Raw genomic sequence first — 72,089 nt, 5'->3', positions numbered from 1 at the left:
GTACCGGGATCAGTGAGTGAGTTGTTCCAGGATCAGTGAGTGAACTGTACCAGGATCAGTGAGTGAGTTGTACCAGGACAGTGAGTGAGCTGTACCGGGATCAGTGAGTGAGCTGTACCGGGATCAGTGAGTGAGCTGTACCGGGATCAGTGAGTGAGCTGTACCAGGATCAGTGAGTGAGTTGTACCGGGATCAGTGAGTGAGCTGTACCGGGTTCAGTGAGTGAGCTGTACCGGGATCAGTGAGTGAGCTGTACCGGGATCAGTGAGTGAGCTGTACGAGGATCAGTGAGTGAGCTGTACCGGGATCAGTGAGTGAGCTGTATCGGGATCAGTGAGTGAGCTATACCGGGATCAGTGAGTGAGCTGTACCAGGATCAGTGAGTGAGCTGTACCAGGATCAGTGAGTGAGCTGTAACAGGATCAGTGAGTGATCTGTACCAGGATCATTGAGTGAGCTGTACCGGGATCAGTGAGTGTGCTGTACCAGGATCAATGAGTGAGCTGTACCGGGATCAGTGATTGAGCTGTACCAGGATCAGTGAGTGAGCTGTACCAGGATCAGTGAGTGAGCTGTACCTGGATCAGTGAGTGTGCTGTACCAGGATCTGTGAGTGTGCTGTACCAGGATCAGTGAGTGTGCTGTACCAGGATCAGTGAGTGAGCTGTACCAGGATCAGTGAGTGAGCTGTACCTGGATCAGTGAGTGTGCTGTACCAGGATCAGTGAGTGTGCTGTACCAGGATCAGTGAGTGAGCTGTACCAGGATCAGTGAGTGAGCTGTACTGGGATCAGTGAGTGAGCTGTACCAGGATCAGTGAGTGTGCTGTATCGGGATCAGTGAGTGAGCTGTACCGGGATCAGTGATTGAGCTGTACCAGGATCAGTGAGTGAGCTGTACTGGGATCAGTGAGTGAGCTGTACCAGGATCAGTGAGTGAGCTGTACCGGGATCAGTGAGTGAGCTGTATCGGGATCAGTGATTGAGCTGTACCGGGATCAGTGAGTGAGCTGTACCGGGATCAGTGAGTGAGCTGTACCAGGATCAGTGAGCGAGCTGTACCGGGATCAGTGAGTGAGCTGTACCGGGATCAGTGAGTGAGCTGTACCGGGATCAGTGAGTGAGCTGTACCGGGATCAGTTAGTGAGCTGTACCGGGATCAGTGAGTGAGCTGTACCGGGATCAGTGAGTGAGCTGTACCGGGATCAGTGATTGAGCTGTACCAGGATCAGTGAGCGAGCTGTACCGGGATCAGTGAGTGAGCTGTACCGGGATCAGTGAGTGAGCTGTACCGGGATCAGTGAGTGAGCTGTACCGGGATCAGTTAGTGAGCTGTACCGGGATCAGTGAGTGAGCTGTACCGGGATCAGTGAGTGAGCTGTACCAGGATCAGTGAGTGTGCTGTACCGGGATCAGAGAGTGAGCTGTACCGGGATCAGTGAGTGAGCTGTACCGGGATCAGTGAGTGAGCTGTACCGGGATCAGTGAGTGAGCTGTACCGGGATCAGTGAGTGAGCTGTACCGGGTTCAGTGAGTGAGCTGTACCGGGATCAGTGAGTGAGCTGTACCGGGATCAGTGAGTGAGCTGTACCGGGATCAGTGAGTGAGCTGTACCGGGATCAGTGAGTGAGCTGTACCGGGATCAGTGAGTGAGCTGTACCGGGATCAGTGAGTGAGCTGTACCGGGATCAGTGAGTGAGCTGTACCGGGATCAGTGAGTGAGCTGTATCGGGATCAGTGAGTGAGCTGTACCGGGATCAGTGAGTGAGCTGTACCGGGATCAGTGAGTGAGCTGTCCCGGGATCAGTGAGCGAGCTGTATCAGGATCAGTGAGTGAGCTGTACCAGGATCAGTGAGTGAGTTGTACCAGGATCAGTGAGTGAGCTGTACCAGGATCAGAGGGTGTGCTGTACCGGGATCAGTGAGTGAGTTGTACCAGGATCAGTGAGTGAGTTGTACCGGGATCAGTGAGTGAGTTGTACCGGGATCAGTGAGTGAGCTGTACCAGGATCAGTGAGTGAGCTGTACCAGGATCAGTGAGTGAGCTGTACCAGGATCAGTGAATGAGCTGTACCGGGATCAGTGAGTGTGCTTTACCGGGATCAGTGAGTGAGCTGTACCGGGATCAGTGAGTGAGCTGTACCAGGATCACTGAGTGAGCTGTACCAGGATCAGTGAGTGAGCTGTACCGGGATCAGTGAGTGAGCTGTACCGGGATCAGTGAGTGAGCTGTACCGGGATCAGTGAGTGAGCTGTACCGGGATCAGTGAGTGAGCTGTACCGGGATCAGTGAGTGAGTTGTACCAGGATCAGTGAGTGAGCTGTATCAGTATCAGTGAGTGAGCTGTACCAGGATCAGTGAGTGAGCTGTACCAGGATCAGTGAGTGAGTTGTACCGGGATCAGTGAGTGAGTTGTACCGGGATCAGTGAGTGAGCTGTACACAGGATCAGTGAGTGAGCTGTACCAGGATCAGTGAGTGAGCTGTACCAGGATCAGTGAGGGAGCTGTACCGGGATCAGTGAGTGTGCTTTACCGGGATCAGTGAGTGAGCTGTACCGGGATCAGTGAGTGAGCTGTACCAGGATCAGTGATTGAGCTGTACCAGGATCAGTGAGTGAGCTGTACCGGGATCAGTGAGTGAGCTGTACCGGGATCAGTGAGTGAGCTGTACCGGGATCAGTGAGTGAGCTGTACCGGGATCAGTGAGTGAGCTGTATCGGGATCAGTGAGTGTGCTGTACCGGGATCAGTGAGTGAGCTGTACCGGAATCAGTGAGTGAGCTGTACCGGGATCATTGAGTGAGCTGTCCCAGGATCAGTGAGTGAGCTGTACCGGGATCAGTGAGTGAGCTGTATCAGGTTCAGTGAGTGAGTTGTACCAGGATCAGTGAGTGAGCTGTACCGGGATCAGTGAGTGAGTTGTACCAGGATCAGTGAGTGAGCTGTACCGGGATCAGTGAGTGTGCTGTACCAGGATCAGTGAGTGAGCTGTACCGGGATCAGTGAGTGTGCTGTACCGCGATCAGTGAGTGAGTTGTACCAGGATCAGTGAGTGAGCTTTACCGGGATCAGTGAGTGTGCTGTACCGCGATCAGTGAGTGAGTTGTACCAGGATCAGTGAGTGAGCTGTACCGGGATCAGTGAGTGTGCTGTACCGGGATCAGTGAGTGAGTTGTACCAGGATCAGTGAGTGAGCTGTACCGGGATCAGTGAGTGAGCTGTATCGGGATCAGTGAGTGAGTTGTACCAGGATCAGTGAGTGAGCTGTACCAGGATCAGTGAGTGTGCTGTACCGGGATCAGTGAGTGAGTTGTACCAGGATCAGTGAGTGTGCTGTACCGGGATCAGTGAGTGAGTTGTACCGGGATCAGTGAGTGAGCTGTACCAGGATCAGTGAGTGAGCTGTACCAGGATCAGTGCGTGAGCTGTACCAGGATCAGTGAGTGAGCTGTACCAGGATCAGTGAGTGTGCTGTACCAGGATCAGTAAGTGAGCTGTGCCGGGATCAGTGAGTGAGCTGTACCGGGATCAGTGAGTGTGCTGTACCGGGATCAGTGAGTGAGCTGCACCGGGATCAGTGAGTGAGCTGTACCAGGATCAGTGAGTGAGCTGTACCAGGATCAGTGAGTGTGCTGTACCAGGATCAGTAAGTGAGCTGTGCCGGGATCAGTGAGTGAGCTGTACCGGGATCAGTGAGTGAGCTGTTCCAGGATCAGTGAGTGAGCTGTAGCAGGATTAGTGAAGGAGCTGTACCGGGGTCAGTGAGAGAGCTGTACCAGGATCAGTGAGTGAGCTGTACCGGGATCAGTGAGAGAGCTGTCACATGATCAGTGAGTGAGTTCTACCGGGATCAGTGAGTGAGCTGTACCGGGATCAGTGAGTGTGCTGTCCCGTGATCAGTGAGTGAGCTGTACCGGGATCAGTGAGTGAGCTGTACCGGGATCAGTGAGTGAGCTGTACCAGGATCAGTGAGTGAGCTGTACCGGGATCAGTGAGTGAGCTGTACCAGGATCAGTGAGTGTGCTGTACCAAGATCAGTGAGTGAGCTGTACCGGGATCAGTGAGTGAGCTGTACCAGGATCAGTGAGTGAGCTGTACCGGGATCAGTGAGTGATCTGTACCAGGATCAGTGAGTGAGCTGTATCGGGATCAGTGAGTGAGCTGTACCAGGATCAGTGAGTGAGCTGTACCGGGATCAGTGAGTGAGCTGTATCGGGATCAGTGAGTGAGCTGTACCAGGATTAGTGAGTGAGCTGTACCAGGATCAGTGAGTGAGCTGTACCGGGATCAGTGAGTTAGTTGTACCAGGATCAGTGAGTGAGCTGTACCAGGATCAGTGAGTGAGCTGTACCAGGATCAGTGAGTGAGCTGTACCGGGATCAGTGAGTGTGCTGTACCGGGATCAGTGAGTGAGCTGTACCAGGATCAGTGAGTGAGCTGTACCGGGATCAGTGAGTGAGCTGTACTGGGATCAGTGAGTGAGCTGTACAAGGATCAGTGAGTGAGCTGTACCGGGATCAGTGAGTGTGCTGTACCAGGATCAGTGAGTGAGCTTTACCAGGATCAGTGAGTGAGCTGTACCGGGATCAGTGAGTGAGCTGTACCGGGATCAGTGAGTGAGCTGTACCGGGATCAGTGAGTGTGCTGTACCGGGATCAGTGAGTGAGCTGTACCGGGACTAATGAGTGTGCTGTACCGGGATCAGTGAGTGTGCTGTACCGGGATCAGTGAGTGAGCTGTACCAGGATCAGTGAGTGTGCTGTACCGGGATCAGTGAGTGAGTTGTACCAGGATCAGTCAGTGTGCTGTACCGGGATCAGTGAGTGAGCTGTACCGGGATCAGTGAGTGAGCTGTACCGGGATCAGTGAGTGAGCTGTACCGGGATCAGTGAGTGTGCTGTACCGGTATCAGTGAGTGAGCTGTACGAGGATCAGTGAGTGAGCTGTACCGGGATCAGTGAGTGAGCTGTACCAGGATCAGTGAGTGAGCTTTACCAGGATCAGTGAGTGAGCTGTACCGGGATCAGTGAGTGAGCTGTACCGGGATCAGTGAGTGAGCTGTACCGGGATCAGTGAGTGAGCTGTACCAGGACTAATGAGTGAGCTGTACCGTGATCAGTGAGTGAGCTGTACTGGGATCAGTGAGTGAGCTGTACTGGGATCAGTGAGTGAGCTGTACCAGGATCAGTGAGTGAGCTGTACCAGGATCAGTGAGTGAGCTGTAACAGGATCAGTGAGTGATCTGTACCAGGATCATTGAGTGAGCTGTACCGGGATCAGTGAGTGTGCAGTACCAGGATCAATGAGTGAGCTGTACCGGGATCAGTGATTGAGCTGTACCAGGATCAGTGAGTGAGCTGTACCGGGATCAGTGAGTGTGCTGTACCAGGATCAGTGAGTGTGCTGTACCAGGATCAGTGAGTGAGCTGTACCAGGATCAGTGAGTGAGCTGTACCGGGATCAGTGAGTGAGCTGTACCGGGATCAGTGAGTGAGCTGTACCAGGATCAGTGAGCGAGCTGTACCGGGATCAGTGAGTGAGCTGTACCGGGATCAGTGAGTGAGCTGTACCGGGATCAGTGAGTGAGCTGTTCCGGGATCAGTTAGTGAGCTGTACCGGGATCAGTGAGTGAGATGTACCGGGATCAGTGAGTGAGCTGTACCAGGATCAGTAAGTGTGCTGTACCGGGATCAGAGAGTGAGCTGTACCGGGATCAGTGAGTGAGCTGTACCGGGATCAGTGAGTGAGCTGTACCGGGATCAGTGAGTGAGCTGTACCGGGATCAGTGAGTGAGCTGTAACAGGTTCAGTGAGTGAGCTGTACCGGGATCAGTGAGTGAGCTGTACCGGGATCAGTGAGTGAGCTGTACCGGGATCAGTGAGTGAGCTGTACCGGGATCAGTGAGTGAGCTGTACCGGGATCAGTGAGTGAGCTGTACCGGGATCAGTGAGTGAGCTGTACCGGGATCAGTGAGTGAGCTGTACCGGGATCAGTGAGTGAGCTGTATCGGGATCAGTGAGTGAGCTGTACCGGGATCAGTGAGTGAGCTGTACCGGGATCAGTGAGGGAGCTGTCCCGGGATCAGTGAGCGAGCTGTATCAGGATCAGTGAGTGAGCTGTACCAGGATCAGTGAGTGAGTTGTACCAGGATCAGTGAGTGAGCTGTACCAGGATCAGAGGGTGTGCTGTACCGGGATCAGTGAGTGAGTTGTACCAGGATCAGTGAGTGAGTTGTACCGGGATCAGTGAGTGAGTTGTACCGGGATCAGTGAGTGAGCTGTACCAGGATCAGTGAGTGAGCTGTACCAGGATCAGTGAGTGAGCTGTACCAGGATCAGTGAGTGAGTTGTACCGGGATCAGTGAGTGAGTTGTACCGGGATCAGTGAGTGAGCTGTACTCAGGATCAGTGAGTGAGCTGTACCAGGATCAGTGAGTGAGCTGTACCAGGATCAGTGAGGGAGCTGTACCGGGATCAGTGAGTGTGCTTTACCGGGATCAGTGAGTGAGCTGTACCGGGATCAGTGAGTGAGCTGTACCAGGATCAGTGATTGAGCTGTACCAGGATCAGTGAGTGAGCTGTACCGGGATCAGTGAGTGAGCTGTACCGGGATCAGTGAGTGAGCTGTACCGGGATCAGTGAGTGAGCTGTACCGGGATCAGTGAGTGAGCTGTATCGGGATCAGTGAGTGTGCTGTACCGGGATCAGTGAGTGAGCTGTACCGGAATCAGTGAGTGAGCTGTACCGGGATCATTGATTGAGCTGTCCCAGGATCAGTGAGTGAGCTGTACCGGGATCAGTGAGTGAGCTGTACCAGGATCAGTGAGTGTGCTGTACCGGGATCAGTGAGTGATTTTTACCAGGATCAGTGAGTGAGCTGTACCGGGATCAGTGAGTGAGCTGTATCAGGTTCAGTGAGTGAGTTGTACCAGGATCAGTGAGTGAGCTGTACCGGGATCAGTGAGTGAGTTGTACCAGGATCAGTGAGTGAGCTGTACCGGGATCAGTGAGTGTGCTGTACCAGGATCAGTGAGTGAGCTGTACCGGGATCAGTGAGTGTGCTGTACCGCGATCAGTGAGTGAGTTGTACCAGGATCAGTGAGTGAGCTGTACCTGGATCAGTGAGTGTGCTGTACCGCGATCAGTGAGTGAGTTGTACCAGGATCAGTGAGTGAGCTGTACCGGGATCAGTGAGTGTGCTGTACCGGGATCAGTGAGTGAGTTGTACCAGGATCAGTGAGTGAGCTGTACCGGGATCAGTGATTGAGCTGTATCGGGATCAGTGAGTGAGTTGTACCAGGATCAGTGAGTGAGCTGTACCAGGATCAGTGAGTGTGCTGTACCGGGATCAGTGAGTGAGTTGTACCAGGATCAGTGAGTGTGCTGTACCGGGATCAGTGAGTGAGTTGTACCGGGATCAGTGAGTGAGCTGTACCAGGATCAGTGAGTGAGCTGTACCAGGATCAGTGCGTGAGCTGTACCAGGATCAGTGAGTGCGCTGTACCGGGATCAGTGAGTGTGCTGTACCAGGATCAGTGAGTGAGCTGTACCAGGATCAGTGAGTGAGCTGTACCAGGATCAGTAAGTGAGCTGTGGCAGGATCAGTGAGTGAGCTGTCCCAGGATCAGTGAGTGAGCTGTACCAGGATCAGTGAGTGAGCTGTACCGGGATCAGTGAGTGAGCTGTACCAGGATCAGTGAGTGAACTGTACCAGGATCAGTGAGTGAGCTGTACCAGGATCAGTGAGTGTGCTGTACCAGGATCAGTAAGTGAGCTGTGCCGGGATCAGTGAGTGAGCTGTACCGGGATCAGTGAGTGTGCTGTACCGGGATCAGTGAGTGAGCTGCACCGGGATCAGTGAGTGAGCTGTACCAGGATCAGTGAGTGAGCTGTACCAGGATCAGTGAGTGTGCTGTACCAGGATCAGTAAGTGAGCTGTGCCGGGATCAGTGAGTGAGCTGTACCGGGATCAGTGAGTGAGCTGTTCCAGGATCAGTGAGTGAGCTGTAGCAGGATTAGTGAAGGAGCTGTCCCGTGATCAGTGAGTGAGCTGTACCAGGATCAGTGAGTGAGCTGTACCGGGATCAGTGAGAGAGCTGTCACATGATCAGTGAGTGAGTTCTACCGGGATCAGTGAGTGAGCTGTACCGGGATCAGTGAGTGAGCTGTCCCGTGATCAGTGAGTGAGCTGTACCGGGATCAGTGAGTGAGCTGTACCGGGATCAGTGAGTGAGCTGTACCAGGATCAGTGAGTGAGCTGTACCGGGATCAGTGAGTGAGCTGTACCAGGATCAGTGAGTGTGCTGTACCAGGATCAGTGAGTGAGCTGTACCGGGATCAGTGAGTGAGCTGTACCAGGATCAGTGAGTGAGCTGTACCGGGATCAGTGAGTGATCTGTACCAGGATCAGTGAGTGAGCTGTATCGGGATCAGTGAGTGAGCTGTACCAGGATCAGTGAGTGAGCTGTACCGGGATCAGTGAGTGAGCTGTATCGGGATCAGTGAGTGAGCTGTACCAGGATTAGTGAGTGAGCTGTACCAGGATCAGTGAGTGAGCTGTACCGGGATCAGTGAGTTAGTTGTACCAGGATCAGTGAGTGAGCTGTACCAGGATCAGTGAGTGAGCTGTACCAGGATCAGTGAGTGAGCTGTACCGGGATCAGTGAGTGTGCTGTACCGGGATCAGTGAGTGAGCTGTACCAGGATCAGTGAGTGAGCTGTACCGGGATCAGTGAGTGAGCTGTACTGGGATCAGTGAGTGAGCTGTACAAGGATCAGTGAGTGAGCTGTACCGGGATCAGTGAGTGTGCTGTACCAGGATCAGTGAGTGAGCTTTACCAGGATCAGTGAGTGAGCTGTACCGGGATCAGTGAGTGATGTGTACCGGGATCAGTGAGTGAGCTGTACCGGGATCAGTGAGTGTGCTGTACCGGGATCAGTGAGTGAGCTGTACCGGGACTAATGAGTGAGCTGTACCGGGATCAGTGAGTGAGCTGCACCGGGATCAGTGAGTGAGCTGTACTGGGATCAGTGAGTGAGCTGTACTGGGATCAGTGAGTGTGTTGTACGAGGATCAGTGAGTGAGCTGTACCAGGATCAGTGAGTGTGCTGTACCGGGATCAGTGAGTGAGCTGTACCAGGATCAGTAAGTGTGCTGTACCGGGATCAGTGAGTGAGTTGTACCAGGATCAGTGAGTGTGCTGTACCGGGATCAGTGAGTGAGCTGTACCGGGATCAGTGAGTGAGCTGTACCGGGATCAGTGAGTGAGCTGTACCGGGATCAGTGAGTGTGCTGTACCGGTATCAGTGAGTGAGCTGTACCAGGATCAGTGAGTGAGCTGTACCGGGATCAGTGAGTGAGCTGTACCAGGATCAGTGAGTGAGCTTTACCAGGATCAGTGAGTGAGCTGTACCGGGATCAGTGAGTGAGCTGTACCGGGATCAGTGAGTGAGCTGTACCGGGATCAGTGAGTGAGCTGTACCAGGACTAATGAGTGAGCTGTACCGGGATCAGTGAGTGAGCTGTACTGGGATCAGTGAGTGAGCTGTACTGGGATCAGTGAGTGTGCTGTACGGGGATCAGTAAATGAGCTGTACCGGGATCAGTGAGTGAGCTGTACCAGGATCAGTGAGTGAGCTGTACTTGGATCAGTGAGTGAGCTGTACCGGGATCAGTGAGTGAGCTGTACCAGGATCAGTGAGTGAGCTGTACCGGGATCAGTGAGTGAGCTGTACTTGGATCAGTGAGTGAGCTGTACCGGGATCAGTGAGTGAGCTGTACCAGGATCAGTGAGTGAGCTGTACCGGGATCAGTGAGTGAGCTGTACCAGGATCAGTGAGTGAGCTGTACCAGGATCAGTGAGTGAGCTGTACTGGGATCAGTGAGTGAGCTGTACCAGGATCAGTGAGTGTGCTGTACCAGGATCAGTGAGTGAGCTGTACCAGGATCAGTGAGTGAGCTGTACTGGATTCAGTGAGTGAACTGTACTGGTATCAGTGAGTGAGCTGTACCGGGATCAGTCTGTGAGCTGTACCAGGATCAATGAGTGAGCTGTACTGGGATCAGTGAGTGAGCTGTACTGGTATCAGTGAGTGAGCTGTACCGGGATCAGTCTGTGAGCTGTACCAGGATCAATGAGTGAGCTGTACTGGGATCAGTGAGTGAGCTGTACCGGGATCAGTCTGTGAGCTGTACCAGGATCAATGAGTGAGCTGTACTGGGATCAGTGAGTGAGCTGTACTGGTATCAGTGAGTGAGCTGTACCGGGATCAGTCTGTGAGCTGTACCAGGATCAATGAGTGAGCTGTACTGGGATCAGTGAGTGAGCTGTACCAGGATCAGTGAGTCTGCTGTACCAGGATCAGTGAGTGAGCTGTACCAGGATCAGTGAGTGAGCTGTACTGGGATCAGTGAGTGAACTGTACCAGGATCAGTGAGTGAGCTGTACCGGGATCAGTGAGTGAGCTGTACCGGGATCAGTGAGTGAGCTGTACCAGGATCAGTGAGTGAGCTGTACCAGGATCAGTGAGTGAACTGTACCAGGATCAGTGAGTGAACTGTACCAGGATCAGTGAGTGAGCTGTACCGGGATCAGTGAGTGAGCTGTACTGGGATCAGTGAGTGAGCTGTACCGGGATCAGTGAGTGAGCTGTACCAGGATCAGTGAGTGAGCTGTACCAGGATCAGTGAGTGAACTGTACCAGGATCAGTGAGTGAGCTGTACCGGGATCAGTGAGTGAGCTGTACTGGGATCAGTGAGTGAACTGTACCGGGATCAGTGAGTGAGCTGTACCAGGATCAGTGAGTGAGCTGTACCGGGATCAGTGTGCGAGCTGTACTGGGATCAGTGAGAGAGCTGTATCAGGATCAGTGAGTGAGCTGTACCGGGATCAGTGAGTGAGCTGTACCAGGATCAGTGAGTGAGCTGTACCGGGATCAGTGAGCGAGCTGTACCGGGATCAGTGAGGGAGCTGTACCAGGATCAGTGAGTGAGTTGTACTGGGGTCAGTGAGTGAGCTGTACCAGGATCAGTGAGTGAGCTGTACCGGGAGACGGGAGAGTGCTGTACCGGGAGCAGGATTGCAGCATGACATTACCTTCTGATCGGGCCGAGAAGCCTTCGGGACTATCCAACGCTGGACGAATGTATCACTGTGCAAAGTGTTTTTTTGTTCGATGTACAATCTGCTTTATTGCACAATAGGTAAAACATACAGAACACTGAGAGCGATAGAGTCCAGTGTAAGCAGTTCAACATCAGTTTGGAAACTGTCACTAAAATAAAGAACTAACAAAAACTTTTGATTACAAGTTGAAGTACAAACATTGATTCTGTTTCTGTATCTATCCCAGTGAGGATGCAGAGATTAATCTCCTGCACAGTCTTCTTCCAACTTGATTTTTTTCTGGTGTATGACCTGATTTTCAAAAAAGTCTTTCTTCAAAGATCAGCAGAGATCCGAGAAAGTTTTCAACACTGAGAAACTGTATTCCCCCTGACTGAGGGGAAATGGTGAACTAATGGTCTAATGTGTAAAATAATGGCACAAGGCTCCCATTGCCAATATACCCCTGGATACCGAGCTCAGCCCCTGACTGTCTGAGGCATCAATCCGCTCTTGGGTAACGTGCTGCCCTGGGGGAACACATGTCTGCAAGGACTCTACTATGATATTAACTTACTGTTAAGATTCAAACAGCTTGAGATATGTTTCATAAAAGATAAATTACATAAAGCCGACAGTGAAATTAACAGAATATGACATAACAATATATGATATGAAAAAATATGAAACCTTCTCATCGAATTAACTTGAGCATCATTGTGAAAGGATATGTGACTACATTCCTCAAATCCTCTCTGAATTTCTTCTGTGTCACTGCGTAAATAAAAGTGTTCGTGCAGCAACTCAGGAGCTGGAGCATGAAGCTGATTTCCGATACAAACATGGGCAGAGAAACAGAGTATCCCAAGTCATCCAATCGTCTCAATATAGAACAGACCATGAACACCACCCATAACAGTATGAAATTCCCCGATATAACAAACAGTACAATCATCGATTTCCTACAGTCTCCATCTCTGGGTCACTGGGGCTCTCGCCACTGCTCCGACCCCAGAGTCTACTGCGGGCTCTGCTGGACACTAAAATGTGTCTGACTGTTAAAGCATTGAACAGTCGAATCAAAATAAATAGAATAAAAGGTGTTAAAATGTAATGCATTAATTCAATGATAGTCCAGACCAGCGAACGAGATACACCAATTGTCACACTGCAAAACCATGGACTGTTGGACAGCCAATATTCACTTGTATACAGAAAATACCAAAAAATGTTCCTCAGACAGCTCAGCACTGTCACTGTTCCTAGAACGACAGTCGCTGTTTGCTCCGTGCAATATTTCGATTTCAGCTTCTGGCAACAAATGGCCACAAACCGATCGAAGGTGAAAGTGACCGTGAACCAGACAGAACAATCTGTGTCTACATAAAGCAGGATAGCGTGGATATTACACATTCTAACGTGCAACAGAAAAAGAAATTGATCCCGATAAACAATAGGAATCTGCCTCAGTATCAGATCGATGATCACGACCAGTAGATCCACCGCTGCCATGGCCACCAGGTAGTGAGTGACACATTTGGAGAGACCACACTTTCCCCGAGACAGGATCACAATCGTCACCACATTAACTGTGAGCAAGAGGAAAATAGGAACATTATTCACAAACAGCGGATACATACAGTAGTTTGCTGTGTTTTCAAAGACATGACAGAGTCGGATCTATAACAGGGATAATATCGTTCTTCACAATAACATGAGATGCACCAAGAATTTTGCTGCTTGGCATTTCATCAAGTGATGGAACCATTTCATATTATCGGTGATGGAGATACGTGGAGATTTGTAATCAGAGGAATCGGTAAATTATCGCATAATACGAGACACAATGGGACCAAATGAAACACGGTTCAAACCAGAACCTGATTTTAGAACAAACCCTAAAATAATGAATGGAGAAGTGTGAGCTTCACCGATACGTGAGCCAGCGGGCGAATGAAATGGGAGGGTATTTGCAGGATTGAATTGCAGAGTGTACGAGTTAGTTGTTGGAGTGATACAGCTGAACTTACTGTTCTGAGGTTGGGATGGAATAGAAGAGGCCTGGCAGTAAGAGGAATGGGACAATCGATGGTGCCCTTAAGATGGGATTTTAAGCTGACAACACCCACTCTCTGTGCTCATAGATCGACAATGGTCATTGGTTCAAGGCATTGAACGCACCTGTAGAATGTCACAACCCAAACCTGGCTATCAAATGTTTGTAATCTACGCAATAGTAACATAGGAGTTACTGGATGAATAAAAATACTACAGTTCATCAAATTTACCTTGTAGCTTCCGGGTTGTCGCACGATGTAATGATGATTGCGTCGTTGTCTAATCAGAGCAATCAATCGCTGCCAACAGTGTACAATCGAGCCAGGCATGAGTGGAAGAGAAGCCCCCTGGTGGCGAGCATTGGGAAGTACAGATCCAACGTCACGTGTTCCCTCTCAGCAGCTACTTTTACCACATGACATGTCTCCAATTGCAACTGCAGCAACAAGGTATTTATATGTCGTCTTTAACACAGTGAAGCTTTCCAAGGTGCTCCGCAGGTGTATTATAATACAAAAATTAATGCCCAGACACATAAGGATAAAGTGCGGCAGACGACCAAAGCTTAGTCAAAAAGGTCGGTTTGAAGGAGCGTCTTAAAGGTGGAAATCGAGGGAGAGAGACGGAGAGGGTTCGGCAGTGAATTCCAGAGCTTAGGGCCCAGGTAACAGAAGGCACGGCCACCAATGTTTGAGCGATTAAAATCAGGGATGCTCAAGAGTGCAGAATTAGAGGAGTGCAGATATCTTGGGGGGTTGTCGGGCTGGGGAAGTTTACAGAGAAAGGGAGGGGTTTAACAACAATATTTTGAAATAGAGGCGTTACTTCATGGGGAGACAATGTAGGTCAGCAAGTACAGGGGATGGGTGAACTTGGTGCGAGTTCTGACAGGGCAGCCGAGTTTTGGATCAGCTCAAATTTACGTAGGGTAGAATGTGGCTGGGCAGGCGTGCATTGGAACAGTCAATTCTACAGGTAACAAAGGAATGAGTGACGGTTTCAGCAGCAGTTGAGCTGAGGCAGGAGTGGAGACGGGCGATGTTATGGAGGTGGAAAAAAGCAGTATTAGTTATGGAACGGTATATGTTCAGAAGCTCATCTCAGGGTCACATATACCAGCAAGGTTGCAAACATTGTGATTGAGCCTCAGACAGAAGGTGGGGAGAGTGATAGTGTAAGTGGCTGGAGAACGCAGTTTGTGGCAGGGACCAAAGGCAACAGCTTCCCAATATTTTATGGGAGAAATTGTCTGCTCATCCAGAACTGGATGTCGGACCACAGTCTGAAAATTTAGAGTCTTTGGAGGGGTCAAGGGAAGTGGTGGTGACTTCGAGCTGAGTGTCATCAGCGTACATGGGGAAACTGACGCTGTGTTTTCGGATGATATCGCCAAGGGGTAGCATGCAGATGAGAAATAGGAGGGGGCCAAGGATAAATCCATGGAGGACACCAGATGTAACAATGCGGGAGTGGGAAGAAAAGTCTTTGCAGGAGATTCTCTGGCTAAGATTAGAAAGATAAGAATGAACAGGCTGAGTGCAGTCCCACCCAGCTGGATGACTTTGGAGTGGCGTTGAAGGAGAATGGTGTGGTCAGCAGTGTGAAAGAATGCAGATATGTCAAGAAGGATGAGGAGGGATAGCTTATCTTTGTCACAGTCATGTAGAATGACATTTCTGACCATGATGAGCTGTTTCGGTAATGTGGCATGGGCAGAAACCTGAGTGGACAGAATCGAACATGGAAGTGGGAAAGATGCACACGGATTTGTGAGGCGACAACACATTCAAGGACATTGGCGAGGAAAGGGCGGATTGACACGGGGCGGCAGTTTCCAAGGACAGAGTGGTCAAGCGGTTTGCTTTTTTGAGGCGAGGGTTGATCACAGCAGGTTTGAAGGAGAGAGGGATAGAGCGCGAGGAGAGAGAACCATTAACTGTGTCCATTAACATGGGAGGCAGGAAGGAATGTTGGGTGGTGAGCAGTTTGGTAGTAATAGGATCGAGGGAGCAGGAAGTGATACATGAACAATTTCAGCACAGATAAGTCATGAGGGGAGATTGGAGAGAAAGTGGAAACATATGCAAGTCCCGGGCTAAGGCAGGGCGATCCTTAGAGGAAGTTTGTCACGGTGGCCTCGGGGAAGGAAGCAAAGTGGCAGAGGCAGCTGATTGGATGGTCTCAATCTTAGAGACAAAGAAGTGCATGAGCTCCTAATATTGTTGTGGGAGGTGAGGATGAAGGAGACTGGGGAGAGGGTTTAAGAAGATGGTTAGCACTAGACAATGGAAGCCGGGTTGATCTTTGCATTCCAGAATGATTCTGGAGTAGGGAGCAATTTTGTCAGTCAGGAGCAGGACAAAATAATACATTATTATTGGCGGTGAATGGCTAAACCAGTTGTCCGCCATATCCGTTTAAGTCTGTGTCTCTTGGACTTAAGGGAGTGAAGTTGGGTACTGCACCAGGGGGAACAGCCAGTGTGAGAGAGAGACTGATTGTTTTAATCGGGACTGGGTCAACAAATGTGGTGGTGAGGGTGTGGTTGAGCAGATCGGTAGCTGCAGAAATATCGTGGTGAATGGAGGGCCGAAGGCTGGACAGTTGGGATCTCGTAAGTGCAGTTGTAAGAGAGTCGGGAGAGAGAGTTTTCCAGGGCGGTCACAGAAGGACGTAGGTTTGGTGTGGGGCGAGGGGAAAGACACATACACTCTATCCTGGAAAGGTAATTTTTGAAGCATATTTATCGAACTTGCCTCTGAATGAGTCAACTCTCACTGCTTCCACCATCTCCCTCGCGAGCCTGTCGCATATACATTTAAAATTACAACTAGTTTACATTATCTCATGTAGAAATATTGTTCCACATTTGTGCTCCTAATACAAAATGTTAAATTCTGAATTAATGTTTGTTTTGGATATTAGATGTGATTCCAATTTTGATGCTTTGCCCTTGGATTCCCGATGGATTAACATTCCAGGAGCCGAGTAACTGACATCCTATGCTCTTCTGAAGGAAACAACATCTCGGGCTCAGGGGAAAGGGTGGGGAGTGGGAATAGCTGAAGTGCCCTTGCAGAGATCTGGCACAGGCTAGACTGGCCGCATGTCCTTCTGTGCTGTAACCATTCTCTGATTCTACACTCGGCAATTGGAAATTCATGTTCACGTGTCATGTGCTGCACAAAGAATACAACGGCGGAGAATGTCCCCTTAATATCATTCATTTTACCCCACAATTTCTCAATTACATTACAGATTACAGTTGGAACAATGCTGCTCTTACTGTAAATAGTGGAATAATATGATTCAAACTATAATCGCCCAGATTTTGCGGTCAGTGCAAACGTGATGGTGTTCACCGCTGACCTCGAACAATGCTGCCCACAAAGATCCAGTGATTCCTGTGGCATCAATATCACCCTGCTGATCGTAACTTACATTTGAAGGCAAGTATAGGGGATCTCCAGACTCCAGCAACAGTGATGTCATGAAGCTGGCTCAGCAGCCAAACACATTAAACAATTCACAGATTGCAAATTGGGAAGTAAAATACACTGATTATCCTTCACGTTTTAATTATTTTACAGAGAGCGAAATATAGATTGGGACAGGAATAATGTAGAAACTGAAATAATATAAGGAAACATGTTTTTTCAGTTATAAATAACCATGGAATTTTTATCATTGTGGAAGATTTTGACATAACATCGGTATAAAATTAGATTTTTAGTGCCAGAACGATGGTTCAGCAGTAAGTAGAACGTAATACACCATCAAAAACACAGTTACGTCTCTTTCAACAAGGCTTGACTATTTCCGGGGCTTTTAAGAGAGATATAACAGCATAAAGTTTAATTTATGTCAGCAAGTTGAATTGATTGCCGGCTGTGGGGAGTTTAACAGCGAGTCCAAGGGAGGAACAAGGAATGACTGGCAGCAACTCCTGGATTTCCACCTGTAACTGCGCATGTGCTTACTCCGGACATTGCTCTCAGATTCACAGTTGTAATGATGGCAAATGCTGAGAGCAAATCACAGGCCATTACTCCAAAACTGGGTTTCAGAAGCGAGAATCGTAAAATCGTAGAATAGTAGAGCACAGGAGGAGGCCAATCGGTGCATCGGATCTGTGCAGGCAAATATTTCCATTCTATTCAAACACTGTGACTCTTGCTCTTTTCCTCAAGTGGTGTGAGTGCACTCGGCTTTTAATTCATATAATGAATAAATCACAATCCAACAACGAATAGTGTCACTAACAAAACACTATGCTGCAATGACTATACATTCGATCAGCGATATGATGAACTGTATCAGATCGGCACGGGATTCAATTGATAATGCAGATTCAGTCTCAGTAAGCAAAGCATTAAATGTGCTGCATAATAATAAATCGGGATCAAAATTAGAACTGTAATTTAACTATTCAGAAACAGCGACATCACTTAAAATGGGAAATGATGGAAAGTGCGGCAGCTGAATCAGATTGTATTATCAATGATTCTGTGAGCTAAATGTTCTGACTCACTTGTACAATTAAATAATCAACTGTATAATGCAGAAATTGCCTAATTTGTGTGAGATCATGGAACAGTTTCTCAGCCGAAACTCGGACTCAGAATTTACAGCAAAGTATCCCCTTTAAAGTGAGAGAATAAGTAGTATGGCTGGTCCCATCGCCTGACAGAAGAGTCAGATCTAAATACGACTGCTGAAATGGAATTAATAATGACAAATGAAAGACACAGCATCCATTGAACTGCTAGCAATGAATGGGAGTTCACATCAGTGCAGCATGGACCAGAATCAAACACACACAGGAGCGATTCACAAAACAACAGAGAGGCAGGAGAAAGGAAGGAAGAAAGAGTACTGAAGGAAGTGGTCCTAGAAATAGTGGATGCATTGGTGGTCATTTTCCAACAGTCTATCGACTCTGGATCAGTTCCTATGGACTGGAGGGGAGCTAATGTAACACCACTTTTTAAAAAAGGAGGGAGAGAGAAAACGGGAAATTATAGACCGGTTAGCCTGACATCAGTCGTGGGGAAAATGTTGGAATCAATCATTAAGGACGAAATAGCAACGCATCTGGAAAGCAGTGATAGGATGAGTCCAAGTCAGCATGGATTAATGAAAGGGAAATCAGGCTTGACGAATCTTCTGGAATTTTTTGAGGAAGTAACTAGCAGAGTGGACAAGGGAGAACCAGTGGATGTGGTGTATTTGGACTTTCAAAAGGCTTTTCACAAGTTCTCACCCAAAAGATTGGTGTGCAAAATCAAAGATCATGGTATTGGGGGTAATGTACTGATGTGGATAGAGAACTGGTTGGCAGACAGGAAGCAGAGAGTAGGGATAAACGGGTCCTTTTCAAAATGGCAGGCAGTGACTAGTGGAGTGCCGCAGGGCTCAGTGCTGGGACCCCAGCTCATTACAATATACATCAACGATTTAGATGAAGGAATTGAGTGTTATTTCTCCAAGTTTGCAGATGACACTAAACTGGGTGGCAGTGTGAGCTGTGAGGGGGATGTTAACAGGCTGCAGGGTGACTTGGACAGGTTAGGTGAGTGGGCAAATGCATGGCAGATGCAGAATAATGTGGATAAATGTGAGGTTATCCACTTTGGGGGTAAAAACATGAAGGCAGAATATTATCTGAATGGCAGCAGATGAGGAAAAGGGGAGGTGTAACGAGACCTGGGTGTCATGGTTCATCAGTCATTGAAAGTTGGCCTCCAGGCACAGCAGGCGGTGAAGAAGACAAATGGTATTTTGGCCCTCATAGCTAGGGGATTTGAGTACAGCAGCAGGAAGGTCTTACTGCAGTTGCACAGGGTCTTGGTGAAGCCTCAACTGGAATATTGTGTTCAATTTTATCTTCTAACCTAAGGAAGGACGTTCTTGCAATTGAGGGAGTGCAGCGAAGATTCTACAGACTGATTCCCGGGATGGCTGGACTGACATATGAGGATAGACAGGATCAACTGGGCCTTTATACGCTGGAGTTTAGAAGGATGAGAGGGGATCTCATAGAAACATGCAAGATTCTGATGGGACTGGGCACGTTGGATGCGGGAAGAATCGTCCCAATATTGGGGAAGTCCAGAACCAGGGGACACAATCTTAGGATAAGAGGTAGGACATTTATCACTGAGATGAGGAGAAACTTGTTCACTCAGAGAGTTGTTAACCTGTGGAATTATGTATCGCAGAGAGTTATTGAGGCCAGTTCATTGGATATATTCAAGAGGGAGTTAGATATGGCCCTTCCGGCTAAAGGGATCAAGGGGTATGGAGAGAAAGCAGGAAAGGGGTACTGAGGGAATGATCAGCCATGATCTCATTGAATGGTGGTGCAGGCTCGAAGGGCCGAATGGCCTACTCCTGCACCTATTTTCTATGTTTCTATGTTTCTATCAATGAATGAATGAATGAATTGCCGGAGTGCAGCACCTTTCATGACCACAGGATGCCCAAAGTGTTTTCAGACATCGATGTATTTTTGAAGTTTATTCGTTGCTATACTGCAAGGAAAGTAATTGAATAAAAAGCTGGACACATGGACTAAGAAGCCATTTACTGTTAATCTCGGGTTATTGAAATACCGGCTGAAAGGAGGAACATACCAGGGACACCCACTGCAGCCAGCAGAGGATAATAAATCTTTTGGACATCAACAATTGCCCTTAGAATCTGGAGCTTGATGAGAAAACCAAGAGACATTTTCCCTTGCGATTAGAATCGATGAATCGATGGTTGGTATTAATGCTGGGAGCAATTCACCAATTGAGACAATGCGAAGATTCCCCTTATTTATAGGTGAGAGAATCCATCCAGTTATAACATTGCCCCTGCTGACTGGGTTTAGTTACAGTTACTGAACAAACAGATGATATCAACAACTTTCACAGCAAGACTTTTAATAACATGTGCACAATTCCCAATCAGATAAAGCCCAGAAGACCCAGAGACAAAAGTCTCACATTCCTAAAAGAATGACATAATTGCCTTTTCTGAAAAAACTTATAAGGAAATACTGGAAATGGTAGAATCATAGAAAGTTACAGCACAGAGAGCAGCCATTGGGCCCACCGTGTCTATGTGGGCTGAAAAGGAGCTCTGCAGCCTAATCCCACTTTCCAGCTCTTGGTCCGTAACCGTGTCGGATACAGCACTTCACGTGCATAACCAAACCCTTTGTAAATACGATGCGGTTTTCTGCATTTACTACCATTCAGGCAGTGACCTCCAAACCCACACTCGTGTTTGGGTTCAGAAGTGTTCTTCACTAATCCCCTCTAATCCTTCAAATCTTTATTTAATTCTCTCCCGCTTGGTAATTTCCATCTCTGCTGAGGGAATTAGCTCCATCCTAACCCACTCTATCTGGGCCCCACATCATTTCATGCACCGCAATCAAATCTCCCCTCCACATTCTCTGTTCCACACTAAACAACCGCAGGCTATCCAATCTTGTCTCATGGCTAAAATTGTCCAGTCCTGGCAAAATCCTTGTGAATCTCCGTTGTACCCTTTGCAGTTCAATTAACATTTCCTGTGATTTGGTGACCAGAACAGTGCTCAGTACTCTCGCTTTGGCCTAACTACAGTTTTAAACAGATCAAGCATAATAGAAACATAGAAAATAAGTACAGGTGAAGGCCCTTCGAGCCTTCACCACCATCCAATATGATCATGGCTGTTCATGCAACTTCAGTTCCCAATTCCTGCTTTCTCTCCACGCCACTTGATCCCTTTAGCCGTAAGGGCCGCATCTAACTCACTTTTGAACACATCTAACGAACTGGCCTCAACAACTTTCTGTGGTGGAGAATTCCATAGGTTCACAATTCTCTAAGTGAAGAAGTCTCTCCTCATCTCAGTCCTAACTGGCTTACCCCTTATCCTTAGACTGTGACTCCAGGTTCTGGACTTTCCCAACATTGGGAACATTCTTCCTGCATCTAACATGTCCAATCCCATCAGAATTTTATATGTTTCTTTGAGATCCCCTCTCATTCTTCTAAATTCCTGTGAATATAAGCCAAGTTGATCCAGTCTTTCTTCATATGTCAGTCCTGCCATCTCGGGAATCAGTCTGGTGAACCTTCGCTGCACTCTCTCAACAGCCCTTCCGCAGGTTAAGAGATCAAAGGTGTATTAGGAGATCAAATGTGTATCCTCACAAAGGCCCTGTACAACTGCAGTAAGACCTCCCTGCTCCTATACTCAAATCCTCTCGCTCTGAAGGCCAACATGCCATTTAACTTCTTCACTGCCTGCTATACCTGCATGCCAACTTTCAATGACTGATGTACAATGACACCCAGGTCTCATTGCACCTCCCCTTTTCCTAATCTCTCACAATCCAGGTAATATTCTGCCTTCCTGTTTTTGCCACCAAAGTGGGTAACCTCACATTTATCCACATTATACTGCATCTGCCATGCATTTGCCGACACACCGAACCTGTCCAGTTCACCCTGAAGCCTCTTAGTTTCCTCCTCACAGCTCACACTGCCACCCAGCTTAGTGTCATCTGCAATCTTGGAGATATTACGTTCAATTCCTTCGTCTAAATTCTTAATGTACATTTTAAAGAGCTGGGGTCCCAGCACTAAACCTTGCGATACCCCACTAGTCACTGCCTGCCATTTTGAAAAGAACCTGTTTATTCCTGCTCTTTGCTTCCTGTCTGCCAACCAGTTCTCTATCGACATCAATACATTACCCCAATACCATTTGCTTTAATTTTGCACGTTAATCTCTTGTGTGGGACCTTGTCAAAAGCTTTTTGAAAGTCCACATCCAAATTCACTGGTTCTCCCTTGTCTACTGGTTACATCCTCAAAAAATTCTCGAAGATTTGTCAAGCATGATTTTCAGTTCATAAATCCATGCTGACTTGGATGGATCCTGTCACTGCCTTCCCGATGCGTTGCGATTACATCTTTAATAATTGATTCCAGCATTTTCCCCACTACCGATGTCAGGCTAACCAGTCTATAATTCCTTGTTTTCTCTCTCCCTCCTTTCTTAAAAAGTGGGGTTATATTAGCTACCCTCTAATCCATAGGAACTGATCCAGAGTCTATAGAATGTTGGAAAATGATCATCAATGCATCCACTATTTCTCGGGCTACTTCCTTAAGTACTCTGGGTGCAGACTATCAGGCCCTGGGGATTTATTGGCCTTCAATCGCAGCTATTTCGCTAACACAATTTCCTGACTAATAAGGATTTCCTTCAGTTCCTCCTTCTCGCAAGACACTCGGTCCTCTAGTATTTCCGGAAGGTTATATGTGTCTTCCTTCGTGAAGACGGAACCAAAGTATGTGTTCAAATGATCTGCCATTTCCTTGTTCTCCATTATAAATTCACATGATTCCGATTGCAAGGGACATAGAAACACAGAATCACAGAAACATTGAAAATAGGTGCAGGATTAGGCCATCCAGCCCTTCGAGCCTGCACCACCATTCAGTAAGATCATGGCTGATCATTGCATCAGTACCCCGTTCCTGCTTTTTCTCAATACCCCTTGATCCCTTTAGCCGCAAGGGCCATATCTAACTCCGTCTTGACTTCACTAATCTTTTTCGCTTCACATATCTATAGAAGCTTTTGCAGTCAGTTTTTATGTTGTCATACTCTTATTTTCCCCTTCCTAATTAAATCCTTATCCTCCTCTGCGGAATTCTAAATTTCTCCCAGTCCTCAGGTTTGCTGCTTTTTCTGGCCAACTTAAATGCCTCTTCCGTGGATTTAACACTATTCCTAATTTCCCTTGTTAGTCACGTTTGAGCCACCTTCTCCATTTTATTTTTACTCCAGACAGGGATGTACAATTGTTGAAGTTCATCCATGTGATCTTTAAATGTTTGCCATTGTCTATCCACTGTCAACTCTTTAAGTTTCATTTGCCTGTCTATTCTAGCCAATTCATGTCTCATACCATCGAAGTTACCTTTCCTTAAGTTCAGGACCTGAGTCTCTGAATTAACTGTGCCACTCTCCATCTTAATAAACAATTCTACCATATTATGATCACTCTTCCCCAAGGGGCCTCGCACAACAATATTGCTAATTAGTCCTTTCTCATAACACATCACCCAGTTGAGGATGGCCAGCCCTCGAGTTGGTTCCTCGACATAATAATCTAGAAAACCATCTCTAATACACTCCACGAAATGCTCCTCCACCGTATTTCTACCAGTTTGGTTTGCCCAATCTATATGCAGATTAAAGTCGCCCATGATTGCACGCATCCCTAATTTCTTCTTTGATGCTTTCCCCAACCTCACGACTGCTGTTTGCTGGTCTGTACACAACTCCCACTCGCGTTTTCTGCTCTTTGGTATTCCGCAGCTCTACCCATACAGATTCCACATCATCCAAGCTAATGTCCTTCCTTACTACTGCTTTAATTTTCTCTTTAACCAGCAACGCTACCCCACCTCCTTTTCCTTTCTGTCTATCCTTCCTGAATGTTGAATACCTCTGGATGTTGAGTTCCCAACCTTGATCAACCTGGAGTCATGTCTCCATAATCTCAATATCATATTCATTAATAGCTGCCTGCGCAGTTAATTCGCCCACCTTATTACGAATAATCCTCGCATTGAGGCACAGAGCTTTCAGGTTGTCGTTTTAATACACTTTGTCTCTTTAGACTTTTACTGTAATGTAGCCCTTTTTGATTTTTGTCTTGGGTTTCTCTGTCCTCCACTTTTACTTTTCTTCTTTCTATTTTTGCTTCTGCCCCATTTTACTTCCCTCTGTCTCCCTCCATAGCTTCCCATCCCCCTGCCATATTAGTTTAAACTCTTTCCAACAGCACTAGCAAAAACTGCCCCTAGGACATTGGTTCCGATCCTGCCCAGGTGCAGACTGTCTGGTTTGTACTGGTCCTACCTCCCCCAGAACAAGCTCCAATGTCCTAGGAATTTGAATCCCTCTCTTCTGCACCACTCCTCAAGCCACGTATTCATCTGAGCTATCCTGCAATTCCTACTCTGACTAGCATGTGGCACTGGTAGCAATCGTGAGATTACTACTTTTGATGTCCTACTTTTTAATTTAACTCCTAGATCCCTAAACTGAGCTTGTAGGACCTCATCACGTTTTTATCTATATCGCGGGTATCTATATGCACCACTACAGCTGGCTGTTCACCCTGCCCCTCCAGAATGCGCTTCAGCCGCTCCGAGACATACTTGACCTTTGCACCAGGGAGGCAACATACTATCCTGGAGTCTCGTTTGCACCCGCAGAAATACCTAACTATTCCCCTTAAAATAGAATCCCCTATCACTTTTGCTCTCCCACTCTTTTTCCTGCCCTCCTGTGCAGCAGAGCCAACCCTGGTGCCATGGACGGCTGCTGCAGCCTTCCCCTGATGAGTGATCTCCCCCAACAGTACCCAAGGTGGTGTATCTGTTTTGGAGAGAGATGGCTACAGGGGACACCTGCAGTACCTTCCTTCCACTGCTCTTTTTTTTGGTCACCCATTCCTTATCTGCCTGAGTAACCTTTACCTGTGGTATGACCAACTCACTAAACATACTATTCACGACTTCCTCAGCATCGCGGATGCTCCAGAGTGAATCCATGTGCAGCTCCAGTGCCACAATTTGGTCTGCCACAGCTGCAGATGGATACACTTCCTGCACATGCAGTCGTCAGGGATGCTGGAAGCGTCGCTGTCTTCCCACATAGCTCGGGTGGAGCATGACACAGGTCTGGGCTCTCCTGCCATGACTTAACCCTTAAATTAGTTAATTTTTCAACAATGACAAGGTTTCTTACTGCTAAGAACAAGAAGAAAGAAAAATGAAAGGAAAACTACGCACTACTCAACCAGCCAATCACTAACCCTCTTGGTTGTGACGTTACCCTTCGATTACTTTCAACTTCTTTCTTACTTTTGATCCTGCACCAGCTGTAGCTCGCTGCTCGCTGCTCCTCGTCCACCTACACCTCCGACTGCCGCCGATCCCCGGACTCCTGCTGGGCCTTTATAGAGCCCTGCTCGCTCCACCTTCCTGCCGCTCGAACGCCTGGATGACTGGAGACCAGCTCTGCTGCACGGATCTGGTGTACACACATATCGCAGTGTGGGCTGGCCCGTGCTGTCCCTGGGCCCCTTGCCCTGAACTCACGCCGCCCCTGGGCCCCGATCACATACCTCTCCAATCTCTCGCTGCTCCTGCTGTACCTGCCCAAGCTCCAATCACCGACCTGGACTTTGATGACATCACTCTTCGCTGCCGTCGCCCTCCTGCACCAGCTCGCGCTGTACCTTGCCGTGGTACCCCACCACGCTGATCCCAGGCCGCCGCTCACCGCTCCTTTTATGGCCCCGACCTGCCGCTGGTGTTCTCACGCAGGTCGGGGCCTCTACGCTGCTCACAGTAAATCCAGTTACACGCCGTGTCACCGCACAATTCTCAGCTGTGAATGTAAGCTGACTATATCTAAAGCTATCGCAGAGACTGCAAGCAGTGTTCCCTGGTAGTCTAGTGGTTAGGATTCGGTGCTCTCACTGCCGTGGTCTGGGTTTGATTCTTGGTCACAGAAAGCATTTTTAAAGAGCAAGTTGACAAAAATAATTGAAGTCTGTGAGATACTGAATAATTGTTTCAATCATCATTAATCCATCCACATGTGTTGCACACTGAAGGAAATATAAATAAGTTTGCCGAGTGACTGTTAAAGTTTAACACATTTTTATACAACCGTAGAATCAGCAGAAAAACAGGATTTTCAGCCCATAGTACCTAATAAATAGCCCATAGTACAAGAGTAAGGAAGTCTTGCTACAATTGTACAGGGCTCTGGTGAGACCACACCTGGAGTACTGCACACAGTTTTGGTCTCCTTATCTGAGGAAGGATATACTTGCCTTGGAGGTGGTACAACGGAGGTTCACCAGATTGATTCCTGGGATGAGACGACTGTCCTATGATGAGAGATTGTGTAGAACATGCCAATACTCTCTGGAGTTCAGAAGAAAGAGAGGTGATCTCATTGAAATGGACAATATTCTGAAGGGGATTGACAGGATAGCTGTTGAGAAGCCCGGCTCGCTCAGTCGGTAGTACATGAGACTCTTAATCTCAGGTTCGTGGGTTGGGCGATTAATTTTCCTTAAATCTTATGTTGTTTTCACGGGGAAACATTATTAATGAACCCATAATCTTCTTTTGCACAATGAAAGAAATGCGAACTGAGGGAGAGTTGATAATTTAATCATTTGTTCTGTGCTCTGCATAAGAACACAAGAACCAGGAGCAGGAGTCGGACATTTGGCCCTTCGAGCCTGCCTTCTTTTGCACTGAAACAACTTATAACCGTGTTTTTAAATTAGAAGTGCCAGATATTTCGAGGGCACCTTTCAATACTTCACAAACCCATTGCTTTCGCGACAGCCACCCGGGATCGAGGCCGTTTCTGAAGTAACTTTGATATGACCGTTTGCCGTTGAAGTGGAGTATTTTTATGAAGTGAGATGGATGTCCCAATGCACTTCAGAGTGGTGTCAAACCAAATGAGTTTGTAATTAAATACAATTAATGTCAGGAGTGGGTTTCAAACCCATGCCTCAAGAGGAGACTGCGACCTGAACGCAGCGCCGTAGACCGCTCGGCCATCCTGACTGGCGAATGAAAAAGTTGCAAATTATTACTCTGGAAAGTTTTAGACCGGGCGCTTGTTCAGTGTTGCTGGAAGGCCCAGTGACTCGGATATCCTCTCCTCCGGGGTTTTCCTGAGCGTGTGCTCGGTGTCCGGGGAGCTTTGGCCCGGGTCCGAGGTAGCTTGCATCATGCGACAATGTGACCCGGACTGCTTTTGTTCAATTTTATCGCACACAAGTTTTTGTTTCAAAAATAATATTTCTGCCTGCGATCAAACTAAGGTCATTTCGCATGTGAGACAAACGTGATAACCACTACACTACAGAAACTACTGCTTAGCTCAGTGCTCAGAGAGAAGTGTTCAGCAACAAGCTGAAATGCTCAATCCCTCTCTCTGCAAAAAGTTCTTTTTACAAACATTTCTCTGACCGGAACTGCACAAGTCAAAAATGTTCTCCTTTCAATGTCATCAAGCTCCCCAATTTCCGCCTCTGCAATTTTCTGGAAAAGGACAAGGACTGAAAGTGCTTTGCGATCAGAAAATTGCCGGAACCCCTGTGGATAATGACAGGACTTTTGATGGTTGACGGCATCGATGTGAATTGCTCTGCATCAATAATTAGCAGAGCGGGAAGAGGGGAAACTGACATTATGGATGAGAAAAGGCCGAGCCAAATTGTAATGTTGGAGAGGGTTTTGTTGTTTTGGGAAATGTTTCCAATTTTTTGCCATGGTTGGTTCCATGGTGTAATGGACAGCACTCTGGATTCTGAATCCAGTGATTCAAGTTCAAATCTTGGTGGATCTGAATTCATGTTGTCCCAGCTGCTGAAAATTTGTGATCAACAAGTGAAAGACACCTGGTGCTGGTGGCCAGTTTTGTTGCCTTTGTCAATGAGGCTTGATCAAAAGTCTCGTTGTCAAATCATGTGCTCAACCAACAGTTACCTGTTACAAATCAGTTGAGGAGAAACGAGTTTGTTGTCTAATGCTGCCTTTGTCTGCAGAGCATAAAGAGGGGAAACTGACACATCCTGTGAAGATGCCCCACTTTCGAACATTCATTTGATGAATATTGTCTAAACTCACACTGATGATGCCGATGATTGCCCCCACAATGCCAACAGGGTGAAATCTAGATCGAAGCAGTTGGCGGGCTCTGAGCAGCGGCAGGTTTCGTGCAAGCAGCTCTGCCCGAAAACGGCGCCATCTTGTTTACAGTACGTGCCGTGGAACTCTGACTCATCGATAATATCTGCCTCAAATTATCATCCGTCGTCATGCAAGCCTGGGCAGGTGCGATGGCCTTTTTCAAATCCAGCATCTCTGCAGCCAACAGCTTCCTGAGGATCGCATCATGGCTGATGTCCAGCACGAAGACATCATGCAGCATGTCTTCCAGCATGTTCCTGAATTTACACGGCTCAGCAAGGCGGCGCAGGTCAGCAATAAATCCCGACACATCCTCACCCTCAGCACGAACATGTGTGTAGAAACGGTAGCGTGATATGATGATCCCCCCTGTGGCTTCAGATGGTTACCCACCAACATACACAATTCTTCATACACTTTTTCCACCGAAAGTATAGGAGAGAGAAGATTCTTTATGAGGCCGTAAATGTTCAGACCACAAACGGTGAGGAGAACTGCCCTGTGCTTAACTGTGTAGGTCTCTGCCTCCATGCCGTTGGCCACAAAATACTGATCCAGGCAGTCGACAAAATTCACCCAATCCTCACCCTTCACAAATCTCTCCAGGATTTCCAATGTGCCCGTTGTGCATGCGAAGGTTCGTAAATTACCTCGTCGCCAATTGTAATGACTCAAGAGTCTTGTTGCTGTAAACTCACTCAGGTCCAACCTGATCCATCTTTATTCCAGCCCGAGAGTGTCTGTGTGACAAAGACACCCAGCTTAGAAACAGATGACCAAGCACGCATGCCACATGTGTAAACCCCGATGACCTCCGACTGCGGCGCCCTCTGCTGTCTGGTGACCCCCAAGCCATTTAGAGAATCATAATACAATCAAGCAGAGTCAGCATGGTTTTATAAAAGTGAAATCGTGTTTAACAAATTTGCTATAGAGTTCTTTGAGGATGCAACGAGCAGGGTGGTTAACGGGGAACAAGTAGATGTAATGTATTTGGAGTTCCAGGGAACATGCGATAAGCTGCCACATAGAAGGTTACTACACCAGATAAGTGATCGGGGTTTGGGGGTCATATATTAGCATGGATAGACTATTGGCTAACTAACAAATAACAGAGAGGTGGCAAACTGTAACTCGTGGGTTGCCACAGAGATCAGTGTTTGTCCTTAAATATTTACCATCTATATCAATTACTTTGATGAACGGACCGGGTGTACTGTCACCAAATTTGCTGAGGATACAAAGATAGGTGGAAAAAAAAGTTGTGAGGAGGATGCAAATAATATGCAAAACTTTATAGATAGGTTAAGATCTGGGGGTTAATATGCATGGAAAAAACATAGCATGCAGGAAGGCAAATGGAATGTTAGTCTTTATTGCAAGGGGGATGGAGTATAAAAGTAGGGAAGTCCTGCTACAACTGTACAGGGCGTTGGTGAGACCACACCTGTAGTACTGCGTGCAGGTTGGTCTCCTTATTTAAGGAGGGATATATTGCATTGGAGGCATTTCATTGGAGGTGCATGAGGTTGATTGCTGAGATGAAGGGTTTGCCTTATGAAGAAATATTGAGCTGGTTGGGCATATACTCATTGGCGTTTGGAGGAATGAGATGTGATCTTACTGAAAATTATAACATTCTGAGGGGGCTTAACACGGATGATGCAGTTAGGACGTTTCCACTCGAGGGGGAATCTCGAACCCAGAGGCACAGTTCCAGAATAAGGGGTTGCCCATTTAAAACAGTAATGAGGATGAATTTATTCTCTCAGATGGTCATGAATCTTTGGAACTCTCGTACCCAGAGAGCTCTGGAGGCTGGGCCATTGAATATATTTAAGGTGGAGGTAGATGAATATTTGAATGATAACCAAGTCAAGGGATATGGAAAATGGGCAGGGAAGTGGAGTTGAGGCCATGATCAGACCAGCCATGATACTATTTAATGGCGGAGTAGGCTCGAGGGGCAAAATTGCTCCGATTTCTTGTGTTCTCATGTATAAAGCCTGGCGTCACATATGCTTTGCTAACTGCTTTATTAGCCTATCCAACACCTTCAAAGATTTGTGCACAAACACTCCCAGATCTGTCTGTTCTTGCGCCCCCTTTAAAATTGTACCATTGAGTTTGTACGGTCTCTCTTCATTCTTGCTGCAACACGTATCACCTTACAAATCTCTGCACTGAATTCCATCGGCCCTTTGTCCGCCCATGCCACCAGCCGGTCTATGTCTTCTTGAAGTCTATTGCTACCTTCCTCACTTTTCGCCACGCTTCCAAGTTTCGTGCTTTCGGCAAATTGTAAACTTGCGCCCTGCACCCCCAAGTCCAATTCATTAATGTCTATCAAAGCCAACAGTGGTCCGAGGACTGAACCTTGAACGTCACTGTACACCCTCCGCCAGTCTGAAACACAGCCATTCACCACAACTCTCTGCTTGTTGTCCCTTTGCGAATAATGTATCCATGCTGCCCTTTTATCCCACATCATTCAATGTTGTTAACACGCCTCGCATGTGGTACGTCATCAAACGGCAGCTCATGGTTATCATATTGCTCAGTTAGTTACAAATTAAGGATATTCTTGTTTTATTTATCCGCGGAATGTGGTGTCACTGTAAGTTGGGCATTTATTGCCCATCACGGATTGCCCTTTTGGAGGTGATGGTGAGCCACATTCTTGAACCTCTGCCGTCCATGTGGTGAAGGTCCTAACACAGGGAGGGAGTTCCACGATTTTGACCCAGCGACAATGAAGGAATGCCGATATATTTCTAAGTCAGAATGGTGTGTGACTTGGGTGGGAACCTTGAGGCGCTGATATTACTGTGCACCTGCTGCCCTTGACCTTCTGGGTGTTAGAGGTGGCAGATTTGGGAGGTGCTGTCGCAGAAACAAAATAGATGAATTACTAGTGCAAACAGAACTTAATAGGTTTGATCTAACAGACATTACAGAGACATGGTTGCGAAGTGACCACGGTTGGGAACTAAATATTCCATGATATTTAACTTTTAGAAGAGATAGGCAAAATGAAAAAGGAGGAGGGATATCTGTTAATGAAGACATTAGCGAAAGGATCTTAGCTCTAAAAACCAAGAAGTAGAATCAGTTTGGTTGGTGCAAAGAAACAGTAAGAGGCAGAAGCCTTTGCTGGGAGTTGTTTATCGGACCTCGAACAGAAGTCGTAATGTAGGGCACAGTATAACTCCACAAAACTAGAGGTGCGTGTAACGAGGGTAATACAGAAATCCTGGGGGAGATTAACCGACATATAGGCTGAGCAAACCAAACTTGCAATAATAGTGTGAAGGACAAATTCATGGAATGTGTACAAGATGGTTTTCGAAATCATATGTTATGGCACCAACTGGAGAACAGGCCATTTTGGATCGAGTATTGTGCAATGAGAAAGAGTTAATTAATAACCTTGTAATAAAGCGGCCCTTGGGGAAGAGTGACCATAATATGATAGAATTTTACATTAAGTTTGAAAGTGATTTATTTAAATCTGAAACTAGAGTCTTGAATCTAAACAAAGAAACTATGTATACATGAGGGGAGAGATGGCTAAGTTAGATTGGAAAACTACATTAAAATGTCTGACGATAGAAAAGCAATGGCCAGCATTTAAGGAATTAATACATAATTTACAATAACCATACATTCAGTTAAGGCACACAAGCCCCACAAGAAAAGTGCTCCAACCGTGGCTAACAAGAGAAGTGTAAATTAGTATTAAATCGAAGGAAGAGACTTATAATTTTTCCAAATAGAGTAGTAAGCCGGAGGATTGAGAGGATTTCAGAATTTAGCAAAGGTGGACCAAGAAGTTGAAAAGGAAAGGGAAAATAGAAAATGAGAGACTAAAAGCTTCAACAGGTATGTAAAAAGGAAACGATTAGCCAAAGTCAATGTGGGCCGCCTACAGGCTGAGACAGGAGAAATTATAATGGTGAATAAGGGAATGGAGGAGAAATTTAAAAAATACTTTGTGTATGTCTTCATGGAAGAAGACACAAAATACCTCCAGGAAATAATGGATTACCAAGGGTCTAGCGAGAATTAGGATCTGAAAGAAATTAGTATTCGTAAAAAAAAGAAGTGGAGAAATTAATGGGACTGAAATCCAATAACTCCCCTGGACCTGACGGCCTACATCCTAGGGTGCCGAAAGTGGTGGTTATAGCGATAGTGGATGCATTGGTTGGCATCTTCCAAAATTCCATAGATTCTATAACGGTTCCCGCAGACTGGAAGGTAGCGAATATAACCCTGCTACATAATAAATGAGGGAGTGAGAAAATGGGGAACTACAGACCAGTTAGCCTGATATCAGTAGTATGGAAAATACAATAATCTGTCATTAGCCCCCAGCTATTCATAATCTCTATCAATGATTTGGATGAGGGGACCAGGTGTGATATGTCCAAGTTTGCTGATGACACAAAGCTTGTTGGGGATGTAAGTTGTGAGGAGGATGCAAAGAGACTTGAAGAGAATGTAGACAGGCTATGTGAGAGGCCAAGAACCACGGCAAATGGAATAACATGTGGAGAAATGTGAAGTTATCCACTTTGGTAGGAAAAATAGAAAAGCAGATTATTTTTTAAATGGTGAGAGATGTGGAAATGTTGGTGATTAGACGGATCTGGGTGTCCCTGTGCACCAATCACTGAACGTTAATATGCAGGTACAGCAAGCAATTAGGAAAGCAAATGGAATGTCGTCCTTTATTATAAAAGGATTTGAAGTAAAGAAGTTTTACTGTAATTATGTAGGGCCTTGTTGAGACCAAACCTGGACTCCTGTGTATAGTTTTGGTCTTACCTAAGGAAGGATATACAAGGCAAAGAGAGCATGCAATGAAGGTTCACCAGACTGAATCCTGGGATGGAGGCAGGAGGGGAGATTAGGTCCTATGAGGAGAGATTGAGTAGAATAGGCCTAGAGTAGAGAGGTGATCTCATTTAAACATACAAAACTCTGAAAGGGCTTGACAAGGAAATGCAGGGAGGATGTTTCCCCTGGTTGGGGAGTCTAGAACCAGGGGTTGCAGTCTTGAAATAAGGTGTTGGCCACTTAGGATTGAGATGAGGAGACATGCCTTCATTCAGAGGGTGGGGAATCGTTTGAATTCCCTACCCCGGGGTCTGTGCCTGCTCAGTCATTGAGTATATTCAAGATAGAGATCGATAGATTTTTGCATGTTAAGGGACAAAGGCTATGGGGATAGCACAGGACAGTGTTGCGGTAGAAGTTCAGCCATGATGTTATTGAATGGCGCAGCAGGCTCAAGGGTCTGATTGGCCTACTCCAGCTCCTATTTCTTATTATCATGTGTCCATTACAGACTTTGAGCACAGAGTGCCTGTGGGGAATGGGGAAGTGAACAAAACTTGTGCAGGTTTGGCCTATACTCACTGGAGTTTAGACGAATGAGAGGTGATCTTATTGAAACCGAAGATTCTATGGGGGCTCGACAGGTTCGATGCAGAGAGGATGTATCCCCGAGTGGAATAATCTAGAACTAGGGGACATAGTTTCAAAATAAGTGGTCGCACATTTAAAACAGAGGTGAGAAGGATTTTCTTCTCCAAGAGGGTCGTGAGTCTTCGGGATTCTCTACCACATAGAGCTTTTGAGGCAGGGTCATTGAATATATTTAAGGTGGAGATAGACAGATTTTTCAATGATAGGGGAGTAGAGGGTTATGGGGAGCAGGCATTAAATTGGAGTTGAGGCCAAGATCATATCAGCCATGATCTTATTGAATGGCAGAGCAGGCTCGTGGGGCCGATTGGCCGACTCCTGCTCCTATTTCTTATGTTCGTATATGGAGACCAGCAGAAATCCCCACTGGGAGCACATGTCCATCTAATCTCCATTTTTATGTTGATTAGTTTTGATGGGCTTTCTGGAAAATAATTTTCAACCATTTTAAACATCAACCCACATCTACACGACTGGGTCAATGATTACATCATCAGCACCAGTGATGTCGTCAGCTGGGACAGTGGGCTTTTGAAATAAAGTTATTGGCTGCTTGAAAACATAACAGTTAAACTTGTGTTGACCATAACGACGCTAGCGAGAGATTTACAGAACAATATCAACTCAATCCTTCAACGAAATAGTTCCAAATCCATCAAACCAGAACTCCTGTGCGGAAAAGTCAAGTTATTATTGAGAAATCTGCTGCGATAATTTCTTGGACAGCAGGGAAATCAGGCGAAGAAAACGAGTAAATCGACACCAGAGAACAAATCAACAAGAAAACTTCATTAACTCTTATGAAGACCACGGATTAAAAGCTGATAGCTCTGTGCTCGAGCAGACCCTGAGTTTATCAATAGGAGATATTGTCTGCAAAAGGCAATCTGTTCACAACCGAATTACTTCTTTTCTTCTTTTCTTATCAGTAGGAAACCTTTGGCATTGTTGCCAGATTAAGTCAATCTAAGGGTTAAGTCATGACAGAAGAGCCCAGACCCTTGTCATGCTCCTCCTGTGCTATGTGGGAAGTCAGGGACACTTCCAGTATCCCTGGCTACTATGTGTGCAGGAAATCTGTCCAGCTGCAGCTCCTGTCAGACCGCATTGCCGCACTGGAACTGCGCATGAATTCACTCTGGAGCATCCGTGATGCTGAGGATATCGTGAATAGCACATTTAGTGAGTTGGTCACACCGCATGTAAAGGTTACTCAGGCAGATAGGGAATGGGTGACCAGCAGGCAGAGCAGTGGAAGGAAGGTAGTGCAGGGGTCCCCTGCGGTCACCTCCCACCAAAACAGATATACTGTTGAGGGAGGTGGCTCATGAGGGGATTGCAGCAGTAGTCAAGTTCATGGCACCGTGGCTGGCTCTGCTTCACAGGAGGCCAGGAAAAAGAGTGGGAGAGCGATAGTGGTAGGGGAATCAATTGTAAGGGGAATAGCTAGGTGTTTCTGCGGCCGCAAAGGAGACTCCAGAATGATATGTGGCCTCACTGGTGCAAGGATCAAAGATGTCTCGGAGCGCCTGCAGGGCATTCTGGAGGGGTGGAGTGAACAGCTAGCTGTCATGGTGCATATAGGTACCAACAATATAGGTAAAAAACCTCAAAGGTGGTAATCTCTGGATTTCTACCAGTGCCACGTGCTAGTCAGAGTAGGAATAGCAGGATAGTTTAGAGAAATACCTGGTTTGAGGAATGGTGCAAGGGGGAGGGATTCAAATTCCTGGGACATTGGAACCGGTTCTGGGGGAGGTGGGACAAGTACAAACCGGACAGTCTGCACCTGGGCAGGACCGAAACTGATGTCCTTGGCAGAGTGTTTGCGAGTGCTGTTGGGGAGGGTTTAAACTAATATGGCAGGGGGATAGGAATCTCTGCAGGGAGGCAGAGGGAAGTAAAAAGGGGGCAGAAGCAAAAGATAGGAAGGAGAAAAGTAAGAATGGAGGGCAGAGAAATCAAGGGCAAAAATCAAAAAGGGCCACATTACAACATAATTCAAAAAAAAACAAGTCTGAAGGCTCTGAGTCTCAATGCGAGGAACATTCGTAATAAGCTGGATGAATTAATTGCACAGATAGCTGTTAGCAGATATGATGTAATTGGGATTACGGAGACATGGCTCCAGGGTGACCAAGGCTGGGAACTCAACATCCAGGGGTATTCAACATTCAGGAAAGATAGACAGAAAGGAAAAGGAGGTGTGGTAGCGTTGCTTGTTAAAGAGGAGATTAACGCAATAGTAAGGAAGGACATTCGCTTGGCTGATGTGGAATATATATGGGTCGAGCTGCAAAACACCAAAGGGCAGAAACCTTTAGTGGGGGTTGTGTACAGACCACCAAACAGTAGTAGTGAGGTTGGGGATGGCATCAAACAGGAAATTAGAGATGCGTGCAATAAAGGTACAGCAGTTATCATGGGTGACTTTAATCTACATATAGATTGGGCTAACCAAACTGGTAACAATACTGTGCAGAAAGATTTCCTGGAGTGTATAAGGGATGGTTTTCAAGACCAATATGTCGAGGAACCAACTAGAGAGCAGGCCATCCTAGGCTGCGTCTTGTGTAATGAGAGAGGATTAATTAGCAATCTTGTTGTGCGAGGCCCCTTGGGGAAGAGTGACCATAATAGGGTCATTACGATGGAGAATGACACAGTTAATTCAGAGACTAGGGTCCTGAACTTAAAGAAAGGTAACTTCGATTGTATGAGATGTGAATTGGCAAGGATAGACTGGCGAATGCTACTTAAAGGGTTGACGGTAGATAGACAATGGCAGTCATTTAAAGATTACATGGATGTACTTCAACAATTGTGCATCCCTGTGTGGCATAAAAATAAAACGGAGAAGGTGGCTCAACCGTGACTAACAAGGGAAATTAGGAATAGTGTTAAATCCATGGACGTGGCATATAAATGTTCCAGAAAAAGCAGCAAACCTGAGGACTGGGAGAAATTTACAATTCAGCAGAGGTGGACAAAGGGATTAATTAGAACGGGTAAAATAGAGTATGAGAGTAAGCTTGCAGGGAACATCAAAACTGACTGAAAAAGCTTTTATAGATATGGAAGACAAAACTATTCGTGAAGACTAATGTAGATGCCTTGCAGACAGAATCAGGTGAATTCATAATGGGGACAATGGAAATGGCAGACCAATTGAACAAATATTTTGGTTCAGTCTTCACTCAGGAAGACACAAATAACCTCCCGAAAATACTAGGGGACTGAGGGTCTCGCGAGAAGGGGCAATTGAGGGAAATCCCTCTTTGTCAGGAAATGGTGTTCGGGAAATTGATGGGATTGAAGGCCGATAATTCCGCAAGGCCTGAAAGTCTGCATCTCAGAGTACTGAAGGAAGTGGCCCCAGAAATAGTAGATGCATTGTGGTCATTTTCTCACATTCTACAGTCTCTGGATCAGTTCCTATGGATTCGAGGGTTGCTAATGTAACCCCACTTTTTAAAAAAGGAGGGAGAGAGAAAACAGAGATTTCTCGACCGGTTAGCCTGGCATCAGTAGTGGGGAAAATGCTGGACCAATTATTAAAGATGTAATAGCAGCGCATTTGGAAAGTAGTGACAGGATTGGTCCAAGTCAGCATGGATTAATGAAAGGGAAATCATTCTTGACAAATCTTATCGAATTTTTTGAAGTTGTAACTAGTAGAGAGGACAAGGGAGAACCAGTGAATGTGGTGTATTTGGACTTTCAAAAGGCTTTTGACAAGGTCCCACACCAGAAATTAGCATGTAAGTTTAAGGCACATGGGATTGGAGTTAATGTATTGACGTGGATAGAGAACTGGTTGGCAGACAGGAAGCAAAGAGTGGGAATAAACGGGTCCTTTTCAGAATGGCAGGCAGTGACTAGTGGAGTACTGCAAGGTTCAGTGCTGGGACCCCAGCTATTTACAATATATATTAATGATTTAGACAAAGGAATTAAATGTATTAGCTCCAAGTTTACAGATGACACAAAGCTGGGTGGCAGTGTGAGCTGTGAGGAGCAAGCTCAGAGGCTACAGGGTGACTTGGACAGGTTAGGTGAGTGGGAAAATGCATAGTAGATGCAGTATGTGTGGATAAGTGTTTCGTTATCCACTTTGGTGGCAAAACCAGGAAGGCAGATTATTTTTAGAATGGTGACAGATTAGTAAAATGGGAGCTGCAACGAGACCTGGGTGTCATGGTACATCAGTCTTTGAAAGTAGACATGCAGGTACAGCAGGCAGTTAAGAAAGCAAATGGTATGTTGGCCTTCATAGCTAGAGGATTTGAATATAGGAGCAGGGAGGTCTTGCTGCAGTGGTGCAGGGCCTCGATGAGACCACACCTTGAGTATAGTGTGCAGTTTTGGACTCCGAAACTGAGGATGGACATTCTTGCTATTGAGGGAGTGCAGCGAAGGTTCACCAGATGGATTTCTGGGATGGCAGGACTGACATATGAAGAAGGACTGGATCGACTGAGCCTGTATTCACTGGAATTTAGAAGTATGAGAGGGGATCTCATAGAATCATATAAAATTCTGACGCGATTGTATAGGATAGATGCAGGAAGAATTTTCCTGATATTGGGGAAGTCCAGAACCGGGGTCACTGTCGAAGGATAAGGGGTAAGACATATAAACCTGAGATGAGGAGAAACTTCTTCACTCAGAGAATTGTGATCCTGTGGAATTCTCTACCACAGAAAGTTGTTGAGGCCAGTTCGTTGGATATATTCAAAAGGGAGTTCGATGTGGCCCTTACGACTAAAGGGATCAGAGGGTATGGATAGAAGGCAGGAATGGGCTACTGAGGTGAATGATCAGCCATGATCTTATTGAATGGTGGTGCAGGCTCGAAGGGCCGAATGGTCTACTCCTGCACCTATTTTCTACATTTCTATGTATGTTTCCCTGTTGTAGTTTTCTTTAAGGTGATGTTTGTTGAGATATTGATTTGAAAAGAAAGAATTACAGTGACGGTGAATTGATAATCAAAGAACAAACTTCTACTTTGGAGAAATAAACAACACTGGATTGTCAGGAAGAGAAAGAAGGGGAGCATTAAATTACTGACAGGAACTGGAATGAAACTCGAGGGATGGAGCATAAAGAGAGTGAACTGCTCGACACAGTGAATTACCAGCAGGAAAATGTCTTTAAAACGGGGATTTGGTGAGAGTGGGGATTAGGTGCAGAGAGGGAAGGAGGTGAGAAGTAATTTAAACCGGGGCGGGGGGGACAAGAGCAAAATACAGGAGGGAGGGAGCGAAGCACTCGATGTAAAAAGAACTTTAACATCACTAACGGTTAATGTCAGTAAAATGATGGGAGAGCCGAGACCCATTGCCTGCACATTGTGTTCAATGTGGGAACTCGAGGACACTTCGTGTCTCCTGGATTACCACGGGCACAAGAAGTGCCTCTGCTCAGGGTCTCTGAGCTTGTGGAGCACCAGGTGTCACCGCTGGGAATATGGGAGGCTGAGATTTCCCGGGAGCACACGTTCCAGGAGGTGACCAGCGTGCAGCACAGAGAGTTCAAGAGGACAGTACGTGGGTGGACATTCGACATGGGAGGAATACGAGGCAGGCAGTGCAGCAATCTGCCGGGAGTGTGGCACTCAGAAACTGGTTGTCTTCGCGGGTAGCAGCATCTCGGGCGCACTGCAGTCGAGAGCACATTGACGGCACAGTGGGGCAAAGGACTACATGGGGGCACAGGAAAGGGTAGAAATGCCGAGTTCACAGGAGATTGAATAGTGAGGGGGATAGAATTGTGCTTCTGTAACTCTCGGTGTGAGTCACACATGAAGTGTTCCCTCCCTGGTGCCATATTAACAGATGACGTGGAACAGAAACATTCTGTGGGGCAGGGTAACAGTCATAAGTCGTGGTCCATGTTGGAACTAATGATATCGGATATAAAAGGCTTGGCGCCCTACAGACAACGTTTGGCCAGTTAGGGAGGGGCTGGAAGAGAAGGACCTCGAAGGTGACAATTCCTGGATTATTGACACTGCCGCGCACTAGTGCATCGATTACATGCAATATGCAGCAAAGAATCAGACCATTCGGCCAACCAGTCCATGTCGGCGGTTATGTTCAACTGGAGCCTCCTCCTGTCCTTCCTCATCTAAATCTATCAGCATAACCCTCAACATCCACCCCCCTCATCGGCTTATCTAGCCTCCCCTTAAATACACCGATAGTACAGTAATAACAAGATAAATCAGGTTAATGCGTGGCTGGTGATATGGTGCGAGAGGGAGGCTTTACATTCCTGGAACATTGGGACCAATCCTGCGGCAGGAGAAAACTGTTCAAGATGGAGGGATGCACATGGACCGGGCTGAGGCAAATGTCCTCACAGGGAGGTTAACTCGTACTATGGGGGAGGGTGGAAACTAATTTGGCAGTTGTTGGGAATCAGGATGATGCATCAGAGAGGAGGCACAAGGTGTACTGAGGACGGCGAGTGACAAGCAGCATCAGAATTACAAGTAGTTCAAAAAGAGGGATCAGTCGGGGGAGAAATGCAAAGGCCAGTTTGGAGAACATGTGCGTAAATTCATCATCATCATAGACAGTCACTCGGAATCGAGGAAGATTTGCTTCCATTCCTGAAGTGAGTTCTTTGGTGGCTGAACAGTCCAATACGAGAGCCACAGACTCTGTCAGAGGTGGGACAGATCGTCGTTGAGGGAAGGGGTGGGTGGGACAGGTTTGCCGCATGCTATGTCCGCTGTCTGTGCTTGATTTCTGCATGCTCTTGGCGACGAGACTCGAGATGCTCAGCGCCCTCTCAGGATGCACTTCCTCCACGTAGGGCTGTCTTGGACCAGGGACTCCCAGGTGTCAGTGGGGATGTTACACTTTATCAGGAAGGCTTTGAGGGTGTCCTTGTAACATTTCCTCTGCCCACCTTTGGCTTATTTGCTGTGAAGTAGCTCTGAGTAGAGCACTTGCTTTGGGAGTCTCGTGTCTGGCGTACGGACTATGTGGCCTGCCCAGCATAGCTGATCGAGTATGACCAGTGCTTCAATGTTGCGGATGTTAGCCTGAATGAGGACGGTGATGTTGGTGCGTCTGTCCTCCCAGGGGTTTTGTAGGATCTTGCAGAGACATCGTTGGTGATATTTCTCCAGCGACTTGAGGTGTCTGCTGCACATGGTCCATGTCTCTAAACCTTACAGGAGGGCGGGTATTACTACAGCCCTGTAGACCATGAGCTTGGTGGCAGTTTTGAGGACCTGGTCTTCAAACACTCTTTTCCTCAGGCGGCCGAAGGCTGCACTGGTGCACTGGAGGTGGTGTTGGGTCTCGTCATCAATGCCTGCTCTTGTTGAGAGGAGGCTCCCGAGATATGGGAAGTGGTCCACGTTGTCCAGGACCGTGCCGTGGATCTTGATGTATGGGGCAGTGCTGTGCGATAAGGGCAGGCTGGTGGAGGACCTTTGCCTTACGGATGTTTAGCGTAAGGCCCATGCTTTCGTACGCCTCAGTATATACGTCGACTATGTCCAGGAGTTCAGCCTCTGTATGTGCGCAGATGCAGGCCTCATCCGTGTACTGTATCTCAACGACAGAAGTTGGGGTGGTCTTGGATCTGGCCTGGAGACAGCCCAATCTCTTTGCTATTAGCCACTGGGAAAGTCATCGCTATAGTCCTCCTCAACCATCTTCTTCCCTTGGCCGAGGAGCTCCTCCCGGTGTCACAGTGCGGATTTAGTCCCCTCCGGGGCACAGCGGACATGATCTTTGCAGCACGGCAGCTGCAGGAAAAATGCCGGGAACAGCGCCAGCCCTTATACATGGCCTTCTCTTACCTTACAAAGGCCTTTAACACTGTCAACCACAAGGGTCTATGGAGCGTCCTCCTCCGTTTCGGATGCCCCCAAATGTTCATCACCATCCTCCGCCTGCTCCACGACGACATGCAGGCCGTGATCCTGACCAACGGATCCATCACAAACCCAATCCATGTCCGGACCGGGGTCAAACAGGGCTGTGTCATTGCCCCAACACTCTTCTCAATCTTCCTCGCCACCATGCTCCACCTCACAGTCAACAAGCTCCCCGCTGGAGTGGAACGAACTACAGAACCAGTGGGACCTGTTCACCCTCTGAAAATGCACGGCTGTATTGAATGAGGTTGTCACATGGGGTTATGATATAATAGTAATAAGGAGAATAAGCCCAGCTTCTGCAGTTTATCCATGTAACTGAAGTCCCTCATCCCTGGAATAACTCTCACCAATATTTTCTGACCCTCTCTGAGGCCGTCACATCTTTCCTGAAGTGCGATGCCCAGAATTGGACCCAGTATTCCAGTTGGGGCCGAACCAGGATTTTACATAGGTTTATCATCAGTTCCACACTTTTCCACTCTATACCTCTGTTTATGAAGCCCATGATCCTGTACGCTTTATAACCGCTCTATCGATCTGTCCTGCCAGCTTCAACGATTTACGCACACATACCCCCAGCTATCTTCTGTTTGAACACCCACTTTAGTGTTGTGCCATTTAGTTTATATGTGCTCCCCTCATTATTTCTACCAAAATGCATCACTTCACACATTTCTGCATTAAATTTCAGCTGCCATCTCTGTCTTCCTGAAGACAATCACCTTCCTCTTCACTACATTTCCAGTTTCTTCAACTGAACAATGTGAAATTGTGCCCTGGAAAGCCACGTCCAAGACATCAATACATACCAAGAAAAGCTGTGGTCCCAGAGCGACCCTGGGGAAGACCACCTTCCTCCAGACCGAAGAACAACCATTCCCCACACCTCTTTGTTTCCTGTAACTGAGACCATTTTCTATCCAGGCTACTGGCCCTTATATTCCAGGGGCTTCAATTGTGCTGGCAAGCCGACTATGTGGAACTTTTTCAAATGCCTTTTGCAAATCCATGTACACTACGTCAACTGCATCACCCTCATCAATCCTCTCTGTTACCTCATCACAAATACTCCATCAAGTTGGTTAAACACGATTTTCCTTTAACAAATCCATGCATGCATTCTTTAATTAATCTACCCCTATCCAAGTGACTGTTAATTATGTCCCTGATTATGGTTTCTCACATCTCTCTCACTACCGAGGTAAAACTTACTGGCCTGTAGTTGCTGGGTTAATTGTTACTCCCTTTCCTGAACAATGGTGTAACATTTGCAATTCTCCATTCCTCTGGCAGTACCCCTGTAGCTATGGAGGATTGGGATATTATGGCCAGTACCTCCACCATTTCCACCCACAATTTCCTCAGTATCCACTCCTCGTGATGTATCTGCTTTAAGTGCAGCCAGCCTTCTTAAAACCTCTTTATCAATGTTTATCCATTTGTCTCCACTACCCTCTCCTTCGCTATGTCTATGGCAGCATCCTCTCCCTTGGTGAAGACAGATACAAACACTAATTTAATACCTGAAAGGGAGGAGGTAAAAGGGTGGGTGTTGCCTCTCCTGCCCTTGTACGGGAAGGAGTGGGGCTGCTGGAGGTGACTGCAGAAGGCACCAGCTTGTTGGGGAGGGAGTGGGCCCTTTGGAATGCTGAGAGGGGAGGGAAGAGGAAGATGTGATTGGTGGTGGGACCAGGCTGGAGCTGGAGGAAATGGCGGAGGATGTCCGTAAAATGTGGAGGCTGGTTGGTTGGAAGGTGAGGACAAGGGGGACCCTGATGTGGTTCTGAGAGGGAGGGGAAGGGTTGAAAGCAGAGGTGCAGGAAATAGAACAGACACGGTCGTGGGCCATGTTAACTATGGTGGGGGGAAATCCACTGTGAGGAAAAAGGAAGACACGTCAGAGGCACTCATGTGAATGGTGGCATCGTAAGAGCAGATGCGACGGAGATGGATAAATTGGGAGAATGGAATGGAGTCCATACAGGATGCGGGATGTTAGGGAGTCTAGTCCAGCGAGCTGTGGGAGTCAGTGGCCGAAAGCCTATCGCTAGAAATGGAGACAGAGAAGTTGAGGACGTGAAGGGATGAGTCAGAGATGGACCATGTGAAGGTGAGGGAAGGGTGGACATTGGATGCAAAGTGAATGACATTTTCTAGTTCAGGGCGAGAGCAGGAACCTGCACCAATACAGTCATCAATGTTCCCAAAAAAGAGGTGAGGGAGGGGACCCGAGAAGGATTGACACAAAGAATGGCAGATTCATAATACAGCAGATAATGAAACAGAATACAGAAAGTGCAGAGGGGAAATGTAAAGAAGAAATAAGGTGGGAATATCGAGTCTATGAGAATAGATTAGCTATAACATAAAAGGTAACACAAAGTATTTTATAAATGTACAAATAGTAAAAGGATAGACCGAGGAAGAGTGGGGCCAATTATGGACCAAAAAGGAAATAAACTTGTTAATGCAGAGGGCTGCGACACTAAATGAAGACTTTGCATCTGTTGTTACAAAAGCAGAGAATGCTGCCAATGTCACAGTAATGCTGGAGTTAGTGGAGACATTCGATTGGTAAAAAAATTAAGAGGGAATATTTAGAAGGTTGGCAGTGCTCAAAGTAGAAAAGTCAACTGGTCCAGATGGGATGCATCCTGGGTTACTGAGGGAAGTAAGGGGAGAAATAGCAAAGGCTCTGGCCAAAATCTTTGAATCCTCCTTAATTTGGGACAGGTGCCAGAACACTGGAGGGTTGCAAACGTTACACCGCTGTTGAAAAAATATTAGAAAATGAGGGGTTAATAAATGATAGCCAGTATGGAATTGTGAACGGAAAATCCTGTCTGACAAACTTGAAGGAGATCTTTGGTGAAGAAATGGAGAGGGTTGATGAGGGTATAGTGGTAGATGTTGTATATCTGGACTTCCAAAAAGCGTTTGATAAAGTACACACAAGGGACAGAAAGCAGAAAGTAGTGGTGAACGGTTGTTTCTCAGACTGGAGAGAAGTATAAAGTATAAAGTGGAATCTGCATTAGGACCACTGCTCTTTTCCATATATAATAATGACGTGAACTTGTGTATACTGGGAATAATTTCAACGTTGGCAGACTTCAGCAAACTCAGAAATGTTGTAAATAATGAGGAGGATAGTAACAGACTCCAGGAGGACAGACAGGAGAAATTGGCAGACACATGGCGGATCAAATTATTGCAGGGACGTGTGAAGTGATACAATTTGCAAGGCAGAATGAGGAGAGGCAATATGAACGACATTTTAAAGCGATACAGTATCAGAAACACCTGGCGTTTACATAACAAATCAGTGAAGGTGGCCGGACACATTGAGCAGGTTGTTAAATAAAGCATACACTATCCTTGGATTTATAAACAGAGGCATAGAATACAAATGGAAGGAAGTTGTGCTCAATCATTACACATCACTGGTTCGGCATTAGATGGAGTATTGTGTCCAATTCTGGGCACCACATCAAATCATGGCACAGCTTTGGAAATGGTGCCGAGGAGATTTCCTAGAATGGAGCCAGGAATGAGGGAATTAATACCGGGGTTTATGAGGCTTTTGAGTAAAATGGGAGAAAGTGTTTCCACTGGCTGCAGGGGCGGTATCCAGGGGCGACACATTTAATATAATTGGCAAAAGAACCAGAGGCGAGCCGAGGAAACATGTTTGTCGCAGCGGGTTGTTACATTCTGGAATGCGATGCCTGAGCGAGAGATGGAAACAGATTCAATAATATTATTCACAAAGGGAATTTGATCAATACTTGAAGGGGGGAAATTTTCAGGGATACGGGGAAAGGCCGGGGAGTGGGACTAATTGGCTCGCTCTTTCAAAGAGCCAGTCCAGGGATTATGGGCCAAATGGCTTCCCTCTGTGCTGCATTCTATCGTGAGTCAGATCAGGAAGGACACAATTACACAAATTATTGCAGAAAGCAGTAACTCTCTCCACCAAGAGACTGTGCATGTTAATAAGCCATTTCACAGGGCAGTTAAGGGTCACCCACATTGCTGTGGGTCTGGAGTCACACGGAGGCCAGATCAGGAAGGACGGCAGATTTCCTTCCCTAAAAGACAGTCATGCACGGGATGGGTTTTGACGACAATCCGGTGGTTCCATGGTCACCATATACTGATACTGGCCTTTTACTGCAGCTTTAGTTAGTTAATAAATTTAAATTCCCCAGCTGCCCAGGACTTACGTCTCCAGATGATTAATGCAGGCCTCGGGATTGCTCAGCCAGTAACATAACCACTATGCTAGCTTTACTTAGCCCTCGGCTTGCGTTCCCTTCCGAGGGGCTGGATGGTCTTCTCCTGTCCCTATGGTACTATACTGCTCAATATGGGGCACGATGACAAGTGAAAGGCCTGAGAATGATTCCACAATAAAAAGTGTTTGTGCTAGAGGAGCACTTCTGGGATTGTATGCCAAGCTGAGCCTCTGCAGCTTAGCCAAGAGCTGCCTTCCTGCAATAACAGACAGGGAGGAGTGATTGGGGCGGGCATGGCAAGTTCAGATGGGAGAGCAGAGTCTCTGAATCTCAGCGTTGTGGGTTCCAGCAGTTTGTCTTTCACTTCTCACACTGGGGGACAGATGGTTCCAGGAGCAATCTCTTGGCTTCAGTCCATGGAACCCAGTTATAAAAATGGCCACAACGCTGAGCGGCGTGAAAGGAACCCGCCAGCGCTGTCGAATATCCAGTCCGCTCCCATTGTACTCTCTCATTCCTTCCACGTGTGACACGGCACATTAGCTGTTCAATTCAGTTTGATTTGTTGCTGTTATTAACGATGTTATATAGAAAATATAATATTTAGATGTTGCCAACTCATTAGACTATCTGACACCTCCTGAGCGAGCCTTCCCCTGTTTGATTCTCCCTGAACACCTTATTGTCTCTGATGTGCTCTGTCTCTTACCCTCTTATTCTGAGAATTGCCTTTATTCCATTATTCCTTTATTTTTTGCCGTTATAAGTTGTTATTTAGAACAAGTAATGTTGAGAAGCTGCAATGTTTAGAATATAACATGGGCCCATTAGCCTCTCTGATATCACTGGAGCTTCCCTTACCCTCACTGATTCTCCCTGGGATCTTCTATCTTCTCCGATGCACTCTGTCTCTTACCTTCTCCGATATGCTCTGAAAATCTCTCATCCTCTTTGATGCCTGATCCGTATTCATTACGCTCTCCAGTGCCCCTGAAAGCTCCTTCACCATGATACGTTGTCCTTCACCCTCTCCGATGCCCTCGGAATCGCCACTGCTTCTCTCTGCTTGATCCCCCTTAACTGTGGTACCTCCTGAGCCCCTTACCCTCTCTCATACCTTCTTGGTCACACTGCCCTCGCTGAGACATTCTGAGAGGCCCGGACTCCTTGCCACCCCCGGGAATCCCTTGGATTCTGTTACAGCCTCTGAGAACCCCATGCACTTATAATCCCCACAAAAAATCCCTTAGCCACCCTGATACTCTCTCTGAGGCCATTATCCCCTCTGATACCCAAGTAATATGGAATTACACATGTGTAACTACCTTCCAGCGTTAACGGTGAGATCAAATCTTTGTTCAGTCCCACTCCTCCCGGGGCTGCGCTCATCTTTCAAGAATCGAGTTGGAAAGGAAACATTTTTACTGGCCATGAAACACAAGGGTGTGAGAACGGCGTCAGACATTTATTAGACATACACTTGTCGGAGACCTTCGCTCAACAACCTCCTGCAGCCACCCATCCAAAAAGCACAGCGCCCTCTACAGGGCATCTGGGACCTGTGTGAACAGGGAAGCAACTGTCTCTCCTCAACCAATCAGACTGAAGCATCGTTAATGAGCAGCGCAGAGTCTGACCAGGAAGTCTCAGTTGGAACATGAAATTCAGACCAAAACCACGCACTGAAAGAAAAATAAGGAGAGGGAAAGAAACATTGGATTAAGAGAAAAATATTTATTTAAAAACATCACCAATAACTAAAAACTGAAGGAATGAGACTCCACAATTGGAAAAGTTAATTTTCAGTGCCGGGTAGTTTGTTTGGCAGTAATTAACATTTACCCGGCCGTTACAAGGGTACTTACACTGGAATGGGCATGTGTAAAGCATTTTTGGTGAGTTTCTTATCTACAATGTCATTACAGCAACTTGACGCCATTTACTCCCTTTAAATGCTGAGTCAGATGGTGAAATGGTTTTACGAGGAAGCTTTGTGAGCAGTTGGGTATCTTACACAGGAACTTCCAGATTTCCACATTGAACAGCAGGGTCCCTGAAAGTTGCTGTCCGAGTTGCTCACAAACGAAGGTGGGCACTGGAAGCCTCACCATTAATTAGAACAAAATTCGATCCATGACATCAGTAAATGGAATGTTCGGACTCTATATCCTGGCAATATTGATCAACAAACTATAAGTAAAAAGTTTAACACTGAACCACATAAGGAGAAATCAGGGCAGGTGACAAAAAGCTTGGTCAGAGGTTTTTTTTAAGGAGTGTCCTGAAGAGAAAAGAGAGGTAGAGTTGCAGAGAGATTTAGGCAGGGAATTCCGGAGCTTATGACATAGGCAATAAAAGGCAAGGCCAGCAATCTTTGAGCGATTATAATCAGCGATGGTCAAGAGGACAGAATTAGAGGAGTGCAGATGTCTCCTGGGGGGTTGTGGGGCTGGAGAAGTTTACAGAGATAGGGGGTGATGCTATGGAGGGATTTGAAAACAGGAATGAGAATTTTGAAATTGAGGCGCTGCTTAAGCGAGAGCCAATGTAGCTCAGCGAGCACAGGGGGTGATGGGTGAGTGGGACTTGGTGCAAGATAGGACACGGGGAGCTGAGATTTGGATCACCTAGTTTATGTAGAATGTGGGATGCCAGCGAGGAGTACGTTGGAACAGTCAAGTCTAGAGGTAACAAAGTCATGGGTGAGGGCTTCGGCTGTGGATGAGCTGAGGCAAGGACGGAGTGGGCGATGTTACAGAGGTAGTAATAAGCGGTCTTAGTTATGCTGTCAATAGGTGGTCGAAAGATCAACTCTGGGTCAAGTATGACACCAAGTTTGCGAACAGTATTGTTCAGTCTCAGATAGAAGTGGTGGAGTGGGATGGAGTCAGTGAGAGGGAATAGAGTTTGTGGCAAGTCCTAAAACATTGGCTTCGGTCTTCCCAATATTCAATTGGAGAACATTTGTGCCGATGCAGAATGGGATGTGGGACAAGGAGTCTGACCAATTCGAGACCATGGAGAGGTGAAGCTGGGTGTCATCAGCGGACATGTGGAAACTGAGACTGAGTTTTTGGATGATGTCGCCAAGGGGCAACATGTAGATGCGAAATAGGAGGGGACCAAGGAGAGATCCTTGGGGAACGATGCGGGGGTGGGAAGAGAAGCCGATGCAGCTGATTCTTTGGCTAAGATTAGAGAAGAATGGAACCAGGCACATGAAGTCCCACCCAGCTGGACTATGATGGAGAGACGTTGGAGAAGGATAGCGCAGGCAACCGTGCAAAGGGCTGCAGACAGGTCGACTATGTCCAGGAGTTTAGCCTCTGTATGTGCGCAGATGCAGGCCTCATCCGTGTACTGTATCTCAACGACAGAGGTTGGGGTGGTCTTGGATCTGGCCTGGAGACAGCGCAATCTCTTTGCTATTAGCCACTGGGAAAGTCATCGCTATAGTCCTCCTCAACCATCTTCTTCCCTTGGCCGAGGAGCTCCTCCCGGTGTCACAGTGCGGATTTAGTCCCCTCCGGGGCACAGCGGACATGATCTTTGCAGCACGGCAGCTGCAGGAAAAATGCCGGGAACAGCGCCAGCCCTTCTTCATGGCCTTCTCTTAGCTTACAAAGGCCTTTAACACTGTCAACCACAAGGGTCTATGTTGCGTCCTCCTCCGTTTCGGATGCCCCCAAATGTTCATCACCATCCTCCGCCTGCTCCACGACGACATGCAGGCCGTGATCCTGACCAACGGATCCATCACAAACCCAATCCATGTCCGGACCGGGGTCAAACAGGGCTGTGTCATTGCCCCAACACTCTTCTCAATCATCCTCGCAACCATGCTCCACCTCACAGTCAACAAGCTCCCCGCTGGAGTGGAACGAACTACAGAACCAGTGGGACCTGTTCACCCTCTGTAAATGCACGGCTGTATTGAATGAGGTTGTCACATGGGGTTATGATATAATAGTAATAAGGAGAATAAGCCCAGCTTCTGCAGTCTATCCATGTAACTGAAGTCCCTCATCCCTGGAATAACTCTCACCAATATTTTCTGACCCTCTCTGAGGCCGTCACATCTTTCCTGAAGTGCGATGCCCAGAATTGGACCCAGTATTCCAGTTGGGGCCGAACCAGGATTTTACATAGGTTTATCATCAGTTCCACACTTTTCCACTCTATACATCTCTTTATGAAGCCCATGATCCTGTACGCTTTATAACCGCTCTATCGATCTGTCCTGCCAGCTTCAACGATTTACGCACACATACCCCCAGCTATCTTCTGTTTGAACACCCACTTTAGTGTTGTGCCATTTAGTTTATATGTGCTCCCCTCATTATTTCTACCAAAATGCATCACTTCACACATTTTTGCATTAAATTTCAGCTGCCAACTCTGTCTTCCTGAAGACAATCACCTTCCTCTTCACTACATTTCCAGTTTCTTCAACTGAACAATGTGAAATTGTGCCCTGGAAAGCCACGTCCAAGACGTCAATACATACCAAGAAAAGCTGTGGTCCCAGAGCGACCCTGGGGAAGACCACCTTCCTCCAGACCGAAGAACAACCATTCCCCACACCTCTTTGTTTCCTGTAACTGAGACCATTTTCTATCCAGGCTACTGGCCCTTATATTCCAGGGGCTTCAATTGTGCTGGCAAGCCGACTATGTGGAACTTTTTCAAATGCCTTTTGCAAATCCATGTACACTACGTCAACTGCATCACCCTCATCAATCCTCTCTGTTACCTCATCACAAATACTCCATCAAGTTGGTTAAACACGATTTTCCTTTAACAAATCCATGCATGCATTCTTTAATTAATCTACCCCTATCCAAGTGACTGTTAATTATGTCCCTGATTATGGTTTCTCACATCTTTCTCACTACCGAGGTAAAAATTACTGGCCTGTAGTTGCTGGGTTAATTGTTACTCCCTTTCCTGAACAATGGTGTAACATTTGCAAATCTCCATTCCTCTGGCAGTACCCCTGTAGCTATGGAGGATTGGGATATTATGGCCAGTACCTCCACCATTTCCACCCTCAATTTCCTCAGTATCCGCTCCTCGTGATGTATCTGCTTTAAGTGCAGCCAGCCTTCTTAAAACCTCTTTATCAATGTTTATCCATTTGTCTCCACTACCCTCTCCTTCACTATGTCTATGGCAGCATCCTCTCCCTTGGTGAAGACAGATACAAACACTAATTTAATACCTGAAAGGGAGGAGGTAAAAGGGTGGGTGTTGCCTCTCCTGCCCTTGTACGGGAAGGAGTGGGGCTGCTGGAGGTGACTGCAGAAGGCACCAGCTTGTTGGGGAGGGAGTGGGCCCTTTGGAATGCTGAGAGGGGAGGGAAGAGGAAAATGTGATTGGTGGTGGGACCAGGCTGGAGCTGGAGGAAATGGCGGAGGATGTCCGTAAAATGTGGAGGCTGGTTGGTTGGAAGGTGAGGACAAGGGGGACCCTGTTGTGGTTCTGAGAGGGAGGGGAAGGGTTGAAAGCAGAGGTACAGGAAATAGAACAGACACGGTCGTGGGCCATGTTAACTATGGTGGGGGGAAATCCACTGTGAGGAAAAAGGAAGACACGTCAGAGGCACTCATGTGAATGGTGGCATCGTAAGAGCAGATGCGACGGAGATGGATAAATTGGGAGAATGGAATGGAGTCCATACAGGATGCGGATTGTTAGGGAGTATAGTCCAGCGAGCTGTGGGAGTCAGTGGCCGAAAGCCTATCGCTAGAAATGGAGACAGAGAAGTTGAGGACGTGAAGGGAAGAGTCAGAGATGGACCATGTGAAGGTGAGGGAAGGGTGGACATTGGATGCAAAGTGAATGACATTTTCTAGTTCAGGGCGAGAGCAGGAACCTGCACCAATACAGTCATCAATGTTCCCAAAAAAGAGGTGAGGGAGGGGACCCGAGAAGGATTGACACAAAGAATGGCAGATTCATAATACAGCAGATAATGAAACAGAATACAGAAAGTGCAGAGGGGAAATGTAAAGAAGAAATAAGGTGGGAATATCGAGTCTATGAGAATAGATTAGCTATAACATAAAAGGTAACACAAAGTATTTTATAAATGTACAAATAGTAAAAGGATAGACCGAGGAAGAGTGGGGCCAATTATGGACCAAAAAGGAAATAAACTTGTTAATGCAGAGGGCTGCGACACTAAATGAAGACTTTGCATCTGTTGTTACAAAAGCAGAGAATGCTGCCAATGTCACAGTAATGCTGGAGTTAGTGGAGACATTCGATTGGTAAAAAAATTAAGAGGGAATATTTAGAAGGTTGGCAGTGCTCAAAGTAGAAAAGTCAACTGGTCCAGATGGGATGCATCCTGGGTTACTGAGGGAAGTAAGGGGAGAAATAGCAAAGGCTCTGGCCAAAATCTTTGAATCCTCCTTAATTTGGGACAGGTGCCAGAACACTGGAGGGTTGCAAACGTTACACCGCTGTTGAAAACATATTAGAAAATGAGGGGTTAATAAATGATAGCCAGTATGGAATTGTGAACGGAAAATCCTGTCTGACAAACTTGAAGGAGATCTTTGGTGAAGAAATGGAGAGGGTTGATGAGGGTATAGTGGTAGATGTTGTATATCTGGACTTCCAAAAAGCGTTTGATAAAGTACACACAAGGGACAGAAAGCAGAAAGTAGTGGTGAACGGTTGTTTCTCAGACTGGAGAGAAGTATAATGTATAAAGTGGAATCTGCATTAGGACCACTGCTCTTTTCCATATATAATAATGACGTGAACTTGTGTATACTGGGAATAATTTCAACGTTGGCAGACTTCAGCAAACTCAGAAATGTTGTAAATAATGAGGAGGATAGTAACAGACTCCAGGAGGACAGACAGGAGAAATTGGCAGACACATGGCGGATCAAATTATTGCAGGGACGTGTGAAGTGATACAATTTGCAAGGCAGAATGAGGAGAGGCAATATGAACGACATTTTAAAGCGATACAGTATCAGAAACACCTGGCGTTTACATAACAAATCAGTGAAGGTGGCCGGACACATTGAGCAGGTTGTTAAATAAAGCATACACTATCCTTGGATTTATAAACAGAGGCATAGAATACAAATGGAAGGAAGTTGTGCTCAATCATTACACATCACTGGTTCGGCATTAGATGGAGTATTGTGTCCATTTCTGGGCACCACATCAAATCATGGCACAGCTTTGGAAATGGTGCCGAGGAGATTTCCTAGAATGGAGCCAGGAATGAGGGAATTAATACCGGGGTTTATGAGGCTTTTGAGTAAAATGGGAGAAAGTGTTTCCACTGGCTGCAGGGGCGGTATCCAGGGGAGACACATTTAATATAATTGGCAAAAGAACCAGAGGCGAGCCGAGGAGACATGTTTGTCGCAGCGGGTTGTTACATTCTGGAATGCGATGCCTGAGCGAGAGATGGAAACAGATTCAATAATATTATTCACAAAGGGAATTTGATCAATACTTGAAGGGGGGAAATTTTCAGGGATACGGGGAAAGGCCGGGGAGTGGGACTAATTGGCTCGCTCTTTCAAAGAGCCAGTCCAGGGATTATGGGCCAAATGGCTTCCCTCTGTGCTGCATTCTATCGTGAGTCAGATCAGGAAGGACACAATTACACAAATTATTGCAGAAAGCAGTAACTCTCTCCACCAAGAGACTGTGCATGTTAATAAGCAATTTCACAGGGCAGTTAAGGGTCACCCACATTGCTGTGGGTCTGGAGTCACACGGAGGCCAGATCAGGAAGGACGGCTGATTTCCTTCCCTAAAAGACAGTCATGCACGGGATGGGTTTTGACGACAATCCGGTGGTTCCATGGTCACCATATACAGATACTGGCCTTTTACTGCAGCTTTAGTTAGTTAATAAATTTAAATTCCCCAGCTGCCCAGGACTTACGTCTCCAGATGATTAATGCAGGCCTCGGGATTGCTCAGCCAGTAACATAACCACTATGCTAGCTTTACTTAGCCCTCGGCTTGCGTTCCCTTCCGAGGGGCTGGATGGTCTTCTCCTGTCCCTATGGTACTATACTGCTCAATATGGGGCACGATGACAAGTGAAAGGCCTGAGAATGATTCCACAATAAAAAGTGTTTGTGCTAGAGGAGCATTTCTGGGATTGTATGCCAAGCTGAGCCTCTGCAGCTTAGCCAAGAGCTGCCTTCCTGCAATAACAGACAGGGAGGAGTGATTGGGGCGGGCATGGCAAGTTCAGATGGGAGAGCAGAGTCTCTGAATCTCAGCGTTGTGGGTTCCAGCAGTTTGTCTTTCACTTCTCACACTGGGGGACAGATGGTTCCAGGAGCAATCTCTTGGCTTCAGTCCATGGAACCCAGTTATAAAAATGGCCACAACGCTGAGCGGCGTGAAAGGAACCCGCCAGCGCTGTCGAATATCCAGTCCGCTCCCATTGTACTCTCTCATTCCTTCCACGTGTGACACGGCACATTAGCTGTTCAATTCAGTTTGATTTGTTGCTGTTATTAACGATGTTATATAGAAAATATAATATTTAGATGTTGCCAACTCATTAGACTATCTGACACCTCCTGAGCGAGCCTTCCCCTGTTTGATTCTCCCTGAACACCTTATTGTCTCTGATGTGCTCTGTCTCTTACCCTCTTATTCTGAGAATTGCCTTTATTCCATTATTCCTTTATTTTTTGCCGTTATAAGTTGTTATTTAGAACAAGTAATGTTGAGAAGCTGCAATGTTTAGAATATAACATGGGCCCATTAGCCTCTCTGATATCACTGGAGCTTCCCTTACCCTCACTGATTCTCCCTGGGATCTTCTATCTTCTCCGATGCACTCTGTCTCTTACCTTCTCCGATATGCTCTGAAAATCTCTCATCCTCTTTGATGCCTGATCCGTATTCATTACGCTCTCCAGTGCCCCTGAAAGCTCCTTCACCATGATACGTTGTCCTTCACCCTCTCCGATGCCCTCGGAATCGCCACTGCTTCTCTCTGCTTGATCCCCCTTAACTGTGGTACCTCCTGAGCCCCTTACCCTCTCTCATACCTTCTTGGTCACACTGCCCTCGCTGAGACATTCTGAGAGGCCCGGACTCCTTGCCACCCCCGGGAATCCCTTGGATTCTGTTACAGCCTCTGAGAACCCCATGCACTTATAATCCCCACAAAAAATCCCTTAGCCACCCTGATACTCTCTCTGAGGCCATTATCCCCTCTGATACCCAAGTAATATGGAATTACACATGTGTAACTACCTTCCAGCGTTAACGGTGAGATCAAATCTTTGTTCAGTCCCACTCCTCCCGGGGCTGCGCTCATCTTTCAAGAATCGAGTTGGAAAGGAAACATTTTTACTGGCCATGAAACACAAGGGTGTGAGAACGGCGTCAGACATTTATTAGACATACACTTGTCGGAGACCTTCGCTCAACAACCTCCTGCAGCCACCCATCCAAAAAGCACAGCGCCCTCTACAGGGCATCTGGGACCTGTGTGAACAGGGAAGCAACTGTCTCTCCTCAACCAATCAGACTGAAGCATCGTTAATGAGCAGCGCAGAGTCTGACCAGGAAGTCTCAGTTGGAACATGAAATTCAGACCAAAACCACGCACTGAAAGAAAAATAAGGAGAGGGAAAGAAACATTGGATTAAGAGAAAAATATTTATTTAAAAACATCACCAATAACTAAAAACTGAAGGAATGAGACTCCACAATTGGAAAAGTTAATTTTCAGTGCCGGGTAGTTTGTTTGGCAGTACTTAACATTTACCCGGCCGTTACAAGGGTACTTACACTGGAATGGGCATGTGTAAAGCATTTTTGGTGAGTTTCTTATCTACAATGTCATTACAGCAACTTGACGCCATTTACTCCCTTTAAATGCTGAGTCAGATGGTGAAATGGTTTTACGAGGAAGCTTTGTGAGCAGTTGGGTATCTTACACAGGAACTTCCAGATTTCCACATTGAACAGCAGGGTCCCTGAAAGTTGCTGTCCGAGTTGCTCACAAACGAAGGTGGGCACTGGAAGCCTCACCATTAATTAGAACAAAATTCGATCCATGACATCAGTAAATGGAATGTTCGGACTCTATATCCTGGCAATATTGATCAACAAACTATAAGTAAAAAGTTTAACACTGAACCACATAAGGAGAAATCAGGGCAGGTGACAAAAAGCTTGGTCAGAGGTTTTTTTTAAGGAGTGTCCTGAAGAGAAAAGAGAGGTAGAGATGCAGAGAGATTTAGGCAGGGAATTCCGGAGCTTATGACATAGGCAATAAAAGGCAAGGCCAGCAATCTTTGAGCGATTATAATCAGCGATGGTCAAGAGGACAGAATTAGAGGAGTGCAGATGTCTCCTGGGGGGTTGTGGGGCTGGAGAAGTTTACAGAGATAGGGGGTGATGCTATGGAGGGATTTGAAAACAGGAATGAGAATTTTGAAATTGAGGCGCTGCTTAAGCGAGAGCCAATGTAGCTCAGCGAGCACAGGGGGTGATGGGTGAGTGGGACTTGGTGCAAGATAGGACACGGGGAGCTGAGATTTGGATCACCTAGTTTATGTAGAATGTGGGATGCCAGCGAGGAGTACGTTGGAACAGTCAAGTCTAGAGGTAACAAAGTCATGGGTGAGGGCTTCGGCTGTGGATGAGCTGAGGCAAGGACGGAGTGGGCGATGTTACAGAGGTAGTAATAAGCGGTCTTAGTTATGCTGTCAATAGGTGGTCGAAAGATCAACTCTGGATCAAGTATGACACCAAGTTTGCGAACAGTATTGTTCAGTCTCAGATAGAAGTGGTGGAGTGGGATGGAGTCAGTGAGAGGGAATAGAGTTTGTGGCAAGTCCTAAAACATTGGCTTCGGTCTTCCCAATATTCAATTGGAGAACATTTGTGCCGATGCAGAATGGGATGTGGGACAAGGAGTCTGACCAATTCGAGACCATGGAGAGGTGAAGCTGGGTGTCATCAGCGGACATGTGGAAACTGAGACTGAGTTTTTGGATGATGTCGCCAAGGGGCAACATGTAGATGCGAAATAGGAAGGGGCCAAGGAGAGATCCTTGGGGAACGATGCGGGGGTGGGAAGAGAAGCCGATGCAGCTGATTCTTTGGCTAAGATTAGAGAAGAATGGAACCAGGCACATGAAGTCCCACCCAGCTGGACTATGATGGAGAGACGTTGGAGAAGGTTAGCGCAGGCAACCGTGCAAAGGGCTGCAGACAGGTCGACTATGTCCAGGAGTTTAGCCTCTGTATGTGCGCAGATGCAGGCCTCATCCGTGTACTGTATCTCAACGACAGAGGTTGGGGTGGTCTTGGATCTGGCCTGGAGACAGCGCAATCTCTTTGCTATTAGCCACTGGGAAAGTCATCGCTATAGTCCTCCTCAACCATCTTCTTCCCTTGGCCGAGGAGCTCCTCCCGGTGTCACAGTGCGGATTTAGTCCCCTCCGGGGCACAGCGGACATGATCTTTGCAGCACGGCAGCTGCAGGAAAAATGCCGGGAACAGCGCCAGCCCTTCTTCATGGCCTTCTCTTAGCTTACAAAGGCCTTTAACACTGTCAACCACAAGGGTCTATGTTGCGTCCTCCTCCGTTTCGGATGCCCCCAAATGTTCATCACCATCCTCCGCCTGCTCCACGACGACATGCAGGCCGTGATCCTGACCAACGGATCCATCACAAACCCAATCCATGTCCGGACCGGGGTCAAACAGGGCTGTGTCATTGCCCCAACACTCTTCTCAATCTTCCTCGCCACCATGCTCCACCTCACAGTCAACAAGCTCTCCGCTGGAGTGGAACGAACTACAGAACCAGTGGGACCTGTTCACCCTCTGTAAATGCACGGCTGTATTGAATGAGGTTGTCACATGGGGTTATGATATAATAGTAATAAGGAGAATAAGCCCAGCTTCTGCAGTCTATCCATGTAAGTGAAGTCCCTCATCCCTGGAATAACTCTCACCAATATTTTCTGACCCTCTCTGAGGCCGTCACATCTTTCCTGAAGTGCGATGCCCAGAATTGGACCCAGTATTCCAGTTGGGGCCGAACCAGGATTTTACATAGGTTTATCATCAGTTCCACACTTTTCCACTCTATACCTCTGTTTATGAAGCCCATGATCCTGTACGCTTTATAACCGCTCTATCGATCTGTCCTGCCAGCTTCAACGATTTACGCACACATACCCCCAGCTATCTTCTGTTTGAACACCCACTTTAGTGTTGTGCCATTTAGTTTATATGTGCTCCCCTCATTATTTCTACCAAAATGCATCACTTCACACATTTCTGCATTAAATTTCAGCTGCCAACTCTGTCTTCCTGAAGACAATCACCTTCCTCTTCACTACATTTCCAGTTTCTTCAACTGAACAATGTGAAATTGTGCCCTGGAAATCCACGTCCAAGACATCAATACATACCAAGAAAAGCTGTGGTCCCAGAGCGACCCTGGGGAAGACCACCTTCCTCCAGACCGAAGAACAACCATTCCCCACACCTCTTTGTTTCCTGTAACTGAGACCATTTTCTATCCAGGCTACTGGCCCTTATATTCCAGGGGCTTCAATTGTGCTGGCAAGCCGACTATGTGGAACTTTTTCAAATGCCTTTTGCAAATCCATGTACACTACGTCAACTGCATCACCCTCATCAATCCTCTCTGTTATCTCATCACAAATACTCCATCAAGTTGGTTAAACACGATTTTCCTTTAACAAATCCATGCATGCATTCTTTAATTAATCTACCCCTATCCAAGTGACTGTTAATTATGTCCCTGATTATGGTTTCTCACATCTTTCTCACTACCGAGGTAAAACTTACTGGCCTGTAGTTGCTGGGTTAATTGTTACTCCCTTTCCTGAACAATGGTGTAACATTTGCAATTCTCCATTCCTCTGGCTGTACCCCTGTAGCTATGGAGGATTGGGATATTATGGCCAGTACCTCCACCATTTCCACCCTCAATTTCCTCAGTATCCGCTCCTCGTGATGTATCTGCTTTAAGTGCAGCCAGCCTTCTTAAAACCTCTTTATCAATGTTTATCCATTTGTCTCCACTACCCTCTCCTTCACTATGTCTATGGCAGCATCCTCTCTATTGGTGAAGACAGATACAAACACTAATTTAATACCTGAAAGGGAGGAGGTAAAAGGGTGGGTGTTGCCTCTCCTGCCCTTGTACGGGAAGGAGTGGGGCTGCTGGAGGTGACTGCAGAAGGCACCAGCTTGTTGGGGAGGGAGTGGGCCCTTTGGAATGCTGAGAGGGGAGGGAAGAGGAAAATGTGATTGGTGGTGGGACCAGGCTGGAGCTGGAGGAAATGGCGGAGGATGTCCGTAAAATGTGGAGGCTGGTTGGTTGGAAGGTGAGGACAAGGGGGGCCCTGTTGTGGTTCTGAGAGGGAGGGGAAGGGTTGAAAGCAGAGGTGCAGGAAATAGAACAGACACGGTCGTGGGCCATGTTAACTATGGTGGGGGGAAATCCACTGTGAGGAAAAAGGAAGACACGTCAGAGGCACTCATGTGAATGGTGGCATCGTAAGAGCAGATGCGACGGAGATGGATAAATTGGGAGAATGGAATGGAGTCCATACAGGATGCGGATTGTTAGGGAGTATAGTCCAGCGAGCTGTGGGAGTCAGTGGCCGAAAGCCTATCGCTAGAAATGGAGACAGAGAAGTTGAGGACGTGAAGGGAAGAGTCAGAGATGGACCATGTGAAGGTGAGGGAAGGGTGGACATTGGATGCAAAGTGAATGACATTTTCTAGTTCAGGGCGAGAGCAGGAACCTGCACCAATACAGTCATCAATGTTCCCAAAAAAGAGGTGAGGGAGGGAACCCGAGAAGGACTGACACAAAGAATGGCAGATTCATAATACAGCAGATAATGAAACAGAATACAGAAAGTGCAGAGGGGAAATGTAAAGAAGAAATAAGGTGGGAATATCGAGTCTATGAGAATAGATTAGCTGGTAACATAAAAGGGAACACAAAGTATTTTATAAATGTACAAATAGTAAAAGGATAGACCGAGGAAGAGTGGGGCCAATTATGGACCAAAGAGGAAATAAACTTGTTAATGCAGAGGGCTGCGACACTAAATGAAGACTTTGCATCTGTTGTTACAAAAGCAGAGAATGCTGCCAATGTCACAGTAATGCTGGAGTTAGTGGAGACATTCGATTGGTAAAAAAATTAAGAGGGAATATTTAGAAGGTTGGCAGTGCTCAAAGTAGAAAAGTCAACTGGTCCAGATGGGATGCATCCTGGGTTACTGAGGGAAGTAAGGGGAGAAATAGCAAAGGCTCTGGCCAAAATCTTTGAATCCTCCTTAATTTGGGACAGGTGCCCGAACACTGGAGGGTTGCAAACGTTACACCGCTGTTGAAAAAATATTAGAAAATGAGGGGTTAATAAATGATAGCCAGTATGGAATTGTGAACGGAAAATCCTGTCTGACAAACTTGAAGGAGATCTTTGGTGAAGAAATGGAGAGGGTTGATGAGGGTATTGTGGTAGATGTTGTATATCTGGACTTCCAAAAAGCGTTTGATAAAGTACACACAAGGGACAGAAAGCAGAAAGTAGTGGTGAACGGTTGTTTCTCAGACTGGAGAGAAGTATAAAGTATAAAGTGGGATCTGCATTAGGACCACTGCTCTTTTCCATATATAATCATGACGTGAACTTGTGTATACTGGGAATAATTTCAACGTTGGCAGACTTCACCAAACTCAGAAATGTTGCAAACAATGAGGAGGATAGTAACAGACTCCAGGAGGACAGACAGGAGAAATTGGCAGACACATGGCGGATCAAATTATTGCAGGGACGTGTGAAGTGATACAATTTGCAAGGCAGAATGAGGAGAGGCAATATGAATGACATTTTAAAGGGATACAGTATCAGAAACACCTGGCGTTTACATAACAAATCAGTGAAGGTGGCCGGACACATTGAGCAGGTTGTTAAATAAAGCATACACTATCCTTGGATTTATAAACAGAGGCATAGAATACAAATGGAAGGAAGTTGTGCTCAATCATTACACATCACTGGTTCGGCATTAGATGGAGTATTGTGTCCAATTCTGGGCACCACATCAAATCATGGCACAGCTTTGGAAATGGTGCCGAGGAGATTTCCTAGAATGGAGCCAGGAATGAGGGAATTAATACCGGGGTTTATGAGGCTTTTGAGTAAAATGGGAGAAAGTGTTTCCACTGGCTGCAGGGGCGGTATCCAGGGGAGACACATTTAATATAATTGGCAAAAGAACCAGAGGCGAGCCGAGGAGACATGTTTGTCGCAGCGGGTTGTTACATTCTGGAATGCGATGCCTGAGCGAGAGATGGAAACAGATTCAATAATATTATTCACAAAGGGAATTGGATCAATACTTGAAGGGGGGAAATTTTCAGGGATACGGGGAAAGGCCGGGGAGTGGGACTAATTGGCTCGCTCTTTCAAAGAGCCAGTCCAGGGATTATGGGCCAAATGGCTTCCCTCTGTGCTGCATTCTATCGTGAGTCAGATCAGGAAGGACACAATTACATAAATTATTGCAGAAAGCAGTAACTCTCTCCACCAAGAGACTGTGCATGTTAATAAGCCATTTCACAGGGCAGTTAAGGGTCACCCACATTGCTGTGGGTCTGGAGTCACACGGAGGCCAGATCAGGAAGGACGGCAGATTTCCTTCCCTAAAAGACAGTCATGCACGGGATGGGTTTTGACGACAATCCGGTGGTTCCATGGTCACCATATACTGATACTGGCCTTTTACTGCAGCTTTAGTTAGTTAATAAATTTAAATTCCCCAGCTGCCCAGGACTTACGTCTCCAGATGATTAATGCAGGCCTCGGGATTGCTCAGCCAGTAACATAACCACTATGCTAGCTTTCTCTTAGCCCTCGGCTTGCGTTCCCTTCCGAGGGGCTGGATGGTCTTCTCCTGTCCCTATGGTACTATACTGCTCAATATGGGGCACGATGACAAGTGAAAGGCCTGAGAATGATTCCACAATAAAAAGTGTTTGTGCTAGAGGAGCACTTCTGGGATTGTATGCCAAGCTGAGCCTCTGCAGCTTAGCCAAGAGCTGCCTTCCTGCAATAACAGACAGGGAGGAGTGATTGGGGCAGGCATGGCAAGTTCAGATGGGAGAGCAGATCTCTGAATCTCAGCGTTGTGGGTTCCAGCAGTTTGTCTTTCACTTCTCACACTGGGGGACAGATGATTCCAGGAGCAATCTCTTGGCTTCAGTACATGGAACCCAGTTATAAAAATGGCCACAACGCTGAGCGGCGTGAAAGGAACCCACCAGCGCTGTCGAATATCCAGTCCGCTCCCATTGTACTCTCTCATTCCTTCCACGTGTGACACGGCACATTAGCTGTTCAATTCAGTTTGATTTGTTGCTGTTATTAACGATGTTATATAGAAAATATAATATTTAGATGTTGCCAACTCATTAGACTATCTGACACCTCCTGAGCGAGCCTTCCCCTGTTTGATTCTCCCTGAACACCTTATTGTCTCTGATGTGCTCTGTCTCTTACCCTCTTATTCTGAGAATTGCCTTTATTCCATTATTCCTTTATTTTTTGCCGTTATAAGTTGTTATTTAGAACAAGTAATGTTGAGAAGCTGCAATGTTTAGAATATAACATGGGCCCATTAGCCTCTCTGATATCACTGGAGCTTCCCTTACCCTCACTGATTCTCCCTGGGCTCTTCTATCTTCTCCGATGCACTCTGTCTCTTACCTTCTCCGATATGCTCTGAAAATCTCTCATCCTCTTTGATGCCTGATCCGTATTCATTACGTTCTCCAGTGCCCCTGAAAGCTCCTTCCCCATGATACGTTGTCCTTCACCCTCTCCGATGCCCTCGGAATCGCCACTGCTTCTCTCTGCTTGATCCCCCTTAACTGTGGTACCTCCTGAGCCCCTTACCCTCTCTCATACCTTCTTGGTCACACTGCCCTCGCTGAGACATTCTGAGAGGCCCGGACTCCTTGCCACCCCCGGGAATCCCTTGGATTCTGTTACAGCCTCTGAGAACCCCATGCACTTATAATCCCCACAAAAAATCCCTTAGCCTCCCTGATACTCTCTCTGAGGCCATTATCCCCTCTGATACCCAAGTAATATGGAATTACACATGTGTAACTACCTTCCAGCGTTAACGGTGAGATCAAATCTTTGTTCAGTCCCACTCCTCCCGGGGCTGCGCTCATCTTTCAAGAATCGAGTTGGGATGGAAACATTTTTACTGGCCATGAAACACAAGGGTGTGAGAACGGCGTCAGACATTTATTAGACTTACACTTGTCGGAGACCTTCGCTCAACAACCTCCTGCAGCCACCCATCCAAAAAGCACAGCGCCCTCTACAGGGCATCTGGGACCTGTGTGAACAGGGAAGCAACTGTCTCTCCTCAACCAATCAGACTGAAGCATCGTTAATGAGCAGCGCAGAGTCTGACCAGGAAGTCTCAGTTGGAACATTAAATTCAGACCAAAACCACGCACTGAAAGAAAAATAAGGAGAGGGAAAGAAACATTGGATTAAGAGAGAAATATTTATTTAAAAACTCCACCAATAACTAAAAACTGAAGGAATGAGACTCCACAATTGGAAAAGTTAATTTTCAGTGCCGGGTAGTTTGTTTGGCAGTAATTAACATTTACCCGGCCGTTACAAGGGTACTTACACTGGAATGGGCATGTGTAAAGAATTTTTGGTGAGTTTCTTATCTACAATGTCATTACAGCAACTTGACGCCATTTACTCCCTTTAAATGCTGAGTCAGATGGTGAAATGGTTTTACGAGGAAGCTTTGTGAGCAGTTGGGTATCTTACACAGGAACTTCCAGATTTCCACATTGAACAGCAGGGTCCCTGAAAGTTGCTGTCCGAGTTGCTCACAAACGAAGGTGGGCACTGGAAGCCTCACCATTAATTAGAACAAAATTCGATCCATGACATCAGTAAATGGAATGTTCGGACTCTATATCCTGGCAATATTGATCAACAAACTATAAGTAAAAAGTTTAACACTGAACCACATAAGGAGAAATCAGGGCAGGTGACAAAAAGCTTGGTCAGAGGTTTTTTTTAAGGAGTGTCCTGAAGAGAAAAGAGAGGTAGAGATGCAGAGAGATTTAGGCAGGGAATTCCGGAGCTTATGACATAGGCAATAAAAGGCAAGGCCAGCAATCTTTGAGCGATTATAATCAGCGATGGTCAAGAGGACAGAATTAGAGGAGTGCAGATGTCTCCTGGGGGGTTGTGGGGCTGGAGAAGTTTACAGAGCTAGGGGGTGATGCTATGGAGGGATTTGAAAACAGGAATGAGAATTTTGAAATTGAGGCGCTGCTTAAGCGAGAGCCAATGTAGCTCAGCGAGCACAGGGGGTGATGGGTGAGTGGGACTTGGTGCAAGATAGTACACGGGGAGCTGAGATTTGGATCACCTAGTTTATGTAGAATGTGGGATGCCAGCGAGGAGTACGTTGGAACAGTCAAATCTAGAGGTAACAAAGTCATGGGTGAGGGCTTCGGCTGTGGATGAGCTGAGGCAAGGACAGAGTGGGCGATGTTACAGAGGTAGTAATAAGCGGTCTTAGTTATGCTGTCAATAGGTGGTCGAAAGATCAACTCTGGGTCAAGTATGACACCAAGTTTGTGAACAGTATTGTTCAGTCTCAGATAGAAGTGGTGGAGTGGGATGGAGTCAGTGAGAGGGAATAGAGTTTGTGGCAAGTCCTAAAACATTGGCTTCGGTCTTCCCAATATTCAATTGGAGAACATTTGTGCCGATCCAGAATGGGATGTGGGACAAGGAGTCTGACCAATTCGAGACCATGGAGAGGTGAAGCTGGGTGTCATCAGCGGACATGTGGAAACTGAGACTGAGTTTTTGGATGATGTCGCCAAGGGGCAACATGTAGATGCGAAATAGGAGGGGGCCAAGGAGAGATCCTTGGGAAACGATGCGGGGGTGGGAAGAGAAGCCGATGCAGATGATTCTTTGGCTAAGATTAGAGAAGAATGGAACCAGGCACATGCAGTCCCACCCAGCTGGACTATGATGGAGAGACGTTGGAGAAGGATAGCGTAGGCAACCGTGCAAAGGGCTGCAGACAGGTCAAGAGGGACCAGGAGGGATTGTTCTCCTTTGGCACAGTCACAACGGATGCCATTTGTAACTTTGATGAGAGAAGTTTCAGTCCTGTGGCAGGCGCGGAAACCGGATTCGCGGGATTCAAACATGGAATTGTGGAAAGATGGGCACGGATTCGGGAGGCGACAACGCATTGAAGAGGTTTCGAGAGAAGAGGGATGTTGGAGATGGGACAGTAGTTAACACGGACGGAGGGGTCGAGGGTTGATTTTTGAGCAGAGGGGTGATGACGGCTGATCAGAGGGACAGGGGGAACGTACATGAGGAGAGACAACCGTTAACAATATTAGATAACACGGGAGCCTGAAAAGGAAGTTGGGTGGTCAACAGTTTGTTGGGAATAGGGTAAAGGGAGAAGGAAATGGGTCTCATGGACAGGATGTGCTCAGAGAGGTTATGGGGGGAGATGGGAGATAAAGTGGAGAAGGTGTGAGCTCAGGTCTCGGGCAGTTGGAACTTTAGAATAAGTTTGTCCCAGTGGTCTAAGGGAAGGAAGGGAAGAGGCAGAGGCGGCCGAACGAATGGTCACAATCTGAGAGACAAAGAAGTCCATGAGCTCCTCACACTTAGTGTCGGAGGGTGGAGACATGGGAGAGGGGTTTAAAAAGATGGTTAACTGTGGAGAATACAAGCCAGAATTTATATTGACATTCCAGAATGATTGTGGAATAGTGAGCAATGTTTGCAGACGGGAGCAGGAGCCAATAATGCTTTATGTGATCCAGCCAGATCTGATGGTGAATGACTAAACCAGTTATCCTCCAGATCCAAATAATGTTGGTGAGCTGCAGGTGCAAATATCCACATGGGAATATGATGCATGCGGGCTTAGACTGCTTCAGTATCTGAAGAGTTGCTCATGGACATAAGAACAAAAGAACATAAGAACATAAGAAATAGGAACAGGAGTAGGCCATACGGCCCCTCGAGCCTGCTCTGCCATTCAATAAGATCATGGCTGATCTGATCATGGACTCAGCTCCACTTCCCTGCCCGCTTCCCATAACCCCTTATCCCCTTATCGATTAAAAAACCGTCGATTTCTGTCTTAAATTTACTCAATGACCCAGCTTCCACAGCTCTCAGAGGCAGCGAATTCCAAAGATTTACAACCCTCTGAGAGAAGAAATTTCTCCTCATCTCTGTTTTAATTGGGTGGCCCCTTATTCTAAGATCATGCCCTCTCGTTCTCGTCTCCCCCATCAGTGGAAACATCCTCTCTGCATCCACCCTGTCAATCCCCCTCATAATCTTATACGTTTCGATAAGATCACCTCTCATTCTTCTGAATTCCAATCAGTAGAGGCCTCTAGACGCGCCCATTGTGTTTCTTTCCTTCAATATTCAATATCTAACTTTGCAATCCCAGGTACACGTGAAGCGATACCCTTACCCAACAAACTTATAATGAGCTCAGGATAGAAAATGACTTTGAGTCACCTTCGTTACCCGGTAAGAGAGGAGAACAGGAAGGAAATGGAGCTCGAGAGGCAGAGGACATTAAAGATGAAGACTGACCGGGAGAAATCTGCCAGACAAGGAACTCGGGATTGTGTGAAAGGGGTCTGGGCAATGAGAGTGACAGTACAAGGGGGAGTGACTGAAACAATGTGACCGAGATTGTGCTAAAGGCCATAGTCGGGCGATAGAAGGAACAACAGGGCTGGATTAGGATCTGCAGTACATGAGATTCAAGTAAAAATGGCACTTTGATCCACAATATATCCTTTTATTTTACGCCGTGTGCTTCTGGTTATATTTGCCATGTGATATATGAAACTTAACAATCGTGGTTCTGTCATTGTTCATCTCATTGTTACAAAAGATACTCAGTTGGACAATGTGTAATGTTGCGTCAGCTTAATGAGTGTTGTAGATAAACGTCACATGGGACCAAAACCTGTTTGTTCAAGAGTCTGTAAGTAATGTCAGTGGGGATGTGATCTAATTGTCCCACTAGGGGTTTGCTCGAACTATATTAACCCGCAACTTTATCTTCATGAACTGACTATTGGAATCTGAACAGCTCTTTACAGCACCGAAACAAGTCATCTTCAAAAATAAATGTTTCTTTATCGAATTACGGTGATCGAATTGGTGTATTACCCTATTCTGGCAGCAATTGGAGTACCTGGTGGGTCATTATCCGCACCTCTGGTGTCAGTAACAGAACATTTGCTGTTTGTGCTGTGAGGCTTGTAGAAGTAGAATGTTGTTCCTCAAATTTAATTACACTGAGAACCTTCCATTCTTGTCTGGATGGTAAATGCATGGAGTAACTCATCCTCGCTCTGTGCTGAACTGTCGAGTCCAGTCACCAAATGTGTCCTTGGTGCTACCTGGCCAGGCCGGGGTAAAACACGTAGGGTGCCACTGCTGGGTGTAATCCATTGAGTCCTGGTGGAAAGCTCGCCTGTTGTGGAGATCGGGTTAGGAGGGGCAGGGTGGGATTGTCGTGTTTCACAAAGTCAGACAACCTGCAGTCCCGGAGAGTGGATTGTGGCTGTGTGTCCCAGCGTGTGTCTCAGGGAGAGAGGATTGAGTCTGTGTATCCAGCATGTGTCTCAGGAAGAGAGGATTGAGTCTGTGTAACCAGCGTGTGTCTCAGGGAGAGAGGATTGAGTCTGTGTATCCAGAATGTGTCTCAGGGAGAGATGATTGAGTCTGTGTATCCCAGTGTGAGTCTCAGGGAGAGAGGATTCAGTCTGTGTATCCCAGCGTGTGTCTCAGGGAGAGAGGATTGAGTCTGTGTATCCAGCGTATGTCTCAGGGAGAGAGGATTGAGTCTCTGTATCCCAGTGTGAGTCTCAAGGAGAGAGGATTGAGTCTGTGTATCCCAGCGTGGGTCTCAGGGAGAGAGGATTGAGTCTGTGTATCCCAATGTGAGTCTCAGGGAGAGAGTATTGAGTCTGTGTATCCCAGCGTGTGTCTCAGGGAGAGAGGATTGAGTCTGTGTATCCAGCGTATGTCTCAGGGAGAGAGGATTGAGTCTGTGTATCCAGCGTGTGTCTCAGGGAGAGAGGATTGAGTCTGTGTATCCAGCATGTGTCTCAGGGATAGAGGATTGAGTCTGTGTATCCCAGTGTGAGTATCAGGGAGAGAGGATTGAGTCTGTGTATCCCAGCGTGTGTCTCAGGGAGAGAGGATTGAGTCTGTGTATCCAGCGTATGTCTCAGGGAGAGAGGATTGAGTCTGTGTATCCAGCATGTGTCTCAGCGAGAGAGGATTGAGTCTGTGTATCCCAGCGTGTGTCTCAGGGAGAGAGGATTGAGTCTCTGTATCCTAGCGTGTGTCTCAGGGAGAGAGGATTGAGTCTGTGTATCCAGCGTATGTCTCAGGGAGAGAGGATTGAGTCTGTGTATCCAGCATGTGTCTCAGCGAGAGAGGATTGAGTCTGTGTATCCCAGCGTGTGTCTCAGGGAGAGAGGATTGAGTCTGTGTATCCAGCATGTGTCTCAGGGAGAGAGGATTGAGTCTGTGTATCCAGCGTGTGTCTCAGGGAGAGAGGATTGAGTCTGTGTATCCAGCGTGTGTCTCAGGGAGAGAGGATTGAGTCTGTGTATCCAGCATGTGTCTCAGGGAGAGAGGATTGAGTCTGTGTGTCCCAGCAGGAGCCAGTGCCTTCAGGAGCACAGGGGGCACACAGAAGGCGCATTAGATGAGCAAAACATGCAGCAGAAACTGTCCTCCTGACTTGAAGGTAAATTTGTGGGTTCCTCTCAAATCTTCAATTCTGATCATTATTATGATTTTGGAAAATGGCTTTTGTCGACATGTTTTGTGTTTGATGTTTAAAGTATGTTGAGGACCAGTGGGAAAAAGATGACGGCTTGCTTCAGTCCATGTGTGTTATTGTGGAGACGGGGCTCAGTCTGTGCAATACGGTTCGGGAGGGGTTTATCTGGAGAACATGAGTGAGAACTAGCGGTGATCTATTCTTACGCAGCGCGGATTGTGAGATTTACCTTACTCCAAGGTGCCCGCTACCCCGTGTTTTGCTCGAGCCTTGTGCTGAGATATGAAGCCTGTACCTGTTTATAACTGGAGCATGCTGCTGCATTACATTCCTTGACATATTGTGTCATAATGCATTCACATTGCTCCACTGGAAAGCTAATCTTATTAATAACTTATAGATGGCGGGCAACAACTCAACACCAGGCTCGTGTTCCCAATGTATTTGCTGCAATCAAAATCTCTGGCATTGTGTGGGTCAAGTCATTCGCTTTTTTAAGTACATTAGCATTTAAGTCAAATTTCGTGTCACTTAACCTGTACTTCCTGATTTAACTGGTCTTGTAGCCTTTCGCTTCTAAATTTGGCGATGTCCTGCCCCGCGGACCTCGCAGTGTCAGAATCGACAAATAAATGTAATTTCGAGGATCCCAAGTGAAGACTCAGATGTTGGATGAGGGGGTCACGGAGCCAACGCTACCAGAAATGAAACCCCGGCATGAGCCCCTTCGTATGAGGAGACAAGGGGCGAAATAACGAAATAAAGACACTCACAGCCCGTGTACATCGGTTAAACTGATCGTTGGTTTCTCAGCCTGGTTAGTGATTTCACTGTTTCTTTATCTCTCCTTCTCGCAGTGAACCTGATGGCGATTGTGATCCTGTCCCGGGGAAAGTGTGGTCTCTCCAAATGCATCACTCGCTACCTGGTGGCCATGGCGACGGCGGATCTGACGGTGATTGTCTTTAATGTGATATTACTTCAGATGTCTGTGCTGTATTGGCGGGACACTTTCCTGCTCTACACTCCTGTGTGCAGATTCATTCACTTGCTGGCTCCGACTGCCACAGACAGTTCTGTTTGGTTCACGGTCGCTTTTACCTTTGATCGGTTTGTAGCCATTTGTTGTCAGAAGCTGAAAACCAAATATTGCATCGAGAGAACCGCAGCTGTGGTTATCGTGACTTTGAGCGCACTGTTCTGTTTGAAGAATGTCCCTTGGCCCTTCGTGTATGCTCCTTATTTTACAGCTAATCACATACCGCGGGGTTGCCGTGTATCAGTACAGTTTTATGCTGCACCCACATGGAGAGCTTTCTCTTGGTTTGAACAGCTGTTAACCCCAGTGCTTCCCTTCTGTGTGATTTTATTGTTGAATGCTCTCACCGTCAGACGCATTTTAGTGGCCAGTCGGGCCCGAAGGAACCTCCGGGAAGGCAGCGATGGTGGGAATGACCAGGACCCTGAGATGAGGAACCGCAGAAAGTCCATCGTTTTACTATTCGCAATATCCGGCAGTTTCATCCTGCTCTGGCTGACAACGGTTGTATATTTCTTCTATTATCGCATTCAAGGCATCTTTAATTACAGAACGTTTTATAACCCTTTGGCAACCTTTGAACACGCGGGAACTATGCTTCAGCTCCTGAGTTCCTGCACGAACACAGCCATTTACACCGTGACCCAGAGTAAGTTCAGGGAGAAGATGATCAATGCACTCAAATATCCCTTTACACTAATTGGTAAATTAGTTAAATAAAGCAAACGGTTGCTGTGAAACCGGACCTGATTCCCCGATTATCACAACTCATGTCCAGATTAGAATTACCATCTATATATACAAAAGGGCCTCGGCAACGGGGCCAACAATATATATTTTACATTACTGTCTTGTCTTAAATTATAGCAACAGTTAATTTAAAAATAGTTGAGCATAATAATACCAGCAACCGATTAGCATTATTAATACATATTCCTGTATTCCTAGCATGTTTACAAACCGGCCTTGGAGAAACCGGGCCTCAATGCAATGAACCCGCAGCAAATGCTGCCAATTAGTGACGGGACATTTGTTTGCACCACAAAATGATTCTTTCCAGTGAGAAAGCAGATTGCTTGTTTCCGTGAACATTTCACCTTTCATCCTCGCTCTCCCTCTGTACCAATTCGCTGAATCACTGGGATGTTTTTCCATATTCAAATCAGCTTGATTCAACATTCTATCTGAGCGCCAGGTTTAAGGTTCAATTAAAGTTCAATTAAAAAAGGCATTTTAGATTTAGTTTCACAATTTGGAGATGAAATAGTTCCTCCATACTGCTGAGAAACTTGCTCAATTTCAAATTATTTAAAATGTTACTGTTAAAGCTCAGTTATGCTGAAATAAAATACAAAAGTTGCTTTTGTGTGTTCCTTGTTAAACTGTCCGCCGAGAGCGGAAGATTTACTTGCATTACAATTGCTAGAAATTGAGCAGATAATCAATTTGAGGTATTGGTTGGGGGAAGAATATTGGCTGGGACACCTGGAAGAACTTCCCAGCTCTTGTTGAATAATGTCATATTTCAGGGACAGCTGAGCGGAGGTATAAGGCCTCGGTTTTTCTCATCTCCGTGCTGCCCCTTGGCGATATCCTCCGAAAACACAATGCCAGGTTCCACATGTACGCAGACGGCACCCAGCTCTCCCTCACCACCATCTGTTTCGTCTCCCCCACTGACTCAGATTCCTCACACTACTTGTCCCACATCCAGTACAAAATGAGCAGAAATTTCCTGCAACAAAATATTGGGAAGACTGCAGCCATTGTCTTCGGTCTTCATCACCAACTCTGTTCCCTCGCTACCGACTCCATCCCTCTCCCTGGCAACTGTCGAAGGCTGAACCAGGCCGCTCACAACCTTGGTGTTGTATTTGGCCCCAGATGGGTTTCTGACCACATATCTACTACTTCACCAGACCGCCGACTTCCATCTCCATAATATCGCTCGACTCCACCCTGTCTCAGCTGGTCTACTGCCCAAACTCTCATCCATGCCTTTTTTACCTCCAGACTTGACAATTCTAACACTCTCCTGCCCAACCTCCCATCATCCACCCTCCATCAACTTGAACTGATCCAAAACTCTGCTGCCCGTAGTGTAACTCACACCAAGTCCCGGTCACTCATCACCTCTGTGCTCGCCGACCTACATTGGCTTCCGGTCCGAAAACCAAAAAACTCCTCAGAGAACATAGGCCGCAGTGCAGCAATTAAATGTCAGCCGAGATGATGTGAAAATTCCCACGTGTGGATATTTGAAACCGCAGCCTTTTGACTCTGTTGTGCAATTTCTACCACTGAGCCAGAGCTGGCACTTGGTAAGGTGATGGTGGGACTTCAACTTAGTGCTGCGCAGGCCAAGTTAGAGCACAGTTCAGCAGCAGGCTGTACTCGAGCCGAATATAAAGATGGTGTATTTCCTTCCCTAATGGTAAACCAGTTGGGCTTTTACAGCAATCCAACAGCTTCATGTCACACTAAAGGAGGAGGCACTCTGCTATTT

General features: G+C 46.8%; 1 protein-coding gene and 1 pseudogene across 1 annotated transcript; one reads left to right on the top strand and one right to left on the bottom strand.

Moving 5' to 3' along the window:
• Positions 1-11,799: 11,799 nt before the first annotated feature.
• On the bottom strand, positions 11,800-19,895 carry LOC139243689 (probable G-protein coupled receptor 139; annotated as a pseudogene).
• Positions 19,896-28,166: 8,271 nt separating this feature from the next.
• On the top strand, positions 28,167-70,303 carry LOC139243688 (probable G-protein coupled receptor 139). Its single transcript, XM_070870831.1, has 2 exons — positions 28,167-28,294; positions 69,358-70,303. The coding sequence occupies exons 1-2, from the start codon at positions 28,167-28,169 to the stop codon at positions 70,301-70,303; spliced, it is 1,074 nt and encodes a 357-aa protein (XP_070726932.1).
• Positions 70,304-72,089: the final 1,786 nt, after the last annotated feature.

This window comes from Pristiophorus japonicus, unplaced genomic scaffold (assembly GCF_044704955.1).
Source record: "Pristiophorus japonicus isolate sPriJap1 unplaced genomic scaffold, sPriJap1.hap1 HAP1_SCAFFOLD_182, whole genome shotgun sequence".
Taxonomy (NCBI): domain Eukaryota; kingdom Metazoa; phylum Chordata; class Chondrichthyes; family Pristiophoridae; genus Pristiophorus; species Pristiophorus japonicus.
The sequence above is the reverse complement of the archived record's forward strand: the minus strand, read 5'-3'. Positions and strand labels throughout refer to the sequence as shown.

Excerpts from the sequence above, each read along its gene's own strand:
- LOC139243688 (XM_070870831.1), top strand. The coding sequence starts at position 28,167 with ATGGCTGATGTCCAGCACGAAGACATCATGCAGCATGTCTTCCAGCAT. Across the intron at positions 28,295-69,357 it reads CTCACCCTCAGCACGAACAT|CCTGGTTAGTGATTTCACTG; the intron begins GTGTGTAGAAAC and ends TTGGTTTCTCAG.